Source organism: Uranotaenia lowii, unplaced genomic scaffold, assembly GCF_029784155.1.
Source record: "Uranotaenia lowii strain MFRU-FL unplaced genomic scaffold, ASM2978415v1 HiC_scaffold_187, whole genome shotgun sequence".
Taxonomy (NCBI): Eukaryota; Metazoa; Arthropoda; class Insecta; order Diptera; family Culicidae; genus Uranotaenia; species Uranotaenia lowii.
In genome coordinates, this window is record NW_026597932.1 from 1 (window position 1) to 64,205 (window position 64,205).

The following is a 64,205-nucleotide window of genomic DNA, read 5'->3' on the forward strand; positions in this document are numbered from 1 at the left end:
TCAAAATTGTCAAAATTGTCAAAATTGTCAAAATTGTCAAAATTGTCAAAATTGTCAAAAATTGTCAAATTGTCAAAATTGTCAAAATTGTCAAAATTGTCAAAATTGTCAAAATTGTCAAAATTGTCAAATTGTCAAAATTGTCAAAATTGTCAAAATTGTCAAAATTGTCAAAATTGTCAAAATTGTCAAAATTGTCAAAATTGTCAAAATTGTCAAAATTATCAAAATTTTCAAAATTTTTAAAATTTTCAAATTTTCAAATATGACAAAAAACAAAAATGACAAAAATGACAAAAATCACAAAAATCACAAAATGACAAAATGACAAAAATGACAAAAATGACAAAAATGACAAAAATGACAAAAATGACAAAAATGACAAAAATGACAAAAATGACAAAAATGACAAAAATGACAAAAATGACAAAAATGACAAAAATGACAAAAATGACAAAAATGACAAAAATGACAAAAATGACAAAAATGACAAAAATGGACAAAAATGACAAAAATGACAAAAATGACAAAAATGACAAAAACTACAAAAATGACAAAAATGACAAAATGACAAAAATGACAAAAATGACAAAAATGACAAAAATGACAAAAATGACAAAATGACAAAAATGACAAAATGACAAAATGACAAAAAATGACAAAAATGACAAAAATGACAAAGAAAAATGACAAAAATGACAAAAATGACAAAAATGACAAAAATGACAAAAATGACAAAAAATGACAAAAATGACAAAAATGACAAAAATGACAAAAATGACAAAAATGACAAAAATGACAAAAATGACAAAAATGACAAAAATGACAAAAATGACAAAAATGACAAAAATGACAAAAATGACAAAAATGACAAAAAATGACAAAAAATGACAAAAATGACAAAAATGACAAAAATGACAAAATGACAAAAATGACAAAATGACAAAAATGACAAAAAAATGACAAAAATGACAAAAATGACAAAAATGACAAAAATGACAAAAATGATAAAAATGATAAAAATGACAAAAATGACAAAAATGACAAAAATGACAAAATGACAAAATGACAAAAATGACAAAAATGACAAAAATGACTAAAATGACTAAAAATGACAAAAATGACAAAAATGACAAAAATGACAAAAATGACAAAAATGACAAAAATGACAAAAATGACAAAAATGACAAAAATGACAAAAATGACAAAAATGACAAAAATGACAAAAATGACAAAAATGACAAAAATGACAAAAATGACAAAAATGACAAAATGACAAAAATGACAAAATGACAAAAATGACAAAAATGACAAAAATGACAAAAATGACAAAAATGACAAAAATGACAAAAATGACAAAAATGACAAAAATGACAAAAATGACAAAAATGACAAAAATGACAAAAATGACAAAAATGACAAAAATGACAAAATGACAAAAATGACAAAAATGACAAAATGACAAAAATGACAAAAATGACAAAAATGACAAAAATGACAAAAATGACAAAAATGACAAAAATGACAAAATGACAAAAATGACAAAAATGACAAAAATGACAAAAATGACAAAAATGACAAAAATGACAAAAATGACAAAAATGACAAAAATGACAAAAATGACAAAAATGACAAAAATGACAAAAATGACAAAAATGACAAAAATGACAAAAATGACAAAAATGACAAAAATGACAAAAATGACAAAAATGACAAAAATGACAAAAATGACAAAAATGACAAAATGACAAAAATGACAAAAATGACAAAAATGACAAAAATGACAAAAATGACAAAAATGACAAAATGACAAAAATGACAAAAATGACAAAAATGACAAAAAATGACAAAATGACAAAAATGACAAAAATGACAAAAATGACAAAAATGACAAAAATGACAAAAATGACAAAAATGACAAAAATGACAAAAATGACAAAAATGACAAAAATGACAAAAATGACAAAAATGACAAAAATGACAAAAATGACAAAATGACAAAAATGACAAAAATGACAAAAATGACAAAAATGACAAAAATGACAAAAATGACAAAATGACAAAAATGACAAAATGACAAAAATGACAAAAATGACAAAAATGACAAAAATGACAAAAATGACAAAAATGACAAAAATGACAAAAATGACAAAAATGACAAAAATGACAAAAATGACAAAAATGACAAAATGACAAAAATGACAAAAATGACAAAAATGACAAAAATGACAAAAATGACAAAAATGACAAAAATGACAAAAATGACAAAAATGACAAAAATGACAAAAATGACAAAAATGACAAAAATGACAAAAATGACAAAAATGACAAAAATGACAAAAATGACAAAAATGACAAAAATGACAAAAATGACAAAATGACAAAAATGACAAAAATGACAAAAATGACAAAAATGACAAAAATGACAAAATGACAAAATGACAAAAATGACAAAAATGACAAAAATGACAAAAATGACAAAAATGACAAAAATGACAAAAATGACAAAAATGACAAAAATGACAAAAATGACAAAAATGACAAAAATGACAAAAATGACAAAAATGACAAAAATGACAAAAATGACAAAAATGACAAAAATGACAAAAATGACAAAAATGACAAAAATGACAAAAATGACAAAAATGACAAAAATGACAAAAATGACAAAAATGACAAAAATGACAAAAATGACAAAAATGACAAAATGACAAAAATGACAAAAATGACAAAAATGACAAAAATGACAAAAATGACAAAAATGACCAAAAATGACAAAAATGACAAAATGACAAAAATGACAAAAATGACAAAAATGACAAAAATGACAAAAATGACAAAAATGACAAAAATGACAAAAATGACAAAAATGACAAAAATGACAAAATGACAAAAATGACAAAAATGACAAAAATGACAAAAATGACAAAAATGACAAAAATGACAAAAATGACAAAAATGACAAAAATGACAAAAATGACAAAAATGACAAAAATGACAAAAATGACAAAAATGACAAAAATGACAAAAATGACAAAAATGACAAAATGATAAAAATGACAAAAATGACAAAAATGACAAAAATGACAAAAATGACAAAAATGACAAAAATGACAAAAATGACAAAAATGACAAAAATGACAAAAATGACAAAAATGACAAAAATGACAAAAATGATAAAAATGACAAAAATGACAAAAATGACAAAAATGACAAAAATGACAAAAATGACAAAATGACAAAAATGACAAAAATGACAAAATGACAAAAATGACAAAAATGACAAAAATGACAAAATGACAAAAATGACAAAAATGACAAAAATGACAAAAATGACAAAAATGACAAAAATGACAAAAATGACAAAAATGACAAAAATGACAAAAATGACAAAAATGACAAAAATGACAAAATGACAAAAATGACAAAAATGACAAAAATGACAAAAATGACAAAAATGACAAAAATGACAAAAATGACAAAATGACAAAATGACAAAAATGACAAAAATGACAAAAATGACAAAAATGACAAAAATGACAATAAATGACAAAAATGACAAAAATGACAAAAATGACAAAAATGGCAAAAATGACAAAAATGACAAAATGACAAAAATGACAAAAATGACAAAAATGACAAAAATGACAAAAATGACAAAAATGACAAAAATGACAAAAATGACAAAAATGACAAAAATGACAAAAATGACAAAAATGACAAAATGACAAAAATGACAAAAATGACAAAAATGACAAAAATGACAAAAATGACAAAAATGACAAAAATGACAAAAATGACAAAAATGACAAAAATGACAAAAATGACAAAAATGACAAAAATGACAAAAATGACAAAATGACAAAATGACAAAAATGACAAAGAAAATGACAAAAATGACAAAAATGACAAAAATGACAAAAATGACAAAAATGACAAAAATGACAAAAATGACAAAAATGACAAAAATGACAAAAATGACAAAATGACAAAATGACAAAAATGACAAAAATGACAAAAATGACAAAAATGACAAAATGACAAAATGACAAAAATGACAAAAATGACAAAAATGACAAAAATGACAAAATGACAAAAATGACAAAAATGACAAAAATGACAAAAATGACAAAAATGACAAAAATGACAAAAATGACAAAAATGACAAAAATGACAAAAATGACAAAAATGACAAAATGACAAAAATGACAAAAATGACAAAAATGACAAAAATGACAAAAATGACAAAAAATGACAAAAATGACAAAAATGACAAAAATGACAAAAATGACAAAAATGACAAAAATGACAAAAATGACAAAAATGACAAAAATGACAAAAATGACAAAAATGACAAAAATGACAAAAATGACAAAAATGACAAAAATGACAAAAATGACAAAAATGACAAAAATGACAAAAATGACAAAAATGACAAAAATGACAAAATGACAAAAATGACAAAAATGACAAAAATGACAAAAATGACAAAAATGACAAAAATGACAAAATGACAAAAATGACAAAAATGACAAAAATGATAAAAATGACAAAAATGACAAAAATGACAAAAATGACAAAAATGACAAAAATGACAAAATGACAAAAATGACAAAAATGACAAAATGACAAAAATGACAAAAATGACAAAAATGACAAAAATGACAAAAATGACAAAAATGACAAAAATGACAAAAATGACAAAAATGACAAAAATGACAAAAATGACAAAAATGACAAAAATGACAAAAATGACAAAAATGACAAAAATGACAAAAATGACAAAAATGACAAAAATGACAAAAATGACAAAAATGACAAAAATGACAAAAATGACAAAAATGACAAAAATGACAAAAATGACAAAAATGACAAAAATGACAAAATGACAAAAATGACAAAATGACAAAAATGACAAAATGACAAAATGACAAAAATGACAAAAATGACAAAAATGACAAAAATGACAAAAATGACAAAAATGACAAAAATGACAAAAATGACAAAAATGACAAAAATGACAAAAATGACAAAAATGACAAAAATGACAAAAATGACAAAAATGACAAAAATGACAAAAATGACAAAAATGACAAAAATGACAAAAATGACAAAAATGACAAAAATGACAAAAATGACAAAAATGACAAAAATGACAAAAATGACAAAATGACAAAAATGACAAAAATGACAAAAATGACAAAAATGACAAAAATGACAAAAATGACAAAAATGACAAAAATGACAAAAATGACAAAAAATGACAAAAATGACAAAAATGACAAAAATGACAAAAATGACAAAAATGACAAAAATGACAAAAATGACAAAAATGACAAAAATGACAAAAATGACAAAATGACAAAAATGACAAAAATGACAAAAATGACAAAAATGACAAAAATGACAAAAATGACAAAAATGACAAAAATGACAAAAATGACAAAAATGACAAAAATGACAAAAATGACAAAAATGACAAAAATGACAAAAATGACAAAAATGATAAAAATGATAAAAATGACAAAAATGACAAAAATGACAAAAATGACAAAAATGACAAAAATGACAAAAATGACAAAAATGACAAAAATGATAAAAATGATAAAAATGACAAAAATGACAAAAATGACAAAAATGACAAAAATGACAAAAATGACAAAAATGACAAAAATGACAAAAATGACAAAAATGACAAAAATGACAAAAATGACAAAAATGACAAAAATGACAAAAATGACAAAAATGACAAAAATGACAAAAATGACAAAAATGACAAAAATGACAAAAATGACAAAAATGACAAAAATGACAAAAATGACAAAAATGACAAAAATGACAAAAATGACAAAAATGACAAAAATGACAAAAATGACAAAAATGACAAAAATGACAAAAATGACAAAAATGACAAAAATGACAAAAATGACAAAAATGACAAAAATGACAAAAATGACAAAAATGACAAAAATGACAAAAATGACAAAAATGACAAAAATGACAAAAATGACAAAAATGACAAAAATGACAAAAATGACAAAAATGACAAAAATGACAAAAATGACAAAAATGACAAAAATGACAAAAATGACAAAAATGACAAAAATGACAAAAATGACAAAAATGACAAAAATGACAAAAATGACAAAAATGACAAAAATGACAAAAATGACAAAAATGACAAAAATGACAAAAATGACAAAAATGACAAAAATGACAAAAATGACAAAAATGGCAAAAATGACAAAAATGACAAAAATGACAAAAATGACAAAAATGACAAAAATGACAAAAATGACAAAAATGACAAAAATGACAAAAATGACAAAAATGACAAAAATGACAAAAATGACAAAAATGACAAAAATGACAAAAATGACAAAAATGACAAAAATGACAAAAATGACAAAAATGACAAAAATGACAAAAATGACAAAAATGACAAAAATGACAAAAATGACAAAAATGACAAAAATGACAAAAATGACAAAAATGACAAAAATGGCAAAAATGACAAAAATGACAAAAATGACAAAAATGACAAAAATGACAAAAATGACAAAAATGACAAAAATGACAAAAATGACAAAAATGACAAAAATGACAAAAATGACAAAAATGACAAAAATGACAAAAATGACAAAAATGACAAAAATGACAAAAATGACAAAAATGACAAAAATGACAAAAATGACAAAAATGACAAAAATGACAAAAATGACAAAAATGACAAAAATGACAAAAATGACAAAAATGACAAAAATGACAAAAATGACAAAAATGACAAAAATGACAAAAATGACAAAAATGACAAAAATGACAAAAATGACAAAAATGACAAAAATGACAAAAATGACAAAAATGACAAAAATGACAAAAATGACAAAAATGACAAAAATGACAAAAATGACAAAAATGACAAAAATGACAAAAATGACAAAAATGACAAAAATGACAAAAATGACAAAAATGACAAAAATGACAAAAATGACAAAAATGACAAAAATGACAAAAATGGCAAAAATGACAAAAATGACAAAAATGACAAAAATGACAAAAATGACAAAAATGACAAAAATGACTAAAATGACAAAAATGACAAAAATGACAAAAATGACAAAAAATGACAAAAATGACAAAAATTACAAAAATTACAAAAATGACAAAAATGATAAAAATGACAAAAATGACAAAAATGACAAAAATGACAAAAATGACAAAAATGACAAAAATGACAAAAATGACAAAAATGACAAAAATGACAAAAATGACAAAAATGACAAAAATGACAAAAATGACAAAAATGACAAAAATGACAAAAATGACAAAAATGACAAAAATGACAAAAATGACAAAAATGACAAAAATGACAAAAATGACAAAAATGACAAAAATGACAAAAATGACAAAAATGACAAAAATGACAAAAATGACAAAAATGACAAAAATGACAAAAATGACAAAAATGACAAAAATGACAAAAATGACAAAAATGGCAAAAATGACAAAAATGACAAAAATGACAAAAATGACAAAAATGACAAAAATGACAAAAATGACAAAAATGACAAAAATGACAAAAATGACAAAAATGACAAAAAATGACAAAAATGACAAAAATTACAAAAATTACAAAAATGACAAAAATGATAAAAATGACAAAAATGACAAAAATGACAAAAATGACAAAAATGACAAAAATGACAAAAATGACAAAAATGACAAAAATGACAAAAATGACAAAAATGACAAAAATGACAAAAATGACAAAAATGACAAAAATGACAAAAATGACAAAAATGACAAAAATGACAAAAATGACAAAAATGACAAAAATGACAAAAATGACAAAAATGACAAAAATGACAAAAATGACAAAAATGACAAAAATGACAAAAATGACAAAAATGACAAAAATGACAAAAATGACAAAAATGAAAAAAATGACAACGTCACAATAAAACTTAAATGGATCATAAATATCACTAAAACATATTGAAAGCCACATCAAATTTACTCGAAAGTGTTACAATAATATATCAATTAGATCACATTTCTATCAACTTTTTTTTTCGAACATGTTGGAACTCTTCAGAATTATAATTTTAGCTATTTTATCTAAATTCGTTTGATTTTTTCTCTCGGCGCCCATGATGGAATTTAAGCGCAAAATGCGAGTTACGGTCAAATTTATTGGCATCTCGCGGGAGGAGTGGGCCAAACCGAGGCGTGGCCAAGTCATTACACATTCCTTATCCAGCTGTCACAACGCTGTTTTGTCAACCTTGTTACCCGTAGCGTCGTTCCTGTTTAAGGTTTGTTCAATCTCTGTACCATGTCCATGTACGTACAAAACACAATTCGATGGTGGTATTACTTATTACTCTTATTTGAAGGCACGAGATAATCAGTCATGGTCGCTTGGAGGTGTCACATTGTGCTTAGCTTTTATGGGGGAATAAATTGGGATCTGCGAGAGGTCCAACAATGCTCGATTGACTAGTGAAAGATTAAAGTTTATTGAGTTTCCTTTCTAGAAGAGTATTGCTAGGCACTATGTTTAAGTTCTAACAGGAGCGTCCTGACCCGGTTGGATTCCTCCAGTGGTGCCAGTGCCTGTTTTGGGCAAAAATCCATTCTCGTCCGCCTTGTAGTTGACCCAATAGGTTTGTCCATCGGGCGATACGAACGTAAAGGCACCTTCGACTCCCAGAATCTTCGTTCCGTTGGCGGTGTCCTTTGGAGTTCCAACTTCGGAGAAGATCTGCTTGTTACTTTGTTCATAACTGGAAATTAAGAAAATAATCGTGATCTAGTTGACCTGCTATTGAACTAAGATAAGGAAACGATCTCACGTAAAGGCGTAGCCTGCTTCGTTGTTATTTGTAAAGTTGTATCTCAACAGTTGAATTCCGCTGTTGTCCCCTCCGTTGTTCTGCGGCGGAATCTGCGGTGCGGCCAAAACAGCCACGACCATTGAAAGGACACTTATCAACGTGATCTTGCTCATTATTCAATTCTAAACTCAACTCAAAACTGCTTCTAAGAACCGATTACAAAACACGAATGTTCAATTCTGCCCGATAGTCGCAAATTTATATACTTACCACCCATGAAGAAGTGAAGAAGTGACCTCAAGGAAACAATCGAACGATTTGTACAAGATAAACAAATATAGTTTGAACTACAGCAATCAATTGTGAACGCTCGGCAAGCAGGTAGTTGCCATCATCATAGAAAACTACTTCCAATGTTAACGAGTGTGATTTTTTGCTATGCATCGTGATGCGCTAAATAGTAGGCCAATATTTGAATGCTGAAGCCACACTCCCATTGAAGAAGTTTCCTCCCACCTTAGATGACACCTGCAATGTCCAGCCTACTATTGATCGACCGCTTTAGAGAGAAAAATAATGAGAATCAATGTATTTTTGTCATTAGATCGTTGGTTCTTTCAAGGTTGCTGGTGTCTTGAACTTGATAAAAAGATTGAATGTATATGTGCAGCAACTGCGAAGACAGATAATCTAAATGAGTCCTAAATTCCCCAGGATAACAAACTCAAAAAAAAAAACTCTGTTTATAATACCTTGCAAATTTATGTTTATCAAAATTTTCGAATCAAAAAGATCCAGTACGATGATGAGAAAATGACGTCAAGTGGAACCTGCAGCTGTTAGCAACGACGAAACGACCTCCCTCGATGTGACGCCACTCCCGGCCAGTAAGTGTGGGAATCATCCATCAGTCGATATTACCTTCTACTTACCCTTTAGAGGGATAGCATTCTTCGGGAGCAACCTTTCCCTCACCTATTTAAAGTGCGGAAAAATTATTCATTCAATTCGTCTGGAAGAAGCAGCGAAAAAAACGGCTCCCCCTCTTTTCAAAATTCATTTTTCCACCATAAACAGTTGGAATGATCATCGGTCAAGTCGAAGTAGGCACTTGTCGTGGGAATATTCGATGGAGGCAAACAATTAGCCAAGCGCGAAAAAAGGAAGAGTCATCAGTGAGTAGGCGCATCACCGGAATCACCTTGCTTGTTGTTACTTTATTTAAAACAAACTTGCACCTTGCATTGGCTTTCTACCATGGTAACGGCAAACATCTGTTGATTCTGATCACTAATTTGGATTGAATTTAACCATTTTCTAATCAATCAGTTCGCCTGCTCATCTTCATGAACGGAAAAATGTCCCACGAACAGGATTTGCTTGCTGCTGCGCTTCCGGATCAAGTAAAGGAAGGGCCGATTGGCGTAGAATATCGGGGTGGCTGAGCGGCCCGTTGCTTGGACCTCTGAAAATGTAAAGCACAAACATTCCAATTCAATATGCTTCTTTTTCTCTAAGAAAAACAAAAAAAACGAGCTCGTGCTAGTGAAATTCCGAACTTTCACAGTTTGTTTGAAATCAATTATTTAAATAAAATTATCCGTTTTTCAGAAAAAAAAATTACAGAACACTGGGTAAAAATTGTAGCTTTATAATTATGTATATGTCGTTAAAATATTTCGAGGGTGTAATAATTGTATTAATTCGAGTTAAAATTAAGTGTTTAGACTCTAAATGATTCTTTCTGTTCGGCTCAAGGGATTTTATTTCGGGCTTGCAAGTTTGCAAGTGATCCTAACTTCGGAGAATCGTTTGAAATTTTCGGAACGTGCAGTCAAAGGATTTTATCACGCGTTTGACTTTTACTTGCAGACACGTTCGACGTTCTGCACGTAAGGAACGAAAAAGAATCAGTTTGCAACTTTGCAAGATGATTTTTTCGGAGCTGACGTCGGGCTGTTAGTATCGGCACTGCATATTACATGACGGGATCTCTTTGCACCTCTGATTTAGAGTTAAGAGTGTAAACGTCAAACGCACACACGCTCGATTTTTTATAGCCATTTATGGTTCTTAAATAACCATTTTATGATATTTACTTCAAAACCGCCAATATGGTTATTTTTCAATAATTTTTCCTGAAAGAATTTTAACCATTTTGGTAGTTTTCGAGTATAAACCAGAAAATGGTTGAGTAATTTGATGTTTTCTGTATCGCCATTTTGAAAGCGATTTACATTGCAGCTGGACGCCCTTAAAGCAATTTTTTTCTCCGCAGAAGTGCATGTTTTCCAATAAATCAATTCTGTAGAAATCGTTGAAACATCGAATTAGTAATAGATGGGGAAAGGTAAGTGATTTAAATAAATTATTCAAGTGATTCATACGAATTATTGAAGTAGTTTATTTCAATTTTCTTCATAAACAAAAAATTTCAGGGTACCGATTGGATGACGCCGGTTCAATTCCGTTTAAAACACCAACAAAATTGACAAGGACGAGGACTCATTCACCAGTCCAACTTTACAAAAAGAATCTTTCTTACGGTTAAAAAATAACCATATTTCAACTTCTCCCCGAAAAGTCATAAAATGGCATTTCCTGGGAAAAGGTCAAAAATGTTTGTTTTTGAATCGTAAATGTTTTAATAATTTCTAGCGTGCACGTGAACAACATAAACAAGAATCGGCAAAACAAAACAAAATCTGCGAAACGAAACAAATTATGTGCCAGAGTTCGTCATTGCGATTGTGATTTGCTGAACTTCGTGGAGTTACCGTCGGTCGCTTACATCTTGGAGTCGAAGTCAACAAACTGGGAGCCAAATTTAAGTTGGTTCGGTGAAGAGGTGAGACAATATGAGAGCTTCTAAATGGATCGAATGAAAACTGTTTCCTGCTCACTTTTGTCACATGGCCAAGCCGGAACTAATCCAGCCGGCAGCAGACATCGAGATGCTCCGGGACATAACCATGCGCTCGTTGAGCAGTGCAGCCAGGAAGGGCTGCCAGATTCTGTGATACTACCGTGATACCTGAGGAAACCGAGCTGTGGTATTACTGTTGTGTGTTTTGGCTGTCAGATGTTTGTCAATATGGTATGAAACGGGTCCTTCAGTAGGATTATGTCAGCTAGCTTAGGGTTTTAATATGTCGTGTGAGTAAAATGTTAAATTGCTACAAGATGTGGGTTTTGCGTATTTGTGTGTTGGGTAAGAGTTAGCCGTGTAGCACACACTGAAAGTCTGTGGTGCTCAAGTTGTTTCAAAACTTGCCGTATGTTTAGTTATAAATCACTGAATTATCAAAAGACCTAGTAGCTTTACTCGAGATGTTGATAAACACGGATAAATACGGAAGAAAATTTAAAAAAAAATCCAAATTTTAAAGTTTTTGGACGCGCTTTTTTGTAAGCTAGTGTCAAGGCAAAAATCCTAATTTCATCCCAGTTTTAGGTCTTAACTATTAATTTCTAAAAAGTTTAGTTTTAAAAGTTGTGCCGTATTCGGTTTTTTGGTCCTGCATCTTACTTGCACTAGTGAGAAACCATCAGCCAAATTCGGCACCGCTTCCATCGCCTATTATGGGAGAATTCCGGAGGTGGAGGCGGAGCAAGCAAAACAGCCACTATTATAACAAGTAGAAATGATCGTCAAAGTTGTGAAAATATTTTTGTCCATTCGTTTGTATAGGGATCTCCCATACTGCAACATATCTTCCGACTTGCACTGGTCTGGTATTTAGCCTTTATTTTCGTAAGGGATACGGACCAACAACATTGTACGAAGCACTTGCGAATGGGATAGCGTAAGAAAACTAAGGACTCTTTCGTTTGAGTTGGGACATGAAGCAAAAGTTTGCAAATTTCCAGTTTCGAACCAACTAGTCAAAATAATAACCGAGATGAAAGAACTGGTAACACTAGTGCAGGGCTACGCTTTTTATCATGACCAATAAGGCCTTTGTTAGCCTTCTGAGCTCATTGCTGGAATTGATCCCTCGGAAGTCGGAAAATATTCGATCAATACCACACTGTGAGGGGCAAGATTATGACTTACAATAGCTCTAAGCACTTCAATATCGAAAGATCTGTTGAAGAAAAGCAGAGTCACTACGCGACTCATGGTCTGGATATAACCGACTGAGAGACGGATGCGAACGAAACAGAAACTTGATTACCTAAGCGAAATCGTGAGTAAAATCCGCCGGACTGACTGCAGTGGAATGGTCCTTGAGCTTGGAAAATATGAGTGAGTCCTACAGGACTTTTGAGAAAGAAGTGCTTGAAAAAAAGTTCACATTGGGCGAGGTCACGATGAAGGATAAATTGTGGCCCTGGTTTGACGGTTGTTGTACAAAAAATGGAGTGATGTTTAAGGCTTAGTGATCGTCAGGGTTAACGGGATCTTCTTATAAAGCTGCTACATAAAATCCATGTTGAGGTTTTGCGGTATACTGGATAATACAGTCGGAGTGCTTGCAGGGAATGACCTCACGGTGGGACTTCATTGCGTTGGCGGAAAGGTGGCGAAGTCGGTTTACAAAGTCTACTAGAAGGCTGAAGAATGTAGTAGCCTCTACCTGAACCTGCCACAGATAGGGACGAAAACCAATCAAACGTCACATTCGGTACTCCGAGTTAAACGAGCGGAGTGTGAGTGAATCTTTCACGGATAACGACCACTTTGCGGTTCACTACCGCGAGGTCTCGAGTTCGGGGTCAGATATATGTAAGTGTGAAAATGAAAATCAAATGCCTCTGGAAGACCAGACGTTTTTAGTTGAAGAAGCATTGAAACTTGGATAAACTATTTGTGGAAAACTAAACGAGGGTTAAACGTAAAAAGTCGGGGAAGCCACTATGGAAACATACAGACATATCAACAGTCATCTACTAATAAGCTACTAAAAAAAGTCATAAACAAAAGGATTGAGAACACTGGAAGGCACAGTAAGTGTTCCACAAGGATCGTAAATTGTCCCGGTTTTATGGGACATAACGTGCGACGACCAGCTTACAAAAAGCCTTCCAGTGGAAGTCAATCAAGTGGAGGTCACGGAAGTTTTTGTTCTTCTAGTGACACTTGAGCGATTGAAACAGATGAAAACTGGATGCTCTCCAAGAGTCTGGATCTGGATCTAGCAACTACATATTTAGATGGTGTTGATTACCAATATAGTATCTGCCCAAACATGTATCATTACTTCGAGTAGAAACCTGGAATTCAGTATCCCACTGTGATGATTGACGTTTGACGTTTACAACTTCTCATCCAGTAGAGATATTAGAAGATAGACGCACACATTTGTAATGCTCTTGGTCATTTCTCGAAAAATTAAATGAATCATTGGAAAAGGGAGATAAGCCGATACTATAAATATCACGCGCTACGCGATAACACAATGTGACTAGAAAAGTAAGAATTAAGACTCACAACTGAAAGCACCTACACTATTTAAACAGTAATCTACAATATGACTGAATATAAAAGTGGGTTTCTCCAATGTACCCAAATAGATTACTGGAAATGAGTTAACTAGAAGTCCAACTTACCGGTTACCGCTACTGCTACTGTGCCAACTTCATCCACTTTCACGTGGGTGGTCTGCCGAACTTCTCCGATCCGAGAACGATCTCGTTCCAAAATGTGCAAATCGAAACGTTCAAAGAGAGATTTCAGTCCCATCTCCTTCAACAACTCCTTCGCGTCCAGTTTGTATTTGGCGGTAAACTTGGGTATGAAAACATCCAACGTCGTTGGAGTTAGTTCCTCATCCAACTTGGCGTAGAAGTCGGCATTCAAGAGGTCAACAGTTTGTTGGAGAGTCGTTCGACTTGAAGGCAGGATAAGCATCATCGACAGGTCAGTTTGCTTTTCGTAGAGGAGTTCCAGCACGTGCATGTTCAATTTGTGCATGTAATCGTAGAGGAATTCTCCAGTAAGGTGCATCATCTGAACCTGCTGATCTCCATTCGTGAAGTGGAACAATTTTGGTTGAGTGTGCTCCGCATTGAATGGAACAGCCCAGCTAGCATTCAAAGCAACCACACTCAGCACCAGCATGTCGTTGTCCACCCGCAAATCACCCGGTTCCATGTATTTTGTGATGAGATTTTTTGTTTCTTCTTTTACCCACTGATTGATTGAGTTGACAACGGCATCCACGTCCTGGAAGTCGGCAACCTCGACCTGGGCACGGAAACGATCCCGGAATAGAGGAAGAACTTCCGGGTTCAGCTCCGCATCGGTGTGATACATCTTGACCCGAACCTTGAGTGATTCCGTCGGGTCACTGTTGAGTTCACCGATGAATTGCTCCAGATTACCGACTTCGACTTGTTTATCCGGTTGCAGATACATTCGGGTTTGCATATCGGGGGACACTTCGTTGCCGGCTAGCGGGTAGAACATAGCCAGAGCCATCCGCAAACTGGTTGGCGAAAGAACCGCGTTCTTATCCGATTTGAAGACTCGCTTGAACATGTCGAAAGTGAACTTGTTACTAGAGACTGCATTTTCTGTTAAAAGTAAAATTCATTGGTGATCAAGGCGGATAAAAATATTTAATAAGAAGTCCTACCTGTAGAAAGACAGAATGCACTTTGAAAAAGTGCAATAACCAGAACGATCGAACGGAGGGACATTTTTCCTGTGTAGGGGAGAATGAGGATACTTGATCCCTGGGGATACTTGATTCCTTAGCTATATCTCGAAACTGGAATGTCTTACAAAGATCAAATGTTCTAGAAAAATGTGCCAAAATGAGCAAAATAACAATGCTTGTAGGTTAAACATTTTTAACAAAATAATTGTTTGAGTAATTGAACTTTGTTTGAAAAATTTCACAAAATGTAACTTGAAGATCTTTTTTCATCACTTTAAAATGTTCCTTACATGGGAAAATAATGAAAAAAATATTTCTTCCAATGTATCAATCATTCGAGCGTAAAATGAACTTCATAATGCCATATTTTCAAAGCAAAGGAAAACTTTCAACTTTTTTCAGAAAAAAATTTCTAAAATGTTGATTATGGGTACAATTGATCCCCTACAGTTGGTCACAATTGATCCCCCTTCCAAACGGCATATTCTTCTTCTGAATTGATCGTTATGATTGCTGATTACGAAATTACTAATATTTATCCAAAAACTAATATTTATTAAACAATTGTCTGAAGAAAAGAGCAAAAATAATTAATTTTCTCTTAATTATAAAAAATAGCGCCTTAAAGTATGCAATGTTATTAGCGTTGAGACAAAGTTATAGAATTTTCTTCTTATGTCTGCTATAAATTGTGAAATGAGAAAAAACATGACCGAAATAGTCAATTAACATTCTATCTTGGGGTTTTGTTTGATTTTTATACAAGGATTAGGGCTTCCTGAATAAAAGATCAAGCCTCCTTCAATAGGGGATCAAGTCTCCCCTAACTTCAGAAAAATCGCAATATTTTTACTCCCACGAAAATGCTTCTAGTTCATCAACGGGTTCCAGTATCGTTCTAATTTTTGGAGCATAGAAACTTGAAGTTACAAGCTGTCAGAAAATGTCAAAGACGGCTAGTTGCTAAATTTTTCCAAAAAGTTATGGTGAAAATAAGAAAAGGGGATCAAGTATCCCCACTCTCCCCTAAATATTTCAAGAAGCGCACCCGGCAAAGACCAGATCTGAACTAATAACTAGTCGACGAGCGATGCAGACTGCCCAAGTACAAACTATCGATCGGAATCTGTTTATTTTCCTGACCAGCTTATGTAACTACGCCTCGCTGATAACAAATGAGCGCTGAAGGTTCAAAGAAAAATGTGCTGCTGATTTGCAATTAAATTTAGTGTTCGTTTCATGGACATGTGTCTATCAATCTAATAAAGTGAATTGACCAGACTGTTTCTGTTCTGTAACAATGAGTTTATTTTGTACTAAAGTTGAGTTAAACTAGAAAGACAACTTTTTTTAACTTTAACAAGTATATAACTACCTAACTTTTTAAATATCTAAGTTAAAACTAAACAGTCTTAATACCCAAATTGGTTGTTATTTTAAACGATTCATGATCACTGGTGGTGCGAATATGTTCCTATAAAAATGATTTCCTTGGTGGAATATTTTCTGATGAGGTAGACAAACGGCCGATCCGCAGTAAAGTGAACAACTTTCGGTGGTCCGGACAGCAAAACGAACTGGAGCTCTGAAAAAAAAAGGAAAAAATAGTTCACGTTGAAAAAATATGCACAAAATTTTAAAAATTTCAAACCTAGATTTAGCGGATCTCATATCTCTAAATATGAGAGGTTAAGGTTGAAAAATCTAATTCATATTCAGAATTCAGATTCAGAATTAAGAATCAGAAACTCAAAATTTCGGTTCAAAACTCAAAATTTTTAATGTTTAACTCACCAGTAACGGCAGCTGCCGAGACTCCATCTTCAGTGACGTCGATCCGTGCCCGGTGCTGAATATCAGCTAACTTGGAAGGTTTTTCGTTGCTCAAGTCAAAAACGCCCTCGTCGAACATTTTCTCGAGGCCCATCGTGCGAAGAATCTTCTTGGCCGGAGTGTTGTGATTGACCGAGAATTTCGGCATCTGTAGTATCACTTTTACATCATCCAAGTGATCCTCGATTTGGTTATAGGTTTCAAGGTTGAAGTTCTGTATGAAGGTATCAAAAGTGTCCTGTTCCGGTAGGAGGATCCACATCGCGAGATCGGTTTGTGGTTCGTACGAAAGTTCAATGACCTTGACTCCGTCTAGGTTGGCGTACCGGAAGTCGTCTTCCTGATACATCATGTCCACTTCTTGGTTTCCATTCAGATAATTGAACGTAGCTTTGTCGGTTGCATCGGAATTGAACTTGAGATTCCAGGAAGCATTCAAGGCAACAGCGTTCAGCATAAGGAGGTTGGCTTGAGTATCAAGATCCATTGGGTCGACCAGGTCCTGGATCATACCATTGGTAGCCTTTCTGATCCAGCTGTTTGCTAAATCTGATACCAATTCGGGTTTCCTGAAGTCCACTGGCTCCATTTCCATCTCGTAGATCGTTTTCAGAGAGTGCAGAAAGCTTGGTTTGATTTCTTCGTTCTTCGAGTGGAACACCTTGAAGGCGATCCTCAAGGCCTCGTTGTTGTATCCAATGTACTTTTGGAGGTTTTTGACCACCTTTTCGGGATCAGCCGAAAGACGTAGAAATTGCTGCATCTCACTGGCAGTTTCCGGATGAGCCGCGTGGAATAGCATCGAAAGAGCTGATCTGATCGAAACCGGTGACATCACTAAATTGTCTCCGGCGTCGTTTTGTCTGTGAGCCATCCTGAAGAAATCCAGCGTAAAGTCCACCGATCTGTGGAAATCGTCTGCAAACAGAGGTGTTAAAGGTTAATTGATGTTATATATTGACACCGTAATAAATATACAAAAATTTGCAACTTAAGGTTGACCTACCTATTGTATCAATGCTTCTACCAGCAGCAACAACCACCATAAATAATAGTCCCAATAGCTTCATTTGTGAATACCAAAACATAAACACTTCCAAAAAATATCTTAAAAACGCGTACTACGATTGAAAACACACTAATCGAAATGATCACCGTTGCTGGCACCTTTCCTTAATGATTCTTCACAGCCAGCGCAGGCTCACTTTTATTGTAAATCAAATCTCAGATTCGACTTACTAACAACTACCTAACCACTTACGCTGGGCTACCACTCTAGATGACGACGCGACGACGCGCTGTTTTCATTCACAAAACCGATAAGAAATCCTCGCAGCATCCACAGCTGCTCCCTTCCTTTGCCCTCCCCCAATCGCAACAAGTAGCTTCGGCAGGTATAAGTGGATGCCAAGAAATGGAACTACATATTCCTACTACCTACATACGCAAATGGTCATTTCGAGTAAAGTTGAAAAAACGGGGTTGCGCTGGGTTTTTACCAAGCAAAATGGAATCACACTCAGGCGCCTTCGAGTTCAGGGAAATTTGCCACAAACTGGAACTCTCTTTCGCTGCTGTTATGCGCTGGCTATTTGGGGTCAGGTTGAGGAATTATGTTTCTGGTTGCCCAAATTTATGACTTCTACGAATATTCGGCGGTGTGGGAAAACCCCAAACAAGGTGGAAGATAATTTTTCGAAGGGTCAATTCATCATTTTTTTTTCAATCAGTGTAGGCTTTGACTCGTTTCGTTAATATGCGTTTTTTTTTGTTTTGCTTCTGATAAGTTTTCAATGTAAACATTCCCCCTTATTCTGCGCCGCGCGTGAGGTAACGATAGTCGAGTCGAGTCGGAGTCATGTGAGTCTTGTCACCTTATTCCCGAAGCCGATGTGACAGAGGTTCATGCCCAGCTGACTACTAGATTAGGATAAGAACTCAAAAAGTTCATTCTAAAAGACGTTTCTCACTATTGGAATCGGGTAACTAGGGTGATTCGACTATCGTCACCTCACGCGCGGCGCAGAATAAGGGGGATTGTGTATTTAAAAAATTTCTGAATAATTGTTGGTAAAAAACTTTTAAATTACGAAAAAGTGGAAGTGAAATCCCACCTGAAAACGCTGATTTGCTATTTTTATTCGAAACAGAAGTACCAAGTGGCGACATTTTGCTAATTCTGAAACTCTACTTTGAGACTGCGAAGCTTTGAAAATCCCCAGCTTAACAGGAAACTTCACCTAGGAGGTGGAAATAGAAGCCGAAGATCGCAACATCGTTGGTAAGCTAAGTCCTTTTAAGATGAAACATACTGAATATTAAGTTCGTTCCAGTATCTTACTAAAAAAGTAAGTTGTGATGGTCGTCGACATTGAAGCAATCGATGAAAATGTTTAACAACATTCAAAGTATTAATCAACCACAGTAGCAGTACTCTAGAAGCACTTTTTTTCCAAATGGATGTTAGGCCTAATAGACAGCATGCCGAATAGATGATAGGCCGAAAAGATGTTAAGCTAAAACGACTATAGGACGAATGGACGATATTGATATGTTACTTGTCGCTAAGAACAAGAACACGGGCTCTCAGAGTCTGGAAAATGAGGCCTCGAAGTCTTCGCCATATTTCAGTTTTTTATTTTGCAAGTTTGCTACTCAAAGCTATACTTTTCGGGGCTTTAAGCGTACAATGTCACTAAATCAATATTTCCAGCTTTTGATGAACAAAAAACCAGGAGTTTGATTTTTTTTTCGATTATAGTCGTTTTACCATCTTTGTGGCATTCGCTACTTAATATCAATGTTGCAGTTGGCGAACAGTTATTGAAAAATTTATCCGGTACAACTGTGTTCGATGTTTACTCTTGGGCTCAAACTCACGGACATCGGTTCAGGAAGCATCTGACTTCCCAACTGAGCTAAAGGGTGTCCTCGATGAAATTGCCACACTATGAAATTGTTCTAACTTTTTGACCGTTGGGTTGAATTTAATGAAAATTTGGGTGGATTTAGTTCATAGTGCATTGTTTACATACAGTTTTAAAGTCCTGTGATCAAAACTCGCGGAAATGGAATGGAAAGAACATCTCGTGCGTGATAAAATCTTTGCCATTCATCACGAGAACAAGGGTCTCGCATCGTTCCATTGCTAAAACGTTAGGAATCGCGAATTCCACGGTGTCGCAAGTGATTAAGCATTTCGAGGAACGATGAAAGTGGAGGAAAAGTATTCCGTACACCACCAAAATCACAACCGCGTAGTTGGGGCCTTCAACCGAAACCCGAACGGCTCCGTTCGGGATGTGGCTAAGAAGCTGCATCTAAGACGAAGTTTTGTCAAGAAGGCCAAAACTAAGGCTGGGCTTCGAACGTTCAAGGTACAAAAGTCTCCTAATCGCGACGAGAAGCAGAACAAATCCGCCAAACCCCGTGCCAGGAAGTTGTACCTAAACATACTGACGAAAGTTGATTGCTCATCATGGACGACGAAATTTATGTGAAGGCCGACTTCAAACAGATCACCGGCAACCGGTTCTTTACGGCCAAGGATAAGTTCAGCGTTCTGGAGCATGTCCGCACTCAGAAGATGTCCAAATTTGCGAAGAAATTCCCGGTTTGGCAAGCCACCTGCACGTGCGGGAAGCAGAATGCACCTTTCGTGACCCAAGACACGATGAACGGACAGGTGTACATGAAAGAGTACCTCCAGAAGCGGCTGCTCCCCCTCCTGAAGGTCCACAACGTCCCAACAATCTTCTGACCGGATTTAGCCTCATGCCACTACTCCAAGGACGTGTTGAAGTGGTATGCGGACAATAAGTTCAATTTCATGCCGAAAATGTTCAACACTCCGGAGCTCCACCCCATCGAGAAGTACTGGGCGATTATGAAGCAGCACCTTTTTAAACGACCTAAGGTAGTGAAGACAGTCAAGGAACTGAAGAAAGTTTTGGTTTACATACAAAAAACGGTTGATTCACAGGTTGTGCGGAATCTTATGACCGGGGTTAAGGCCAAGGTGCGGGCATTTGCGTATGGACTTTAAATAAAATACGAGTAAAATGGTAAAATGTAGTTTTATAGTTATTTTTCAATCCCTGAAAATTTGGTGGCAATCGGATGAAAACACGAATTTTGGGAATCAATTTTGTGTATGCAATTCCATCGTGGACACTCTTAATATCACAAGCCCATAAAATTTGATGATTACATTACTTCAAATCGTAAAGGAAGACTAAAGATCGTGTCCAACTAAACAGTTTATTCCATAAAATTGAACCTCAAGTCTCTGACGACGGTGGATAAGCGTAGGTCCCTACAATCAACGGGAATCGTTTGGACCTCAAGATGACAGCGAACACAAAAGGTCGCTCTGCGAAAAAGGTCATCCCATCGAAGGTACTTCGGCTTCCAAGACCTGCAGAATCATCTGCTGGCGCATCAATATCCAAAGCAACACCGTGCTTGAAACGATCTAGGTTCACTTTGTTGTTCCGAAACATCTCGAAAAGGCTCCACTCGAACGGAGCGCTGAGCTGCATCCTACGAAAGATGTTTTGCATTCGCATGACTTCGTTGATCTTGAAACTGGGAATTTTTACCGATACCCGATACGTGCTGAGACTACTGTACAACTGCTGGAAAGAGTTTTCGTTGAGGGAACTTGTTAGTGCGCTAAGATTCCCCTTGGCTGACATGGGCATCATTATCAGCAGGGAAAGATCGCTTCCTGCTTCGAAGGGAAGTTCCAACGCTATAATTTCCAACGCTTTGTTATAGGTCGTTGGGAGCATGACATTGGACCAAGACATCATGGTGGTTGGAACGGCCTTCTTCATTTTCCATATGTAGAAAGGAGCCTCTTCGATGTTGGCCGATCGTAACTGAGTATCCCATCGAGTTTTCAACGCAACAGTCGTATACAATAGTAATCGACTATTCGGATGAAGATCATTATTCTTTAGGATGTTTTTTATCATTCCCATCGATTCTTGATTGGCCCATCTATTAGTGTCACTGATCAACCGACGTTTATCGAACGTAGTGCGGCGCTCCAGCGATGCGTTGAAAGACGTCAAAGATGAACGGATCGATGGGTTGATGGTACCATTACCGATCGCGGATATTCTGGTCGCAAATTTCAGCGCTTCAAGCTTCGATAGCTGGGACAATTTGCCTTTGTACGTTTCCCGAGCTCGCGAAATCGATCCATGCAGCATCAGCTTGTTGACCAATTGCCTTTGGCTGAAAGGATCCTTCACCGTATTAGCCAGCAGTGTCATCGCTAGACGAGCCGAAAATGGCGAAACAGCCATGTTATGCTTCCCATCGAAGGCAGCCTATAAACAAATTTAAATATTATGTTGCTTTTATCTAGGCGCTTAGTCTTCTTCTATTACCTTGAACATATTCCAAGTGAACTGACTTGAGAAAAGGTCATCATCTCTGGAGTTTACCAGACTCACACAACACACTAGTAGCAGAACAGATTTCAAATTTCGCGAACCCATATCGAGGTTGACTGATAGTCGGATCGATTAGAGCTTGTATTTATAATGAAAATCTTGTCGGTCATCAATTTTCCGTTTTAATGGCCCTTATGTGAATTTATTAGGTTCACTAACGATACACAGATAAGGTATTGAAGGGCGTTGCCTGTTAGACCTGGTTTATAAAACAGAACAACACATAAATGAGGCAGAACGTAACATAAAAAACAATCTGACGTACGATAATCGCCTACTACGTAAAACCAAATATTTATTTGAAAAACGCATAAATGCTTCAGAAACGTCTTTTATTTTTTTCAATAACGTTTTGCAAACTGAATTGGAACTAATTGAATTTTATTATAATTCCTAAGAGCAAGTTCACTGGTGTTAGGAAAAAGTGGTAGAAATTTCGACACTTACGGCACATTTTGAAAATTTTGACATGCAAAAACAATTTCAAGATCTGTGACCTTCTAGTTTTTTTACAACACGTGTTGTATTTTCGCATGCTGTGATGCAAAAATAGCAATATTTCTATCACATACGGCTGAAATGGAAACAGTGTTGTAAAAAAATACAACGCCCCAAGATCTTGAAAACATTTTTGCATGGTAAAATTTTCAAAATGTCAAAATTTCTACCACTTTTTCCCAACACCAGTGAACTTGCTCTAATAAAGAAGAAAATGATAGAGGATATGAATATTATTGTGGCATCTTCAACTGTTCAGTTAGTGGTCTTTGGTAGCCTCAAAGAAACAAACTTTGGTAGCCTCAAAGAAAAGTTTAGTCTTGAGTATCGCGTTTACACTCCTGCTCTTAGTAAGCTGGCCGGTCTCCGGCAAATATAAGTTTAATTCGAATTTCAATTAATGTTTCTTTTTATTTATCTCCTTATATTAAAATCACGCTTCATATGCCGTTTCTAAACCACAAATACACACTAAAACAGTTCATCAGGATCAGGAACATACCGCGAATAGTTCCCAATGAAAACAATTTCTCTATCACTCCTTTTCCTCACAATATACATAAACGGCCTAGTAGCGCTAAATCTAAGCAAATTTTCACCTGCCTCGGCCGTTAACATTTGAACTGGTGGCTCAACGCCATTCTCATCAATTTTCAGATAACAGTGTTGATAAAACTGATCCAACTTTTCCTTGCCACCACTGACAAATGCACGCAGATCTTTCAGCTCGAAAATTCCATCGTAAGTGAGCTTGCTTAAGATAGGTTTGAGATTTGTCTTCCAAGCGACGCTAAACTTAGGCAGCTGAATATCTACCCATCGCTCAACCAAACTGCCATCTATCCGGTTTAAGCACTCCATCGTAAATTGCTGCACCATATCTTTGAGCCGTTGATCAATCGAAGGCTGAACCACCAACAGTTCCAATCCGGAATTATCTTCAAATGGTATCTCAACCACAATGCACTCCAACACCTCGTCGATACAACACCGAACCCTAAACGAACCTCTCATCACCGGAACCGAACGGACCATATTGGAGAAGTTGAAATCAACCGGGATCGTTCGATCTGGATCAAAACCCACCTTAAACCGGATCCGGGGAATCGTAACTGCACTGAACAACATCAAAAACTGCTGACTACCGGACCACACATCTCCCTCCTGGACCAGCTCGTCAATGCCGCAACTCTTCGACTGGATCCAAACGTTGGCCGTCCTTGCGGTCATAACATCGTCGGTGAAATCTACCGGTTCTACGATCACATCTAAATGCTCATCCAGAACTTCAAAAAATTCCTGCTCCAGGGGACGATCTTCGTTGTGGCAAAGCATGTTGTAGATTTGGGTGTAGCCCGTCTGGACCAGCTGGGCCTGTTGATCTTTCTGATGGGTTAGACAAGCCGATTTCTCCACCGGTAGACCGAGCATCGTCCGCAGATCTTCATCGACAGCTGGCCCCGAGACGTGGTAGAAGATGGCTAGCCCAAGTCGGGCGGCTACCGGGGAACATATCAGGTTATTGGAATCCTCGAAGGTGGTCTGTGAAAATATCGAGAATAAGAAAAGAGCCAAATAAATCTATTATACCTAATTTTTAGAATACATCGTAAACGTTTTTGACGCGGTATAATAGAACTAGTTAAATAATTTTAAATACCTACTACAAATGCATTTTTTAATTTTTATTTGTTTGAACAGAATCATCGTAGAACACATTTTAGAGAATTCAAGAGAAAAATTTCAGTATCTAGAGATTTAAAATTTTAGGCCAAAAGTGTTTTTTTTTGTGATTGGAAACAAGACATCAAGTTTGAACAACTGACAAAAATTGTAAATCTTCAAAAATAATTTGGACCATAAACTGCTTATCTTAAACGTTACTGTGTAAGTAACTCCAGAGGCAAATTTTAGATTTGTCCGAAATGAATCCCGAATTACTTTTTTAACTTATAATTAGAATTTGAAATCCAAAAATATAGGCATTTCAAATGTGAAATTCATTCATCGTCAGTAACGATGAGTCAAAGGACGTTTTGTAAGGACCTTTACACATAAAGTTTTTCGTGTCGGAAGAAGGCTTTCCAGATAAAAAAAAGAAAAGGAGAACTTTTGGTAAGACAAACAAGCAAAAAGTAGGACATCTTCTTAACAAAATAAAGACAAAAAGGTTGAACAACAGATAAAAGTCTGTTTTCGTACCAATTTGAAAGAAGTTATTTGGAGACATTTTAAGCTTAGCTAGATTAGCTTAGCTTTTTTCATTACTCACATCCACTTTGAATCGTTGAACCTGAATTGCTTCAAATCTGTTAATAATGGCGAATTGGTGTGGTTAGATAGAACAAGTTCCACGTCACCAATGGTTTCTACTCCGTGATTGATTGAGGCCACCAATTTTTCACAAAGGCGCTTGGGATTAGCGGCACATTCTCAGTGTTTGAAACTAATGCCCTCTCTTTGAATATCAATAATGACGCCGGCCACGTCCTAGTTGTCAATAGATAGGTAAAAAAATGAGAAAGGGATGAAGGAAACGAATTTGCGTTTTAGGGCAGAGGTTACCTCTGCATTACAGTGCTCCAAATGACCTGACATTTGAAAAAGTTATGCGCTGCAGGCTTAAATTGATCCTAGGCCTAGTACAAGATCTCATGCTAAATTTGGGCCAAATCGGATCACGGGAAGAAGTCGTTCAACGAGACTAAAGTTTGTATGGGATTTTGGGACATTTTTTTCGGGAAGAACACGAAAATCCAGTATTTCATGAATAACTTTGCCGGCCGATTTCTTTTGAAAACGGTTTTTCTTAAGGCCTAAACTATGACAAATATTTCATTCTGAGACTGCATCTTCTCGTCAGAACCGCAGCAGAAAGAAAGCATCCTTCTTCCCGAAAATGGATCAAATCAAATCGTTGATAATTTCTCACATTTATTTTTTTTTGCATTAAAACCTTCTTGAAATTTTGAATCGCCAAAACACGTCTGTCACATACTAGCATAGCCTACCGAGCCCAAATTATTTGAAGATATTTTAAGTTTTTAAAAGTATTTTTTTTTTATAAACCTCGAAATCAGATCCCAGGTCCACAATTTTACGATAGATTTTCACAAATTTTCTCACTTGCTGATAGAATCTTAAAGACTGTACTCGAAAACCGCTATCAAAAGTTATTCACATAATAACCATTGCATAAATTTTGGGTACAGTCCTTAGTCTCCAATATCGAATTTTCAATAAGACTAGACTCATTAAGATTGCGTGATTGCCTGGATTTTGCCCGAAAGTTTTTACTTATTTGCAAAGACAAAGAAAAATTTAAATTGCGAGATAACAATGTTATACAACATTGCATCTAAAACAATGTTTAACAAAGTTTATCCAAATAAACTGGCTGATGTGTTTCGATGAAAACAAATTACTTTTCGAGTTTTTTCTTCTTGATTTCAATTGAGGAATCCCTAAATTTGTCCGGATATTGCCCAGAATTTATAGTTGTAAACTTTGAAATCGTGTTCCCGGATTTTGCATGGTTTTTAGATAAAATAGCCCAAATTTTCCCTGCCTGGATAAGTGCGGAAAAATATCTTGTGAGCTCAAATTTGAATAATTTTCGCTGCTCTGGTACCATTTTTTTCATAAATTTGTTGCCCGTGACCGGATTGTGGAATCTGAATTCAGTTTAAAGCTCTTGATTTCCAGTTGAAATGTTCGAAGTTCATCATTCCGGAATATTAAAAAAAATATTTGAAATAGCAAACAATTTTTAAAATTTTGATTTAAAATTTTTACTCTTAATTCTTTTGCCGAATTGAAATTTTCAAAATTCCATAATGGTGATCCAGAAATGAAATAATAGAGTTTCATCAAAAGGAATTTTCAGTCAGGATAGGAATTCATAATTTGTATTTAGGTTAAAAATGCAGAATTCAGATTCAGAATTAAAATTCCAAATTTCCAAAGAAAAAACAAAACAGGTAAAAACCACTGTTATAAAATAAGATCTAAACTAATTTTCTAAATTGCGTTCCTTGAAAACTCTAAGTTTCAGTTTTTCACAGGATTTCAATAATGAAATAAACTATTTATGATAATTTAATGTTAATAAAATACCTTGAACTTCATCTTGGGGTTCAAGAAATATATTTTATTTGTTTGTTGTTTAACATCATTTGTATTGAAGATACTTAGAAAAAAATTAAAATAAGATCTGAATGTATCGAGTTCACAAGAGTTAAAAATAAATCTGTTTTGAACCCCAAATAAGTTTCTTTTTCAAATGAAGCCTTCAAGATACCTCATTCATTTTTTTAAATTTACAAAAAAAAACTCATCACATTAAGGATTTGTTTTCGAATGTAATGATTTGAAATGAATAACCATTAATACATAAGAACTTAACCCGAATTATGAGATACTTTTAGCAAGGCCGTACGAACGGAGGGGGGGGGGTTAGGGGTTTTAAACCCCCCCCCCCCCCCATGAAGATTTTTTCCGAGTAAAATTTTCGAAAAAGTAAAGAGAAATTACTTGATCTTAAAAGGTGTTTAATAAGTGTTAGCAAGTAAGTCAGAAATTTTTCTCGCCTCCGGCGGGAATTACTCTTGAATCACCCTAGGCTTGAGACATTTTATTTTACGACATTTAATACATATATGCTGTTCACGAATTGAAACTACTTTTTAATTGATAATTGCGATTTGCAATTCAATTAACCTTTAGCATTGAAACTATAAACTTGACATACAAAATCCCTACCTCTTTTTTTAAAATAGGTTTTTATTCAGAAGTATAACAAAACAACTCCAGAATTTGAAACATTATAACTTCAAAATTAAATCATCGAATATTAATTTTATGCATCTACAAGTTGGAAGTCATGTATCATGACTCACGATGGTCAATTTTGATTTACAAAAAAATGGTGCTAATATGAAATAGAAACCAATTTCAGTCTCAATTTTGTTTTGTGTTTTTTGTTCTTTTAAGTGCTCAACATCACATTCAATGACGCTTTGAAAAATTACACAATGCCAAGAAATTAACATCCTTCGAGGTGCAAAGAAGTTAAAAGCTTATTTTGACTTATTTATGAGGCCTTGAACTAAAGATGCAGTTTTTCTATCAGCTTTTGTTTTTTGAATAATTTTTGCAAATATTTCGAAATCATTTTAGAAATTTCTGCATTATTTTGACAAAACTTTAAAAAAAATCACAAGATCTAAAAATAAAGGTATAAATCAATTTTCAACTTCCTTCAAGACTTCAAGTAATTTTGAATTCAAGAAAAAGTAATAAAGGTTTTCAATTTGTGCACTTTTCTCCATCTTCAATGAAATTTTAAACCAAATTGAATATATAATATTTTTAAAGCACAAATCTAAATGTTTTGCAGATTTGAACAAATTTTGTTAAATGTATTTAATTTTTTTTTAAACTTTATTCAGTAATGTCCTAAAAACTTGTAATGAATCTTTCCAAAGTTTTATAAACTGTAAATTTTAACTTCTAGAAGAATATTATTCCTTGATTAAATTAAATGAGCCTAATAAACAAATCCAGAATTAGATTTTTTTTCTGTTAAAGTAGATTTGTTACTTCATCAGTTATCGATGATTGAGTTCGTTTAAAACTGATACATTTTAAAGCTTATAAACTCCATATCACAGAAACGCAAGGTAATTAACGAAATTTGACAAAACTAATCATTCAATCAAATCCTTTTAAAAATCTTTTTTAAATAATTGAACGAGTTTAATATAAAAATCCTTCTAAAATTTTTAAGAACTAATCTTTTTCTTCTTCATATTTTGTTTTTATTTTAAATAGAAATTAACCGAATTTGAAAGTATGACTAATTTAATTTTACGAAATATTTTTCTTAAGTTTGTCTTCGTTTTTAAATCTGAATTTTTGTGTTTTGAAAACATTATCTTCTACTTTCTACCTTTGAAACTGAATTTTTATCAAGAAAAACATAGTTTCCATCTTTTGTCTTTTTCAGGACCCAAAATTCCAATTGATAGATACAAAATATTCAGATCTTGAAATTTTTAAATTTAAAATCTTAGATTGAAAATTTATAAAAGTTTCTCTAATTTTCATTATATTGAATAATGTGTTTTTAATCGATCATGATTTGAAGTAGAAACTTTAAAGTTTAAAGTTTAATTATTACGCAAGTTAAATTTATTACGCAATTTTACCTAAACTTGTATTATCTTTGTGCTTTGAATATTTACAACAAAACTTGGATATCATTATTTTTATTTTATCAGTATCTTATTGACCATTCCTAATCTGTAATTTGTCAGTATAATTGAACACGTTGTGTTATAAATATATGTAAAGAGTTATTATTATGAACTTCAATTTTTTTTTGGCCTTTTATATCAATTTCTGAACGAATTTTGAAAGAGAATAGGGGTTTACCTTTGACTTTTTTCACTGGCAGTCTTGAATAAAATTTTAATTTTTTTCATCTTTCTATCAAATGAAATTCAAATATGTTTTTCTTAATCGAGAATTCACATTTCTAATCGTGATAATTTTTTTTCCAAATTCTATTTTTTTCAATCGATTCCATTGGAAATGAAGAAAAGAAATGTAAAATAAGATGAATAAAAAATAACAATCATTATAATTTTTCCAACAATTTTTCATCATGGTAAATTTTTTACGTAATCTGACATTTATTTGGAAATTCAGATTTTTTTTTGTTTCATGTATTCTATATCTGTGCCATAATTCTTATGTCCGAAGCTTTATTCGAAATTTTGATTTGCATTCTTTTTCTGGTGTTTCAGAAAGATTGATTTCAAATTTGATATCTTAACTTCTTAGAAGTTATTTTCAAGCAAATTTCTAGTTCAGTTGAATGATTTTTCAATGACTTACCAGAAACAGCATTGGTTCGGAACATTCATTTTGATTCGTTTTGAAAATGTTGATTAATTTTATTAGTAAAATTTATTACTTTTAGAGTTTGTGTGATAATTATTAGTAAAAAATGGTTTAGAAATCAATTTACTTATTTCTTGTGTATTTTTGGTATTGTTATTATTTTCGGCTAAATTTGAATTTCAAACCCCCCCCCCCCCCCCCTCCCCCCCATGGACGGGTCCTTCGCACGGGCCTGACTTTTAGTATCACTTTTTTTTCACTATTCTTCATGCATGCATTTTTCAAGCAAAAATATCCTAGGAAAAATTTCGTCGGAACCAAAAGTTTCTTTGAAAGCTCACTTCCCTACTACAACTTTACTAATAACTGCATTTATTGCGATTGCCTTACAATCGTAATTTTTTTCCAATCGCAGCACTCCGAAAAGCTTTCACATTCGCTCACGTGGATCACATATGAGTGATAAACATAAAATAAACGAAAAGTCACCAGAACTAGAAAATAGACTTTAAAATCATAAAAAAAATTAAAACCATTAAAAATCAATTGACTGAAGGGACTACGCATTGGAAGAAACAAAAAACCTGAGCCGGATAATGCTTTTCTCAGCTAACTGTTCTTGAAAATCTGAGATTTCCAACAACTTATTGAAAATTTGTAGATTTCCAGAAAGCATTCATTTTTTTTATTTACGTATAGAATTTATTATGAAACAAACTCATCAAATAATAAGATAGACTTTTAGCACAGACACTTTTAGCACCTTTTAGTGTCTTGGGCAACATTGTTCAATTTTACAAGGCGTATATTCTGATATAAAATTTTATGTCGAGTGGTCCAAAGAATACTTACTTTTTTGTTTAGTATTTTAGGGCTTTGGTTCATTCTAAAAAGTTGTCTAAAAATTTCTTCAAATATCAAAATTAAAATCCGCATAGGCCGGTGTTGTGAAAATGTGCGCGTTGAGGTAATATTTTCAAAAAAAAAAAACGACTTTTTATTTAGTTCCAAATTAATTTGTAAAAATTAGAATAACATAAGTGCTTTTGTAAAAAAAACCATGCCATTCGATTTTTAAGAAGAAGGCCTTAAAATCTCAGTAGTTTATTCCTAGTTACTTATTCGAAGAAGCGATTTCTTTTAGAAAAAAAGCCACTGATCAAATGGAAGCCATAAAATAAAGCCTAAAACTTGAAGGTTTTGAAAGATTAAAAAAAATTATAACATCTAACTGGAAGACACGTTTAGTATGATTAGTAAAACACTCGTTGAAACTTTATAATTGCTTTAACAAAAAATATATATTTATTCATCCTAATCCAGGGGTGGAAAACAGAAGAAAAAAAACCAAAAAAAAAGCGCTCAAATGTCAAATTGATCTGATTAAATCACCGTACCACCCGTGAACAGGTATCAAATTTTGTTTCATTAGAATGATCAACCTTAAAACTTTTTTAAAGTCTTTGAGAGAGTTTTGCATTGGATAAGTTTACAATTTTCACCAAAATGCCAAGCATGCCTCATCTATGAAACAATAGCTTTGTTGATTTTGTTTGGTTTCGGCACGAATTTTTATTATAAACGATAACAAATCTTTTAAAAAAGTGCTCATTTTCTGTTGAAAAGTAAAAAAATGCAGCAGCGAATTTCTATTTGCCTGACCTGAATCCTAAGGAATTCCGAGCGGATAATAGATATGCTGCGAAAATTAATTTTCAATAAAAAAATTCAATTTCAACGATACCGAAATAAATTTGGTGGCTATTTTAGGAAAAAAATAATACGTTCTGCATCAAAAAATGTAAACAGACTTACATAAACTGAAAACTCGTTTAGCTATTTTATTTAAAAAATTTATTTAATGAAGTTGATTATGAATATTTACATTTTCGAAGAAAGTTAGGCAGATACTCAAATCAGTTGTTGTACTTCAAAGGTTTTGAGTGAAGGATGTTGAAAGAAAAAATTGATCACCGCTTCAATCAATAAATACTAATTTACAAATAATCAATATGAATGAAAAGAAATAGAGCCCAAAGGCAGTTTTATGTCAGAAAGTCTACTAAAAATTATTGTAGTTTGTATAAAGTTTAGTTTAAATAAGAACACAATCCTTTTTCGTAATTCGTAATTCTAATAAGAAAATTTTCATTATCAGCGTTTTGTTTGTATGCATGAATTAGATCTTAAATTTTATGAAATTTTAATAATTTTTGTAATTTTTAGTAGGTACTTATAGACTCAAGAAGAGTTGTATAATTATCATATTGTATGTATTTAACAGATTACTAAGGCTTGGAATAGTTTTTTTTTTTTTTTCAAACTCTTCTCTAAACATTATTAAAATTATCGTTGATTGCCTACCAATCTCGGGTTAAATTTTCTTCAACGTTCCTTTTACAAATTTCAAGATTCTTTGGAAATAGAAAAAAGTTTTAAAAAATCCACAACTACGGTGACTCACCTTGAAGTAGCTGATACTGAACTGATTATTCCGCATGACTACAGCCTCCGGTCCATCGGGATCATCTGTGTGTAAGTAAGTGGATGTTTTTGTTTGTCCGATCGATCGTCCGTTTGTACGTTTGTTTGCCATCGATGGTGATGGTATGGAATTGGAAAAAAAATACATTTGATTATTGAATGTTGTTTTTATTGATTACCTTTGAGTCGCGGGTTGGGGAATTCATTACCGGCTGAATTGATCACTACACAGGAGGCAAGGAATGTTGGGAACATGGTTTTTATTGGCCCCAAGTGGGAAAGATACTGATCACAGGAATTAACCAAAACAGGTGAAACTGAATAAACAATAAAGCAGGAAGAGTAGTCGGACTGATAAGTCCGATAAGTCATGGGCTTCATAAGGGATTTCTCATTACCGCCAGATGAGACGTGATCTGAAGCTGACGTGATAACTCACTCTTTTTTGATGAAATCTCTATTGTTAATCATATCGCGTAATATTTTTAAAGGGCATACGGGGAAAATTAAAAAAAAAACTTAAAATAAAGACAATATGTTATACGCATGGCCGGCAAATGCTTTTCTAAACGAAAAATTTCTAATTCCAAATCAAATTTTGATGAACGACTAAAATGATTCAAGAGTAACAATCTCGACTCAAAACCTCGAAATCTTACCCCATGTCAATAATTGTACTAGTTTTCAAAAAATTTCAAGCTTGTTGATAGGAATTTAGTCCCGAATATCGAATTCCCAAAAGGTTAAACTAAGCTTACCAAACTACCCAGATTTTGCACTTTATTTGCAAAATCAAACGAAAATTTCAATTGAGAAGTAGGCGATGCCTTGATGGCAGCGCACGCGTTTATTCGTCGTCCGCGAAAAGTTGTTTATTTATTGCTATAAATTATGAAAAATATTGAAAAATCTCATTTAAAAGCTATCATCTCATAGGTTGAAGGTGTTTAGGACCAACATTATTTTTATACTAAGTTGTAGGGGAGATGAGGGCATAACGAGCACCCGAGGCATAATGAGAACTACGCTTTTCTACGAAAGTGCGTATTTTCTAAAATAAATTTTCATGAGGATTTGTTTCGTACTTCCTATAGTATTAATTTTTCACAAAAAAAGGAATCTCCTTATCATCTTTACAGAGATATTTAAAAAAAAACTAGCTTGGTTCTCAAGTTACGAAAATATTATAATTTTTGAGCACCACGAAATAAGCTCTTATGATCTTAAAATAACCTTGATCTATAATGTACGCACTGCAACATGATGTACACATTGTTTCTCAATTTTTACCATCAAAAAATTTTTGATTTTTCACTTTTATCAATTTTAAAACACGTTTTTACTTAAATTTGTTGACTAGGGGCATATAGAGCACCATATTATCAAGGCATAATGAGCATTTTCTGCCGTAGAATCTAGCAGCGAATTAAAATTGATTTATAGCGCCACATCTTGACTAGTTTTCATCCGACAATTTAGCCTATTGGTAAGGTGTCGGAGAGGTAATCAAAAGACTAGATTTCTGTTCGAGGTGATTTTTTTCCATTCACAATTTATGATCGATTTTTTTTTGTTACATTATACGGCTAGTAGCATCATCCTTCGAACAAAGCACTTAATGTATGAGCGTGCGTGAATTGTTTGTATTCTACAAACAGACCTAGATTATTTTGTTATTGCTTTGTTTGATGAATCTACGACTCACCTGACTTCATCGAATTGAATTCGCTGCTAGATTTCCCGGCAAAAACGCACATCTTGCTCTGATTAATGGTGCTCATACTGCCTCAGGGGGGGTTCTCATTATGCCTCCACAGTGGCTGGTTTTCAGCTTTTGGCAAAATTTTTTAAAATGCATTTTTTAACGTTTTCATCTAGTTTTTCACGTTTCAGCCCGTTAGGGAATAGGCTTTTCAAGTGTCTGAACACGAAACAATAATTTAACCTCCATATTATAGCTATTTTCTATGGTTAAATAACCGTTTTCCTTAAGGTGGCCATTATGCCCCCATCTCCCCTAGTACATTTAAATGTGATTAAGTCAGTGGTGAGTTGTGAATTTGATTTGAAGTTGAAAGTATGTTGTGTTTATCGTATGAATAACTGTAATCGCAAAAGAAAAAGTAATTGAAGGAAAACTATTTTAAAAATTTCATAATCATGGAACGTATGGCACTGTTGTCCACGTTTCTTCCTCCCTGGTTCCAGTTGTCTATGCGTCAAATGCTGCACAGTGGACCCGGCCGAGTAAAGATGAGTAGTAAATTTAGAAGAGAGAAGTAGTTCTTTAGACGTATACTTTGGGAAAAATATGTGGTAGTGGTAAGCTTTGGCAACAATAATTCCGGATTTTGTGATCCTTAAAATTCGATTCGAGAGCTGGACTACATACAGACAAAGTAAAGAACTTCTCAAACCGCGATGAGCGGCAACAATCGACGGCTAAAACTCGAGCACGGAAGCTCTACGAGAAGATGCTGACAAAATATGGCTGCTGTGTGATAGACGACGAAACGTATATGTTGGAGTATAAACATTGCGGCCCCTGGCCTAGTGGTAGTGAGAGAATAAAACGACAGGAGGGAACGGGAATTTAGACTATCTCGAAAGGCATCTAAAAAGAACCCGCAGGAGAGATAAGCTCTGTTCATAGCAGAGCGGAAGAGAATGGTATTTTGACTTTTATGTTTTTTCTCTCTCCGTATTTAATACTTAAACCGTGAAGTAGATGTGTTAGTTGTAGGGATAGAGTACCTTTACATTATATACGTTCGCCACTTTTTGTATAACACAGTTGAGCCGACAGTCCAAACCAATCCGCCGTGTACTACACATCGCCTAATAAAACCCCCCAAATCAAACCGAAAATAAACTTGTCGTTTTAAGTTTTTTAATCGTCGCGAGTTTTTCAAATTGTGTCCAAAAGTGTTCCGGTCCCAAAACAGTATATAAACCCCGATTTTAAGCAAATTCCGAGGTTGGAGTTTTTCACCGGCAAGAGCAAGTTCGATGTGGACGACAAATTTGAGAAGAAGAAAATGTCGAAATTCGCCTCCAAAAAAACTCGTTTGGCAGGCCTTCTTCTCTTGCGGACTGAGGAGTGAGCTTTTCGTAACATAGGGCACAGTAAATGGCGAGATCTACAAATCTGAGTGCCTCGAGAAGCGCTTTTTGCCGTTCTTGCAGCAGCACGATGAAGCTCCGCTATTTGGGTCAGATTTGGCATCATACCACTATTCTAAAAGTGTCCTGGAGTGCTATGAGGCCAATTTTGTCCATTTTGTTCCAAAGGACATGAACCCGCCAAACTGTCCGGAGCTGCCCCCGGTGGAGCAGTACTGGGCAATAATGAAGCGGGTACTTTGGTAGAGCAAGAAGACAGTCAAAGACGAGAAGGATATGTTAAGAAAATGGAAAACTGAGAAACTGATACCGGATGACACTGTTAAAACTTTGATGGAGGGCATCGAGCGAAAATGCGTTCAATTTTACACTCAAGGCTCCATCATAACTTTTCTTTTGATTTTTGACATAAATATATGTATAAAACTCCCCTAAAATTTTTGGTTGATTCTAATCATTACAAGAAAATTGGCAGGACTTTTTCGGTGTAGCAATAATTTCCTGTTCGCCATTTAGTGTAAAATGTCTCAAACCTGAATAATTATATTGAAGCTTCAATTTTATTTACTATTCTTTATGTATACATTTTGCAAGCAAAAATGTCATAGGATAAATATTGTAACCAAAAAACCCCCGTGGCCCCCTACGGCCCTGGTTATACATGTTATAATATATGTTATAAATGTTATAAATTGTTATAAATAATATGTTATAAAAAATAGATATACGTTACAAATGTTTTCAAAAAGGTGAAAGTTGACATCTAAACGCCTCTGATTGCTGTACGCCTTCTGGTAGAATTTCAGTGGGTCTCTCGTAATGTCCCATCAGTATCGGTATTGATTGAACTTTTTCAAAAATCACATAAATAAAAGGTTGGTTTGCGAAGAACTGTTGTTGTTGCATCATCGAATATGAAAAAACACTCCGAGCTAAAACAAAAAACAATTAAATTCATGTTAAGATACTTTTAACCTATAGTACGAAAAATTTATACTCACGATTCGTTGTTCCGTTGCCATTCATGGTAAATTTCGATTTTTGAACAATTTCATCGAGGTTCTCCTGACCGTTCTGATAAACGTTAAATATAGCATTAGTAAAAGGCTTATGAAGGCCCATAGTTTCAAGCACATTTTTGGCTAAAGTTGTTAATTGCATAACAAATTTAGGAATGGTAACTGAAGTCTGTACAGATGATAATCCTTTCAAAATTTCACGGAAATTGTTATGATCGAAGTTTTGCATTACACTCTGCAGAGATTTTTTGTTCAATGGCAATAGTAAAACACATCTCAAGGCACTTGTTTCAGGCAGTGGTAATTCCAATGCTTTAAGGTTCAAATTTTCAAATGAGCCATAATTGAACATGGTTTCAGCAGTTATAAAATTCGTAAGAGTCGTTGTACTGGCATCTGTAAAGAAGTTACAGACCGTAGGATCCCCGTTAAAATTATACTTCCAAAGTCCATTGTACTCTATGTAATCCATCATTGAAAGAGACCTAAAATCGTATCCTTTTGTGAATTCTTCAACCTTTCCTTTGCTCATTTCGTTTATAGCGTTGTTTATTGCAGTAAGAGCAGTCGTTTTATCCTCTGTCTGTACCACTTTTAATCCATATCGTGTAGCTTCCGCTTGAAGATCATCAGATAATTTATTGACTCTGAAAACTGCAAGCAAAGAGCCTTTAATCAAATCACCGCTTCCAGTCAATCTCTCCATTTGTTCATTGTATCGTTGAGAAATTTTAGAGTCAATCGACAAATTTAAAACATTTTGCAGTTCGTTTGTAACTTCGTCGCTTTGTTCTGTGACCCTCAAAAGACTGGCAATGAGTCGTCTTACAGAATACGATGAAACAACGATATTATCCTTGTATTCGTTAGATGCCTATGGAAAAATAAGTAGATAACAAGTTACTTTTTCCAAAAATCTCCATGAAAATTCCCCCTGATCATCTGTTTCCTTCAGATTGGCATCTGAAGAGGCTGATGCCATGGACACCAGCAGCGAAGCAATCGAAGCAAGCGTGATCGCGTTTGGAAACATCGTTCACCTTCAAAGAAACTCTACTGTAACAGAAAACTGTTTCTCGAGGTTTTTATATCATTCGATCGCAACATTGTAGGGTGAGTGCTCCTACTTTGGTCCTAGAGCCTACTTTAGTCCTAAAATGCCGAAAATTGTAAATAATTCATTTTGCTTGCAAAGGATAAAGATGCTGCTATGTGCACAATGAACTCTTATTCTTCCTGAACCCTTCTATGCCGCTTTTTGCCATAAAAAGTCTTTCTCATCAAATTTTCATCGTTTTTAAAAATGTGCCTCCTATTCAGTGGTAAATTAGACAGCTCAATTAGTGGGGTGCGTTTTGAGAAATGAGAGGAAATAAGAAAAAATCACGGTTTTTCAGTGTCCAAGCCAATATTTGAAGGGTTATTACTTTCACTATAGAGAATATGAAGCAGACTACCTATTTTTCCTAAAATAAATGGAAATCAATGGAAAACCCGGAAAATTTGTAAAGGGTCCAAATATAGGAGACATTGACTTTGATGTTCCATTTTTAGACCTAACATCACAAAAACTTTGTGTGAATACCAAACAAATAAACAAAAGTGCGAATTTTTAATTGGGGCATAATTCAGAACCAATATTGAACATTTCTTACATTTTTGTTAGCTTTACGCAAATTAACTATAAGTTAGTAGACATATAAAAGTTTGATCTATTTTTCTACTGATAGAGCTGACGGGGAGTAAAAGTGTTTAAAAAATTCATGACAGAAATGTAAGTTTTTTTAGTCGTTAAAAAGCTGTAATATTTTGTATGGTAATATTTAATTAAAAATTACACTTTTAATGAATTTGTTTATTTATTTTCGAAAAATCATATATTTTATAAGAATTTTAAAAATAGGTCCAATTGAAGGTACCAGTACAGTACCAAAATAGGAACAGTAGGTTCAAAGATGGAAATTTTGATCATCAATATCTATGCAAATCTTTCAATAAAGGCGAAACCTATGTTGAAAATTCTCATTGAAACTTGTAGATAAGATAATGAACTATAAATAAATTTCTTTGAAGATAGAAAGCTCCCGTTTGTTTATGAGAAAAGCGTGATTATTTAAAAACCACCGCTTAAAGGGTCCAAAGTAGGGCAACTAACCCTATATACTTAAGATAATGTGTATCATAAAAGAAGAATCAGTTGAATAAATATTCGTTTGACCAAGTTATTGTTTGTGCTATTTAACAGCGCTGATGCAATGTTAAATATAAAACAGAATTATTTGTCATATGAGAGTAACATAGTAGGCCGGTTATGGCTGTTAACATCATAAATCAGTTTGACAAACCATTCTGTTTAACATGATTTCAGATTTCAGAAACCGTTTTCAAACTAACAACTATGAACTCACAACAAACTTTTTCGAAAAATTCATGATATTTACGGTGTATTTTCTTTCCTTTCTTTTGATATCTCAAGTTCACCCAAACACTATCCATCATCTTCGAAAATATTTATGATCTTAAATTTATATAACATCGCCACAAGTTTATTCACAGACTCCTCAACACATTTAAGCATAGTTGAGCTGATTTAATGTTTATCTGACAGATTTTCCATTATCATCTTTGGTTACTTCTGCTATCTAATGACCTGTCTTTTTCCATCTTGTGGGGTCTATCAAAATACAGAATCAGAATTTTGTTTCAAATCTCTAAGAAAGAAGTCATCATGGGAATGCCCAATTGCTAGGTGGAAGACTATTTTGAACAGGTCTACAAGTTTCTACTCATTTCAGTCTAGCTAACCTTGTTTTGGACAATTGAACCACCGCAAAAATATGGACTTATGGAGTTTTATGTAGAACGTTCTGACTTGGGGAAACCTAATCTGAACGCACTCGAGGACTACCACAGCATTACAGCAGTAGAAGATGCCTCCCAAAGTAACACGTTACGTCATGTTATGTTCACCACGCCATATCGCCATTTTAAACACCGATCGACATCATCATTCTTCAATTTTATTGATTGACAATACCTATGAAGAGATTATCGAGACAGTTCGCTCGGATACTTGTAGCTTAAATTTTACGCACCGCAATACCGATCGTGTGATAGATTCGTTAGCCGAAAAAAATTGGACTCAGTGTTTGCCAATCTGGATATCGATAGTGCACTTCCAACCTTTTATGACCAACTTTGGAATATACTGCGTGCGAACATCCCTCCTAGACGATCAAATCGATGTAAGCCGTTTAAGCTCCCTTGGTGGAACTCTGAACTACGAAGAAGCCGTAACTCTGTTCGCAAAGCCCGGAAACATTACTTCAAGGAGAAATCTGATCAAAACAAATCGATCTTATCTCGTTTTTCTGCCTTTAAACGATACATATTAAACATCGAACGCAACAAGTTCATGAACATCCGCCGCCTCAAAAATACTGTTCTATCTTCTGTATCGTTTCACGCATGCACCTCGAGCAGTATCAGAGAATCAGCTGATTTTTTTGCTGAATTTTTCAGCAGCGTATATAGTTTGTCAACTCCTGATTCCTGCCGAACTATGACGCCAGGCTACCGCAACCTCTATTTACCGATCAGGAGGTGCTAAACGTTCTCAGATCCATCGAAAGGTCCAGGTTCAAATGAAATACCATCGTCATTGGTTTCGAGAATAGCTGTTTCGTTTGCAACACCGCTTTGTCTAATTTTCAATCGATCCACCTCAGAAGGAGTTTTTCCTAGCCGTTGGAAAATCGTTTCAATTTCTCCAATTCATTAGTCTGGAAATCCTCATCGTGCGGAAAACTACCGGCCAATTTCAATCCTCTGCTGTTTTTAAAAAGTGCTTGAAGTTTTGATCTACGAAAGGCTCTATTCAGCAGCTACACCGTTACTTGCCGAGGTCTAGCACGGGTTTATCTGGAAAAGATTGACGTTGACCAACTTGATGTGCTATACCAGTGAATTTCACGCTATAACTGATAAAAAACTGCAGGTGGACCCAATATATTGTTGCATTTGAATTAAATCCATATTAAATATACCTCAAAATAGATATGATACGAGCGTATGGCAACATCTTTGTGACAAAAACCCACAACTCATCATAAACATATTAAGCGTGCAACGTTTAAACTCGAAACATCCCAGACTGCAAAAATTTTGGAGCAATTTCGGCCGTTCGTTGACAGAACTTTTCGAAGCGAAGCAGTTTTCCGAACTGGGAGTTGTCAGTTTTTTTTCGTTTCGGAAAGTTGGCAGCAGCGAACTGAAAAAACGTTTAGCGGGCAGACCGAGCGTTGACGTGCGAAAATGTTCGGGTTTCGAAAAAGGTGGTGAGAGCGCAAGTGGAAAAAAATAGCCACGATATTGGCTGAGTGGCTGATAAGCAGTTTCCCGGAGAAGAAAGGCACCGTACCTCTTGGAAGAGAATCTTCGGCTGCCACATCCGGCCAGCAAAGGCGGAACTTTGGAAGCGGAATCCGGTTTCACGTGATCTTAGCAACCCGGAGAACGTAAGAAACTCTGGATAATAGAAGTTTGAAGAAAATTAATTTCTTTTTCAACTCCACACTAGCTGCGGAACCGCACCGTTCTTTCCGGAGAATTACAGCATCTGCTGAAGAAAAAACCAAAAGGGTCATTTCGACCTTTTTTTAAAATACCTCTTCATCACCACTCACGTGCGCACATATTGCGACGCCCCAGCAGCCGGAAGTATGGTCACCATTGTGTGTCGTATTGGGCGAATTGTCAAAAAAATCAGGCTTCGCCAGCAGACGCGACAGAACCAGGTGGCACCGTTGGAAGCTCCTGGCACGCTCAAGAATGGACACCAGCGAGGACGGCAGACACGGCAGGGTTGTGTTTTCCCGTAAGCGGCTTAAGACGCGCCCAAGTGGTGGTCTATCGACAACAGGAAACACGACAGCGTCGTGTGAAACTTCCAGCAGCAGCAACCGCGCTCGAATCCAAGTATTGGAGAAATCATCTGGTGCCGCGGGGCAAGAGATCCGGCAGCTCTAGCGCCTCTCAAACGGAGAAAAGACAACAGTTCGTTCCGCCGGGGCAGAGTATCTTTTACGGCGACACAACTTCGAGAAAGCTGATCCCGAAACGGCATCCGGCACGGCAATGTCGTGCTTCGCCATCGGATACCGGCCGCACCCCGAGTGCGTTGGAAGTGCTGCACCAGCAGCAGAGCAACAACAACTACAGCAGCCGCATGGCCAGGCGGGCGAACGCCATGGTGGCAGGTACGAGGCAGCCAGTGGAACCATGTATGGTTCCCCAGGAAGGTGCCAGTCGGAAGTGAGCCGTAAGTGAAATTTTAATACTACACTCCAAGAAAAGTGACCGGAGTAATCGGGAGATTGGGTGGGAAAAAAATAAAATGTTGCCAATATAGAAAATTAACATTATTTTATCGATCATTTATTTTGTGGCGACGATCATAAGAAACCTTCCATAGCAATATGTTGACTTTGCCAAAGCCTTCAATAAAGTGCCGCATATGGTCGTGATGGAGAAACTCAAGCGCTACGGATTCCCGGAATGGGCAACCAAATGGTTGCATTCCTACCTGTTACATCGTCATGACTTTATAAATATTTGTGGTATTCATTCTACTAATTTCGATATGCCGGCTGGTGTTCCACAGGGAAGTCACTTAGGACCGCTTATCTTTGTGATTTTCATTAACGACCTAGCAACTTTCCTTCAATTGCCAAAACTACTGTTCGCAGATGATTTGAAAATCCACAGGATCATTAATTCGAGAGTGAACTGTGATGCGCTTCAAGATAACTTCTCTTGCATGGTGTGGAAAACATGGGATGGAAGTAAACGTCGATAAGTGCAAGTGGTGATACTCCGCTTGAGAGAGTTGACACCATTAAGGATCTAAGAGTAACCTTTGATCAGAAGCTCTCGTTTAATAAGAATATCGTGACAACAACAGCTAAAACCTTTGCTATGTTTGGATTCCTGCGACGAAACAATTCGAGCTTTTTAATCAGAATATCACGACAACAACAGCTAAAACCTTCGCTATGTTTGGATTCCTGCGACGAAACAATTCGAGCTTCGAGGACCCATACGCTCTCAAGGCAGTGTTCTGCTCTTTAGTGCGAAGTGTCTTGGAATATGCGGCACCAGTTTGGGCACCCTACCACTCTGTTCACATCGAACGAATCGAACGAATTAAGAAAGAATTTCTTTGTTATGCAGTGGTGAGACCACGTAAGGCTACCGCCTTACGCACAAAGGTGCGCTCTTTTGTGAGTTTGCACGCCGTTTGCGCAACCAAACCACCGTCTGGCTACCTAGAAGCAGAACTGTTTTTGGACAAAACCACCCGCTTGATCGATGTTGTCAGGTCTTCAACGATGTGTCTCACTTGTTTGACTTCAATGTTTGAATATGCAATCCGTGACGTTCTCTAGCTTTAACATAACTTTAATTTAAACATAAGTTAATTTTAACACTCGGTCTGTATGACGGCAGTCAAAGACTTAAATGAATAAATAAAGTAATTTTTGGTTTCAAAGAGGCTTAGGAATCTTGTTGAATAATCGATGTTATTTGGGTCATATTTTTGGTAAAGATTTGTCAGTAGCTTGAGCTTGAGCTTGCTGTCAACTACGGTCCACCTGCGGCCCTTTTTGGCCAATGGCATAATGGTTGCACTCCGTGATTGGCCCGAGATAATCAATGTTGCATGTTGAACCAAATGAAGATAGATGAGAACAAGCAATACAATCTCACTGTACAGTCTTGGGGATCTCCTACTTTCGAAATAACCAATTACGACGCCGGCCAAGTCCATGTTGTCGATAGAGGAAAACAAGTGCAGCACATGTGATGATTTGTTTTGAGGAGACCGGCTGTACGCCATCCCTCCACAAATCTCACGCTGATTGTTTGGGGGTGCATAGAAATCATTTTGCTAAATGATGTGGCCAATTGAAACCTATTCTCCTGCTCAAGTTTCCTAATGGAACTCCTGATTAATCCTAGAGGCCTGATTAGGAAAGGTATCCAATTGTAAAATCAGCTGCATGGTTCAACAAAATCTTTTGTATGGAATTCATTTGTTATATTAAATATTCTTTGAAAGATCCATTCTGAGGTGCCAACACTTTGTATCTTTACCGTCTTATTAAAGTTTTTTCAGTAGCGATCATTTAATTTCAGAACGACACATACCTAATGAAACTATATACAAAGCAAACCACTTCAAGTTGCCTTTTCCCGAGTTTCGTTTACTTGGGGGGCGCAGGACATAGTTATGACGGTATCCCAAAATTGCATTATGCCTGAGAGGCTTTAGTCTCAGCCTCCGAATCATAGCTTAGGTTTTTTAAATCAAACTTTAATAAGAGTCGTCAGAAAAAATATATTAATTAATGAGTTATGTATATAGGTGTATGAATTGGGTGATTTATATTGAAACTATAGTTTGACAGTGTTAAAAACAATTGAAAAGAATATTTCCAGTCGCATCACATTGAATTGCCACCAAATCAGTGACATGCCACATAACGTCACTGACCTGAAATTGAATAATTTCAAGGATCTATTTTTATCACACCTAGATTGATCCTCTCGATGTGCTTATTCCCACCCTTCTCGCTGATACGGTGAATCCATTGCATCCAGCATAACTATCAACCGTAATTTACAATTTGCAAGTGGAGCGATAGGTACTTGTGGGTCACACCAATACAAACCGGACAATGATCTATTTTTGAAATGATCCCAAACAATGTGTGCGATGACATCTGCGTCATCATCAGCACCGCATCGTCGACCCCCGATGGATGGATGGATCAGCACGGTGCAAATCGGGTGTAGTGTGGATGGACCATAACCCCCCATAACGTACAATTGCCGAGATTGTATTTTACGACCGGCTGCTGCCGGTTCCGATTCTTCCCCCTCGGCGGAATCGAAATCAACACAGGATTGTGGATGACGGCGACGGATTGAGTTGATTAGTTATCGCAGACCACCGGTGGCCGGCCTTTGGTTTTCAGCCGTTCGTCCATGTGTGCTGCGGATTTGTTTATCACGCGGTCTTCGTTATCAATGCCGCGAGAAGCGTGAGCCGCACTAGTACATTTGACAGCAATCCCTCGGTCCGAGGATGCTGTCAGATGCGGAGTCAGACACTCAGTACGAGTAGATCACTGCTAGGGTGAACATTACTAGTCAGGCGGATCAATTGAATTTGCTTTTTCTAAGGAGAGATTTGTGACTTTTCAAAACAAAACAACATTCAAAATGCGTATAGTAAGATGGAGTGTGCTGGTAACGACTTACTTGCTTACATGGATGAACACGTGGCAGCTAGTCGACGGGCATCTTCGATTTCCCTACGGGGACACCAATTTCAGTTTGAGTGTTTACAAGGTAAGCTTTGAGTGAATCATCTGCTAGTGCAGAAAGTTCATTACCCACTCACTCATATTTGTGCGTTCTGTTCCATGTTTTCAAGGCCGCCTTCGATCCGGAGCAGAATATTGTTGTCGCGCCGTTTGTGTTGCGCAACAGCATTGCAATGTTGTACGCGATAGCGTCTGGTGCAACGCATAATCGATTACAGGAAGTGTTTGGACTGCCGACGAACTTCACCGAATTCATCATCAATCAAAAAGAATTGCATTACGCTTTGGGAGGTGGGGGAGATGGTTTTCGTATGCGAAACCGAATCATAGTCAATGGATTTCGGGACACCGCTGAGCACATGAGGAATGTAATGAAAGATGATCTTGACGCCACTATCGTTTATTTTGATTTCAATCAACGCGACGGAGTGGTTCGAAGGACCAATCATTTCGTCACCTACAACACCAATCGAGTGGTAACCGGAATGATGTCAAACGGTGATGTACACAAACATCTGCAGCTGGTCCACCTGTGTGCAGCATCCTTCAAACCCCCGTTTGCGCATGCTTTTGACCCGAAAGACACCAGTCCAAGGGACTTTTGGAGCGGCATGATCGAGAAGCTGTACTCCACCATGACCATGTTCAAGAGGGGTGAATTCCGATTCTCTCGCATCCCGGAACTAGAAATCGAAGTCCTCGAGTTACCTTTTGTGAAACAAAGCGACGCCGTTATGTGGATCATGCTACCAGATCGTGAGGCCTCCTTGGAAGCCATCATGAAGGCTCTGGAACCTGGACACTTTGATGCAATTCAAGCCCACTTCTCAATGAAAAAGGCAGAAATAACAGTGCCGCTTTTCACGATAGAATCCGAGTTCAACGCCACCGACTTCCTAAGACAGAGCATGGGCCTAGAGGTTCTCTTCACGAAACGTGAACTCCGGGTTTTCGAAGACTACGATTCATCGCTGGACACCGTGATGCACCGGGCAGGGATGCGGTTCTACGAGAAAACAGCAGAGGCCGGCGGTGCGTCAGCTGTTCGTAGCTTCAACCGGCGAAGCGCTCCCAGTTATTACAAGTTTCAGGTGGCACGATCCTACCTGTTTGTAATAGTGAAGAAAGCCAACAAACAAATTTTGTTCATGGGACATCTGAAAAAGCCAGCTCATCTAGTTGAAGTGTGATTTAGAAGTGTAAAATAGAATTTATTTATATCTTTAAATTATTTGCGACTATTAGTACTTCGAACAACATCTACCAATAATTGGCAAAATATGAATCCGTGTTGTGTTGATTTCTCGTTACTCTACAAAACCAGTTATCCTTGGTATGTATTTTCAGGTTAAAAGTTTTTCAAACCAACCGAAGGACGGAAGGAGCTGGCAAAGAACATGAAACCAAATTAAAGCTGCAAATCTCTCCAATCCAGGGCTTTTGCCAAGAATATACATACATTTAACTTAACCTTCCATATTAGGTGCGACCTAAACCTCTCAACATGGAAAAGAAGAAACAACAAAGCAAGTATACAGAGCCCCGCTTTCAACCAACTAAGAAGATCGAAAAAAGAGTCCCTCTGAGTTTCGCGAAACCGATGCGACGTTTTGATATCGCTTGGTTTCCGCACTGTCCGCAAGAATAAGTCCTACTCATTCCAGCAGGATCCAACAACAGGCAACGTTTTGCGCGCAGGTGTCCTACAGACTGGCTGGCGCCCGACTGCATTCCATGCCGCCAACAGCGCAGCGAAGATCGAGAGCGACGAATCGTCGTTTCCTTCCTTGAAGTTTTGTGCGTCTTCCTTTCACGGTTTCGAACTCTTCTCGGTTTTAACCTCTTGCAGCAGCAGAGTTCTACGAAACCGGTTCGTTCGTCCAATCCGTTCTGTCGTCGCTGTGAGGAACGCTAAAGAATCAGCATAATTTTACAATTCGTAAATCAAAAGTTGGACCTTAATTTAGATAATAATTCAAAATTTTATTTTATTTGGTTTTATTTGAAATTTGGATAATTTTCTTGATTTGTTAAATTTTGTTGTAGTCTTGAACTTATTTTCCTGATTTTCTTTATTTTCTTGAATTACATGATTTTCTTAGTTTTTTTTTATTTTCCTTGATTATCTTCTATTATCATGATTTTCTTCAATTGATTCTAGCGATTTTTTTTTTAAATTTTTTTAAATCACTGATTTATTTAATTTACACATATCTTTTAAACATTTTGAATTTCTTTTAATTCTTTGATTTTCATGATTTTTTAAATTCTTTTGATTTTCTTGATTTTTAGGATTTTCTTTATTTTTTTTTTATTTTTTTAATTTTTTAATTTTTTTGATTTTCCAGATTTCTTGATTTTTTGGGTTTCTCGATTTTATTTTCTTGATTTTCTTGAATTTATGATTTCCTTGATTTTCTTGATTTTCTTGATTTTCTTAATTTTCTTGATTTTCTTGATTTTCTTGATTTTCCTGATTTTCTTGATTTTCTTGATTTTCTTGATTTTGTTAATTTTCTTGATTTTCTTGATTTTCCAGATTTTCTTGATTTTCTTGATTTTCTTGGTTTTCTTGATTTTCTTGATTTTCTTGATTTTCTTGATTTTCTTGATTTTCTTGATTTTCTTGATTTTCTTGATTTTCTTGATTTTCATGATTTTCTTAATTTTCTTGATTTTCTTGATTTTCATGATTTGCTTGATTTTCTTGAATTTCTTAATTTTCTTGAATTTCTTAATTTTTTTTTATTTTCTTGATATTTTCGATTTTCTGATTTTCTTGATTTTCTTGATTTTCATGATTTTCTTGAATTTCTTAATTTTCTTGATTTACTTATTTTTTTTATTTTCTTGATTTTCTTGATTTTCTTGATTTTTTTAATTTTCTTGATTTTTTTAATTTTCTTGATTTTCTTGATTTTCTTGATTTTCTTGATATTCTTTTATTTCTCGATTTAATTGATTTACTTGATTTGTTTTTCCATTTATTTGGTATTTAATTTTCTAGATTTTTTTGATTTTCTAGATTTTTTGATTTTCTTGATATTCTTGATTATCTAGTCAGTCTGATTTTTCTTGGTTTTCTTGATTTTCTTGTGATTTTCTACTTTTTTTAGGAATAAAAACAACTTTATCAAAAAACTTGAAAAATTTAAAAAAGTTTATTTTAATATCTTGCTTTTCTAAATTTTAATGATTGGTTTCATTGGGTATCTTGATTTTCTTGATTTTCTGGATCATCTCGATTTTTCATTTCTTCATATTTTATGTATATTTTCTTTATTTCATGATTTTAATGATTTCCACAATATTTTTTATATCTTTTTTCTTATTTCAATAATTTTTTCGTTTTTTCTATTTTCTTGCTTGATTTCCTTGATTTTCTTAATTTCCTTGATTTTCTTGACTTACTTGATTTTCTTAATTTTCTAGATTTTCTTGATTTTTTTGATTTTCTTGATTTTCTTGATTATATGCGATTTTCTTGATTTTCTTGATTTTCTTGATTTTCTCGATTTTCTTGATTTCCTTGATTTTTTTGATTTTCTTGATTTTCTTGATTTTCTTGATTTTCTTGATTTTCTTGATTTTCTTGATTTTCTTGATTTTCTTGATTTTCTTGATTTTCTTGATTTTCTTGATTTTCTTGATTTTCTTGATTTTCTTGATTTTCTTGATTTTCTTGATTTTCTTGATTTTCTTGATTTTCTTGATTTTCTTGATTTTCTTGATTTTCTTGATTTTCTTGATTTTCTTGATTTTCTTGATTATCTTGATTTTCTTGATTTTCTAGATTTTCTTGATTTTCTTGATTTTCTTAATTTTCTTGATATTCTTGATTTTCTTGATTTTTTGCGATTTTCTTGATTTTCTTGGATTTATTGGTTTTCTGGATTTAATCAATTTTCTTGATTTCCTGGATTTTCTAGATTTTCATTATTCTCTTGATTATTTTTCTGGACTATCTAAATTTTCTTAATTTTCTTTGATTGTTCTGGATTTTTTTAATTTTTTTATTTTTTTTTTCATTTTATCGATTTTCTGTTTTTCTGACATTCTTGAATTTTTTGCACTTTATTGATTTTCTCAATTTTCTCGATTTTTGATTATCTTGACTTTCTTGACTTTCTTGTTTTTCTTGTTTTTCTTGTTTTTCTTTATTTTCTTGATTTTTCTGATATTCTTTATTATCTTGTTTTTCTAATTTTTCTTGGTTTTCTTGATTTTTTGTGATTTTCTAATTTTTTTGATTGAATAAAAACAACTTAATCAAAAAAATTTAAAAAATTAAAAAAGTTTTCCTTAATATCTTGCTCTTCTTAATTTTAATGATTGGTTTCATTGAGTATCTTCATGTTCTTAATTTTCTGGATCATCTCGATTTTTTTTTTCTTCGTATTTTATGTATATTTTCTTTTTTCTTATTTTAATAATTTTTTCGGTTTTTATAATTTTTTTTTTTTAATTTTTTTTTTTCCATTTTTTCCTTATTTCTCGATTTTCTACTTTATCTTTTTTCCAAATTTTAAACTTTTCAATTTATTTAATTTTTCATAATTCTTCATAAAATTTTCTATATTTCTTTATTTTTTCAAAGTTGCTTCTAATAATCTTGTTGATTATTTCGTTTTTAAGTTCATTTTATTTTCTTTATTTTCTATTTTTGTTTATTTTCTAATTTATTTTTTATTTTCTTTTTTACTCATTACGTTTATAAATTTCCATAGCCTTAGAATTTTTTGTAAATTTTCTTTTTATTTTGATTTTGATAAATTATCTTTTTTTAATATCATTATTTTCTGAATTTTGAAATTTTTCTAATCCCTCAAATTTGAATATATTTCTCAATTTTTTAGATTCAATTGAAATTTTCTAATTTTTTTTTTTAATATTGTTAATATTTAAATATTTTAAAATAATATATTTTATCTAAGTTTCTCAATTGATTTTCGATTAACTCATTTTAGATTATGAAAAGAGGTTTTAAAATGCCATAGTTTTATAATTGTCAAAATTTTCTAATTTTTCGGTTTTGGAAATGTACCGATTTTCCATAAGTTTTAAAAAGATTGTCGGTCTCTTGATGTTTTAGATTTTCCTAAATATTGTAATATTCTCGCTTTTTTCAATTTTCTCAATCTTCTTAATTTCGTATTTTTTCTTATTTAATTTTTGGCATTTCGGCGAGCTACGAACTTCAAAGTAGAATTATTAGACAAGGATATCTTCTACCCAAACCGCTCTAGTTTTCATTTCTGTCTAATGATTCAACTACGAATTTCATTACCTGCCGAAATGCCAAAAATTAAATTAGAATATATCCCAGCGGCGATCAAAATAAAATAACAAAATTCCTAATTTTTGATTCAATTTTTCAAACTTTTATAATTTTGTCAAGTTTTTTTTCGTCAATTTTCTCATTTTTTTATTTTTTCGATTTTTTTTTTATTTTTTGATCCTCGATATTCAATATTTATTTTTTTATTGATAACATAACAATTTTTTACATACATTTCTATTTTTATTTTAGGTTAAGCAAATATTTCATATGCCAGACAGTGATCTGCAAGAATGGCGTGGTGAAATGCACGTGCAATTCTGCCGCCCTTCTGAATGCCCATTCAAGCAACAATCGAGTTAAGTAACCTTTTGACTTACCTTCAACCCTCCTCAAGAAAACCTCAACTAGGTAAAGGTATAAGGAAACAGATACCTCATTTCCAAGTCCGTAAATTGGCCACCAACCACAGTGGTATCATTGAGGTTTGACCTTTTGTGGCTTCGATCCAACCACGAAGTTCCACGGATGGGATGGGAGCCTTTGCGATGGGAGTACTAGTTAAAAATGCTTTGTCTGTAGCCTGAGAGGCTGTGTAAAGAGTTTACACAAAAAAGAAAGATATTATCCATAATGTAAAATTTTTACTTAAAAATTCCAAATTTTGTCTGTCTTGATCGTGCAATAAAAATGATATCAACTGATCGAGGTAAGGGCTTTTTCTAAAATTTAGAGCATTTCGCTCAAAGGCAATTTCAAAAGTAAGCCATAATTTAATCCGACGAAGTGAAGAAAACAGATCCATTTCCTAATTCGAGCGCTTGAAAGCATCACTCCTCTAATCAGCCAATTATTGGCACCTACGGAGTGAATTTTGCACGATTTGAATACCCAAGCTGTCGGCATTCTGGCGATAGCTCATATCCAACACGATTGGAAAATTATATCCGACAGGGCAGAGAAAAAAAACGTGGCCCCGAATCTCTTTCCAACATGCAGATGCCAGGCCGCAAATGCATGAAATATTGTTAAGTCTTATTAAAAAACCGCCTGCCCCGGCAATGACTCAAGTCACGATTCGCTGCAAGTGATAAAGCGATTACACCGTTTTGACGCCAGCAAGCTTGTTTTCGACCTCCTGCACAACACAACACACTCTCCGACCTCTTCGAGATCGACCTTTTTCAAAATTGTAGCGTTCTATCATCTCCAGCCACCTCGGTCTACCTTCTCCATTTCACCAAAGGCGCTATAGCTCAACCCCAGTCCGATACAATTTGGGGCTGTTATTGCTGGTGGACTCCACAGAGCAGCATTAAAAATCCGAAACGAAGCCCAAGGGGCCAGCAGCAACGGCAGATTGTGAAGAAAATTAAGGTGCCAACAGCGTGGGAAGGCGATCAATGACTTTCGTGACGACGACGACGACGACGACGACGATGACGATGGGGGGAAAACCGTAGATCGTGATCTCTGCTCATGCTGTTGTTGCACATGGCCTGTCTGGGGTTTCGAGGCATGCGTCCAGGGGCGTTTTGTTATTTTTGTTTCTTTTTTTAAGGTAATTTGAAATCTTAAAAATCCTCAAAATTGCGGAAGACTGAACAGATGAAGGATTATACAAGCCCCGTTCGATTTTAACTTTTACAGGATCTACACAATAGTGACAAACATCACAACTTTGTTTTAACGTTCTTGAATATTGATAATATATGACAACAATATTCAAAAAAATTTGAGGAACTCAAAAATGACGAAATACACAAAAATTTCACAAAACTCTAAAACAAATACAAACAAAAGAAAAGGAATGACAAAAAATGTCTTTTATTTCTTGTTTTTTATGGATTTTAAACCAAGTTGGTTTATTCATCCCGAGAAAAAAAAATGTCTCAAAAAAGAAATGTTAAATAAATGGGAAAAAAATAATATAATAGCTAATTTCGTGAGAACACGCTGTTATTATGTTGTATTTGGCTCCACTTTCCATACATTTTTCAAAAATTTGTTTTCTTCTTTGAAATAGAAAGAACCGTTTGGAATTATGAACTGAAAATTGAAAACAAACATCATAAACATAGCAAAACAACTGAATCAAAGCAATCGAAAGATTCCTTTTAATTCAACCACGGTAAATGAAAAGTTCATATACCAGTATTTCGATAGCAACTTACTACCTTCTTCAGTGAACGTTTTCGATTGATGAATGTGTATCGTTTCCCTCCCTTATATTGTCCGGGTTAGGTAAGCTACTACTAGGTAGCAGAAACCTCCGAATGCTCGGCAGTTGTGCCGTTGTCTGTTTTTTGGGTCTACCTACCCTATTCTGGGTGTTTTCTGGTAGTGCTAAATTATTTTCTACCCGTTTTTGGGCATTGTCAGGTAAATTATTGTATTTCAAAACAAGCAAGTATAGCAAAACAAGTTCTTAATAGATGTATTGATAAACACGATACAAAATCACAAAAAAATAAAACGCAGCAAGCCGTGCTCGAAAACATACATGTTTTTTTTCTGTCGTCGCGTTTTTTTTGTTTGTTTTCTCGCGAAAAAATGGAGTGATTTTTATCTATTTCGGTATTCCTGATTCGATCAATGAATTTTAAAATTGATTGAAATGCATCCTTTTTCTTGCAGAGAAACGCAATTGGTGTTTTTGTTGTGCTGGACGGGTCGTGCGAGAGGGAAGATTTGTGTGCAGAATCAGTTGTAAATTGTCATTAAAATATTACCTATAGGCAGTGTTCGGCATCGCTAACTGAAAATTAGTGGCGCTAATTGGTTCACTAACTTAGTCAATGTTAGCGACCGCTAAAAAAAATCGCTAAATATGCCGAAAAAGTTATCGCTTAAAACTTAAAGTGCTAATCGTTAACCGCTAACTGTTACCAAAGAAAAAGTAGGAGCAAGTTCACTGGTGTTGGGAAAAAGTCTTAGAAATTTTGACATTTTGAAAATTTTACCATGCAAAAATGTTTTCAAGATCGTGGGGCGTTGAATTTTTTTACAACACTGTTTCTATTTCAGCCGTATGTGATAGAAATATTGCTATTTTTGCATCACAGCATGCGAAAATACAACACGTGTTGTAAAAAAACTAGAAGGCCACAGATCTTGAAAATGTTTTTGCATGGCAAAATTTTCAAAATGTGCCGTAAGTGTCAAAATTTCTACCACTGCTTCCCAACACCAGTGAACTGGCTCTAAAAACGTAAACCACAAAATTATTTAAGGCTTTTTTTTAATTTCATGATTTTTGAACGTACAGTACAAATGTTACATCGAAATGGCAAATACAGTTGACTTAAACTTCTTAACACAATACAAACATATTAACTGTTTATAGCATGGATTATAGCTGAATCTTAAGTCTTTTTATTCCAATGCTTTGCGAACATAGTGTAGATTTTTTTTTGTAAAATTTTCAACCAGTTTGCACTTTTTCCAAACTTGCATGATTCTTACGATAGGAGCGTTTCCAAACGAGAATTTTCTTACAGTGTCTATTCTAACCTAAATCGAACAATACACGAACAATTCAGTGCACTGCTTAACAGTGTGAATTTTGTCTTTGGTGATTTTTCCATATTTTATATGAACAGATCTGTGAAATCAAAAGAAAGAACTCGTTTTTGAAATTTGAATATTTCAACCACTTTAAAAACAAAAAAAAAACAATTAAAGGTAGTAGTTCAATATTGTTGAGCAACTTTAATTGAATTCTTCTTCTTTGATTATTACTAAACGAATTTTGAAGTTAATCTCAAAGTCATTAAAATACTGGGTTTTCTGACTTTTACAATTAGAAGGCGAGGTAGGTAAACCAACGCAACGAAGCAATTAACATGGCTGATTCTGAAATTTGACAGATCGAATCACCTGCTTTTTCAAGGAATATTTAAATAAGGTAGTGCCAAGAGCCATATTGGCTTTTTTGTGACGTCACAAAAACGATTGTATCGAAAATTTATATGAGAATGGTAGGAATTTCAAAGAAAAACACGTTTTAGAACGAAAATGAATTCCAATTTCATTTTGATTATGTTGTAAGGCCTCTATTTCACTATGTTATGAAGTTTTTGGTCCTTTGAAGATTGCATAATTTTTTTTATATATTTTATTAATGAATACAATGTCGCCTTGAAGCAAAAACGTGCAAAAATGAAGAAAAATCAGCTTTTAAAAGGTATAACTGGTAGATACTGAGTGTTCAACTGATTGTCATGATTTTGATTTGATAAAATTTGCAGATTTTTTTGAAACAAGCTATCAAAATACGGAAACATCATGTTCATTTACAATGCCACATGATCCCTTAATAGGTGATATGCGCTTGACTCTTGATGAAAGCGAAACAGGATTAAAAGAGTTAGATTCCGGAAAATCATCTGGACCCGATGGAATACCAAACATTTTTCTGAGGGCTTGTTGCAACGAGATCAAGTGTCCTCTCCTTGTTCTATTTAATAATTCGCTAAGTAAAAGGTGATACGGTTAAAATTTGGTCAAGGGAAAACGCGTGTAAATCGGTGAAATCGTTTGTTTAAAAAATCAAATTAAATTTCATTTTCAAGTTTAATTAGTATAAAATTTAGGAAAAATATTCAGTTAGGCTTCCGCTTTTCCAAATCCGAATTGCCGGGCCTTACGCTTAACTCCTGCCATCAGATTTTGTACAGCGACCTTGTCCACCTTCTTCGCCGCAGAAAGCCAGTTTGCCTTGAACTGCGCTCGTTCTTAGCAGTTTTTTTCGTCTTCTTTAGGTTCCGCTTGACAATAGCCCAGTATTTCTCAATTGGGCGGAGCTCTGGCGTGTTGGGAGGGTTCTTGTCCTTGGGAACCACCTGCACGTTGTTGGCGGCGTACCACTCCATGGCCTTTTTACCGTAATGACAAGATGCCTAATCCGGCCAAAACAGTAAGAAACAACCGTGTTTCTTCAGGAAAGGCAGCAGACGTTTATTCAAACACTCTTTCACGTAAATTTCTTGGTTGACAGTCCTGGAAGCTATGAAAATGCTGCTTTTCAAGCTACAGATGGCTTGCCAAACCAGATATTTCTTCACAAACTTTGAAAGTTTCATGTACTTGAAAATATCTGCTACCTTTCCCCTTCCTTTTGCCGTATAAAACTCCTGTCCCGGAAGCTGCTTTTAGTCAGCTTTGATGTAGGTTTCGTCGTCCATTACCACGCAGTAAAACTTCGTCAGCATCGTTGTGTACAGCCTCCGGGATCGCGCTTTGGCCGTCGTATTTTTTTTTTATCATCGCGATTTGGAGTCACTATACCTTCTTGTAAGTCGATAATCCGGCTCGTTTTTTTGGCTCGATGCACGGTTGTAGACGATACACCCAGCTTGTTTGCGGCATCTCGGAGAGAGAGGTTAGGGTTTCGCTTGAAACTACCAGCAACTCTCTTTGTCGTCTCAGCGGATTCCGGTTTTCGATTTCTCCCCGATCCAGACTTCCTGGCTGTCGACAAACGTTCCCCAAACACTTTAATAACATTTGTAACGGTTGTTTCGGCAACTTTTAGCGATTTTAACAGCTTTGCGTGCGAGTAGCTCGGATTTTCGCGATGCGCGAGCAAAATTTTGATACGCTGCTCTTCTTCCTTGGACGGCATTTTGACAACTGAAGAGTGAATTCCAAAATCAAAATAGATGCAACATTCTACACACACACACACCTTCAAAATGAGGGGTGTTCAGGTTTTTGAAATGCAAAATTGAAAGAAATACGTCAAGTTTATATTTACCAAATTTTGACCGTATCACCCTTTACCGGATCTTTTCCATCGATTTGGAAAATATCGCGAGTTGCTCCTATACACAAGAAAGGTTCCAAATCGTTAGCTGAAAACTACAGAGGAGTGGCTATACTATCTGCTTTGCCGAAACTTTTTGAAAAGATTATATATCAACGGTTGTATCCAGTCTTGAAAAATAAAATTTCATCTTGTCAACATAGATTTTTTAAGAGGTAATCGGTGGTAACAAACCTTTGCGAGTTCACTACTCGTCTACTGGATTGGATGGTGAAAGGATTTCAAGGGGACTGCGTTTATACGGACATGTCGAAAGCTTTCGATGTAGCAGGCATAAATGAAATTCAGGAGGCATCATCGAATGTTGGTATAGGAGGAAATATCCTTCATTGGATAAAATCCTATTTAGAGGGTAGGCTTCAATATGTTTCCGTAAATTCGGCTATATCTGCATCCTATAAAGCGTCCTCTGGAGTGCCTTAAGGTAGTCACTTGGGTCCACTTCTCTTTATTTTGCTAATGAATAACTTACCTGACTTCCTAAATGATTCATTCGTTTTAATCTACGCCGATGTCGTGAAATTATTTTTACCCGTAAAAAAGATGGAAGATTGTAAGAAACTTCAAAACGATTTGGACGCATTCTCTGCTTTTGTGAACGGATGCAAGCTAAAAGTGAATATCTCCTAATGCTCAACGATTTCGTTTACCAGAAGCAATACTCTGATCCTGTTCAGGTACTCCCTCGGCGGCGATGACATTCAAAGTGTTACCAGCGTATTGGACTTAGGCGTCACTTTGGATTCCGGATTAAGTTTCAGAGACCACATTAATAACTTGGTATCGGATGGACTTGCACTTTTCGGTGTAGTGCGGCGCTTTGCTGGGGAATTGGAAGATCCATACACTATCAAAAGCCTGTATGTCAGTTTGGTAAGATCTAAATTCGATTTCGCGAGTATAGTCTGGAGGCCAATGTACAATGTCCATATAAGCAGACTGGAAGGAGTACAGAAACGCTTTGTGAGATTCGCTGTCAGGAATCTAGGCTGGAGAGAAAATTTGCCAGATTACGAACACATCTGTTACCTTTTGGATTTGGATTTATTAGAGAACCGACATCGCATAAATGATCTGATGTTCTTTATGAAAATTGAACGCAGTTTGACCAACTCAACATTTCTACGCTCCCGATTGACAGCTAACACCAGCAATGTGGTCTTAAGAAGACGAAGACTTAACGCTCCTGAGAATCGCCGAACAAACTACAGTCGCAACGAGCCAGCCCTTAGGTTCATAAAGGAAATAAACAGTGTTAACAGTGTCATTGATTTCAATTTAAGTTTATCTATAATCAAAAATCTTTACATTCTATTATTAAGAAGACAACTGTATGTAGGATAATTTTAAGATAGCCGGGATGACGGGCTCAGCCCATATACTCGCCAATAATTAAAAAAATAAATAATTCAACCGGTTTATCATATACAATTCTAATGAAGAACAATTAACATCAATAAATGATTGTTAAATCAGTTTACTAAAATGCCAATAAAATATTGTTGTTTTATATAAAAATTGTGTTTTGATCACTTTATTGTAATGAGGAGCTTAAACTACACGCACTGGCTTGAACAATTTAATGGAAGACTTTGAAATAATTTTAAAGTTCTGCAAATTTTAGTGGGGAAAATCCACCATTTTTTCTAACTTCGGTGGTCTATTTTATAGAAAAAATATTCGAAAATGTAATTTTTTTTGTACCGATCTTGAATGGCAAACATCCTTCTACAATAACATGTTTTCAAAGGGGAAAGCTTCTAGCAGAGTCTTCGTATTATCAACGAAAAAGATAAGTTTCCTAGTAAATTACAAGATTTTTCGTGATTGTGACGTCTCAGCCTGTACGAAACGAAAAAGATAAGTTTCCTAGTAAATTACAAGATTTTTCGTGATTGTGACGTCTCAGCCTGTACCAATACTAGAGCAGGGCTACCTTGGCACTACCTTCTTTAAATATTCCTTGCTGCTTTTTACCGTTTTGGTTCATCTGCGTGGCTATGATGTGAGATGCCCCAAAATACTCCTATCATTTCAATCTAGTACGCACTCTTCCAATGAGTCCATTCAAAGTGACTGATTATTTACCCTGATAAATGACTGAAAGTATAAATATATACCTACTTCTATCAGTAGTAATCCAAGAATTGAAAAACATATACATATATGGGATTTAGCGGTCTTCAATAAGCGGAATCAGAAAGTAGCGGAACTTTTAGTTCGCTAGCTCGCCAAAAATTTAGCGGCAAAATAAATTCGCGAACCAAAAGATAGCGGACTAATTAGCGATTAGCGGATCAGCGCTATAGTGCCGAACACGGGCCATAGACTACACAAATGGCTTGTACAAATTCGATGATTCCAGGACGATTGTTTGATCTATGCTCGCCTACAAACTATACAAACATTTTTCACGCGAACACAAACGATTGCTGACGAAAACAGCAACAGCAACAAAAAAACATCTCCACCCCGGCTGGGAGGATGGTTTGTACAAAATATTTCGATCCTGACCGATTTTACTCCAACCGTTTGGGCGCTCATTCAAGCAATGCCATACACTATGCAAATCGTGTTTACAGCGACAAAATTTCATCAAATTTCATCGCATTTGTACAAATGTTGTGTAGTCTGTGGCCCGCTTAAGGATAGCTTTGAGTTCAAGAAAGAGAAATAACAAACTAAATGAGAAATGTTTTCAAGGTATATGGCCGTCAAGTTTTTTTACAACACTTGTTCTATTTTCGCAGGCTGTGATGCAAAAAAGTTGAATTTCTTCACATTCGGCTGAAATTGAATCGGTGTTTTAAAAAAATTTAACTGTCAAAGATCTTGAAAACATTTTCGCATGTTCAGTTTTCGAGATGTACTGCAAGTCTCAAAATTTCCACCACATTTTCCTAACAAAAATGCACTTTCTCTGTTATAGAACATCTTTAAAAAATATTCGTCCGTGTTCCACTACGCCCCTGTTGAACTAGAAGAAAAGAACATCCAAAGATGGTATGACAGTTAAGATGGAACTTCCCACACGCTCCAAACGGAGCCACCAAGCCCAAATTCATCAGCAGAAAACAACCAACCTTTTTTTTCGCCGCCATACCCTGATACACACATAAGAAGGTAAGTACTCGGTCCAAATCTGAATCACAGCATCTCAACCAACCGCGCCACCGAGAAGAAACCGTTTGTGGGCTCAATTTAGGAAGAAACCCGCCTCATGGAAACGCGATCCCCCGATTGGCGAGAAGTAAGTAAGTAGGATGGTGAAAAAAAATGCCGAACACGTGTTCAGAAAAACCTCACCGAAGAAAAGATCTGCCCAAAAGAATCTTGTGCTTAATATATATCGCTTGGACGGATTTTTTCTCCTTCTCGATGCCCTGCAGGGAGGCGAACATACATACGTTCCGCCCGATATTGACAGTCATTATCGATAAACATCTCTGGTGCACCACACAGTTTTATTACTATTTTTCCTCTCCATCCATGGCGATCCTTAGAGACAGAGACAACCGAAGAGACCAGCTCAAGACTACGAGAAACGACTAAAGTCTAGTCTTTCGGAACAGCATCTCAACCAACGAATGGGGCTTGAGGGCATCCGAGGGCACCCTCTACTAAAATCCATCAAATGGGAGAGACCCGCGCGTCTAAATTGCGGGACCCCAACCAATTGGAGTTTCCTCTGATGCTACGAGACGTTTGTTGATGGAGAGGTTCGAAAGATGAAATGAAGCGATGCGATGTGATGCCCATAGCGATACCGCGCTTGTTGGAGACAAATTATCGGTTTCTGTGGAGAAAAAAAAACATAAAAATTTCTTCATTGGATATGCTTGCTTGATAACTAACAACATTTCAACATTTCGAAATTAAATACCTAATCTCAATTCCGAAATGTTTTTAAAACTATTGATTCAAGATAAAAGATTTGGACTTTTAAGTGTGGTTATGATCATCTCTTTTTTCGATGGAGGCAAACCACTAAAAAAAATTAACACCAGCACCAACTATTGTTGAAAAAACAGCTTAAATTCATTTCCCAGTTAATAATTGATTGGCAAAGAAATTTGCTACCACCCCTGTTCTCGCAGCTTCGGTTTCAACCCTGCAACGAGTCGTACTGACATTCGCCGTTATACGAATGTGCGCTAGGCGCCAACCGGTGCACTCCAGAGTCAGTTAAATTTTTACTTTCGTATCGACTACTAGAGGAAATAAAAACTGAAAGAGAAAATTGCTGTAACGAGTAAAATTTAGTTATTTCTACCGAAAACACAGCATATTTGGCGACGAGAAGTGCCACTGAAGTGATTTCCACACAGATTACCGTACAACAATGGCAGAAGGCGGTGGAAACGAAGATTTTCCGGGCTTCGAACAGGTTTCCGCACAGGACATGATAAAGCAAATGGGGGATCAAAACGCGCGTCTGTTGCTGATTCTCGAACGCCTTTCCATCCAGCAAATGGCGGCAGCGCCGGGCCCAGTTGTGAGGCGGAGTGCGGAGCAGATCATCGAATCATTGTCACCGACAATCAAGGAATTTTGTTTCGACCCAGCCGCTGGAATGACATTTGACCGGTGGTTTAACAAATACGAGGATCTCTTCAGTGCGGACGGTAGGGAGCTGGACGACGCAGCGAAAATTCGACTACTCCTGCGCAGTTTGAGTGTACCATTTCATGAAAAATTTACCAACTACCTCCTACCGCAACACCCACGGGACTTTACCTTCGACCAGGTAGTCCAGAAGCTGAAGACGGTATTCGGCCAACAAAAATCACTCTTCAGTAAACGATACGATTGTCTCCGGGTGGTGAAAAGTGATGCCGACGACTATGTCACCTACGCCGGAATCGTAAACCGTCAGTGCGAAGACTTTGATTTGGCAAATCTCACCATTGACCAATTCAAAGCACTGATTTTCGTCTGTGGCATGCAATCCTCGAAGGAAGCGGAGGTCAGAACGCGTCTGCTGTCGAAACTGGAGTCTGAAGCAAGAGGAGAACTCAATCTGGAAGTGCTCATCACGGAATGCCAGCGGCTGTCCAATCTCAAGCACGACACGGCGCTGGTGGAACGGCAGATAAGCTCCAGTGTACAAGCGGTGCATCATCAGAAGCAGCAGCACCACCCCAAGAAACCGACAGCCACCCCAAACAACGCAAGTCTTCCTCGTTCACCCTGCTGGCAGTGCGGGGGTATGCATTTCGTCAAAGATTGCTCCTACACTCGCCACGTCTGTAAACAGTGCAACAGAGAGGGGCACAAAGAAGGATACTGCAGCTGTTTCAACCGAACTGTCAAATCGACCAACGAAAACAAACAGCCGCAGCAGCAACAGAAGCGAACCAAGAAGAAGAAGCAAAACCAAGCAAACAGCATCCATTCAGTAAATCAAGTGCGCAGTGGACGGAAGTACGTGACAACCCGAATCAATGGACACGCGGTGAAACTTCAGCTCGACTGTGGCTCGGATATCACCATCATTTCCGAGCAGGCTTGGAAGAAATGTGGATCACCAACATTGCTGCAAACCGAACACAGAGCAAACACAGCGTCCGGTGAACAGTTGCCTCTTCTGGGAGAAATCACCTGTACGATGCAGATCGGCGAAGAACAACAGCAAGGAACCTGCTACGTCACGTCAGTGCGGGATCTCAACTTGCTTGGTCTGAACTTTATCAACGCATTTGATTTCTGGGCGAAGCCATTAACCAGCATCTGCAATCAGGTAAATCGTTCCAATTCTATCCAACCTATCAACCAGTACCTCACCCGTTTTCCTGAAGTTTTTAGGGATTCACTTGGTCACTGTACGAAAACTAAAGTGAAACTCTACCTGGAACCCGATGCCCAACCGGTGTTTAGGCCAAAACGACCGGTACCGTTCCACGCAGTTCCCAAAGTCGACGAGGAGCTCGATCGGCTTCAGCGGCTCAACATCATCACGCCGGTGGACTATTCTGACTGGGCAGCCCCAATCGTCTCGGTCAGGAAGCCGGGAGGAAAAATTCGAGTCTGTGCCGACTACTCGACCAGCCTGAACGCAGTGCTCAAACCACACCACTACCCGCTCCCGACACCAGAGGACATCTTTTGGAAACTGTCGGGGAGCAAGGTGTTCAGCATCATCGAATTGTCTGACGCCTATCTTCAGGTCGAGGTCGACGACGATTCGAAGCGGATGCTGTCAATAAACACACAACGAGGGCTGTTCCAGTTTAACCGTTTGCCCCCGGGAGTGAAATCCGCGCCAGGAGCCTTCCAACAGCTCATGAGCATAATGATCGCTGGTCTGGAAGGGGTGGACAGTTTTCTCGATGATTTCATCATCTACAGCGCCAGTCGAGAACAGCACGATCGCATTCTGGAGGAGCTTTTCAAACGCATCCAAGACTACGGTTTCCACCTGCGGCCGGAAAAGTGCAATTTCTACCAATCTGAGATCCGATACTTGGGCTTCATCATCAACGCTGACGAAATCAAGCCTGATCCAGCAAAGGTGGCGTCAATCGTCAGTATGCCACAACCGAAGGACGTCAGTGAGCTCAGGTCGTTTCTTGGAGCAGCAAATTTCTACGGAAAGTTCGTTCGGGAAATTCATCGCATCCGTCAACCCCTCGATGATCTCCTGAAAAAGGACAAGAAGTTTGTGTGGAGTGCACAGTGCAACGAAGTTTTCGAAACCATCAAGAAAGTTTTACAGTCAGACCTGTTACTCACCCATTACAATCCATCACTAGAGCTTATTGTGGCGGGTGACGCTTCGAAAAAAGGAATAGGCGCAGTAATCATGCATCGCTTTCCTGATGGCCAGCTCAAAGCGATTGCGCATGCTTCGAAAACATTGACCAGCAGGGAACAAAACTACAGCCAGGTCGAAAAAGAAGCCCTTGCCCTGGTTTTCGCAGTAACGAAGTTCCGTCGCATGCTACTCGGACGACAGTTTACGCTGCAGACGGACCACCAACCGTTGCTGAAAGTATTCGGATCGAAAAAAGGCATTCCACTACACACCGCCAATCGACTCCAGCGGTGGGCTCTATCGCTGCTGGGATTCGATTTCAACGTGGAATACATCTCTACAGACAAGTTCGGCTACGCAGATGTGCTATCGAAGCTGATCAGCAATCATCAGAAGCCGGAGGAAGAGTATGTCGTCGCGTCGATCAGTCTGGAAGAGGATGTCAACGAGAGTCTTGAAGATTGCTTCACATCCCTGCCAGTAAACTTCAAGATGGTCAGTGCCGCAACAAGAAAGGATGCAACCCTTCAGCAGGTTGTCCAGTTCATCGACAACGGTTGGCCTCGTAAGATTGAAAATCCAAAACTCAAAGCTTTCCACTCTCGCCGTGAGTCTCTATCAGTGGTCAACGGATGCATCATGATGGAGGACCGTGTAGTTGTACCGGAATTCTACAGTCAGCGGATACTGAGACAGCTTCACCGGGGTCACCAAGGCATGGAGAGAATGAAGGCTATTGCGCGCAGTGTGGTATATTGGCCGAACATCGACAACGACATTCAGGATCTTGTTCGTCGATGCGACATCTGTGCCAGTGCAGCCAAGTCGCCACCACACTTTCAACCTCAACCGTGGCCGCGAGCAGATGGACCTTGGAAGAGGATTCACTTGGATTATGCAGGTCCGCTTGACGGTATGTACTACTTAGTCATCGTCGACCCGTATTCGAAGTGGCCTGAGATATTCCAAACACGATCGACAACAGCAGCTGTTACTATCAGATTCCTTCTGGAAACCTTCGCCAGATTCGGTATTCCGGAAACACTAATTACCGACAATGGAACGCAGTTCTGTAGCAGCGAGTTCAAGAAGATGTGTGAGCAGCTAGGTATCATCCACATTCGTACCGCTCCATATCACCCTCAGTCGAATGGACAAGCAGAACGGTTCGTAGACACGCTGAAAC

At 35.9% G+C, this 64,205-nt stretch overlaps 8 protein-coding genes across 9 annotated transcripts; 3 read left to right on the forward strand and 5 right to left on the reverse strand.

Moving 5' to 3' along the window:
• Positions 1 to 8,495: 8,495 nt before the first annotated feature.
• LOC129759541 (cuticle protein CP14.6-like) lies at positions 8,496 to 9,079 on the reverse strand. The gene is made up of 2 exons (XM_055757007.1): positions 8,856 to 9,079; positions 8,496 to 8,786 (listed from the first exon to the last, which is right to left on the reverse strand). The coding sequence occupies exons 1-2, from the start codon at positions 9,008 to 9,010 to the stop codon at positions 8,561 to 8,563; spliced, it is 381 nt and encodes a 126-aa protein (XP_055612982.1). The 5' UTR covers positions 9,011 to 9,079; the 3' UTR covers positions 8,496 to 8,560.
• Positions 9,080 to 10,055: 976 nt separating this feature from the next.
• Positions 10,056 to 18,459, reverse strand: LOC129759542 (uncharacterized). Its single transcript, XM_055757008.1, has 6 exons — positions 18,282 to 18,459; positions 17,237 to 18,193; positions 16,967 to 17,027; positions 15,419 to 15,510; positions 14,391 to 15,356; positions 10,056 to 10,302 (listed from the first exon to the last, which is right to left on the reverse strand). The coding sequence occupies exons 1-6, from the start codon at positions 18,361 to 18,363 to the stop codon at positions 10,163 to 10,165; spliced, it is 2,298 nt and encodes a 765-aa protein (XP_055612983.1). The 5' UTR covers positions 18,364 to 18,459; the 3' UTR covers positions 10,056 to 10,162.
• A 2,875-nt stretch (positions 18,460 to 21,334) lies between these two features.
• On the reverse strand, positions 21,335 to 22,948 carry LOC129759543 (alpha-2-antiplasmin-like). The gene is made up of 2 exons (XM_055757009.1): positions 22,675 to 22,948; positions 21,335 to 22,614 (listed from the first exon to the last, which is right to left on the reverse strand). The coding sequence occupies exons 1-2, from the start codon at positions 22,783 to 22,785 to the stop codon at positions 21,556 to 21,558; spliced, it is 1,170 nt and encodes a 389-aa protein (XP_055612984.1). The 5' UTR covers positions 22,786 to 22,948; the 3' UTR covers positions 21,335 to 21,555.
• A 409-nt stretch (positions 22,949 to 23,357) lies between these two features.
• Positions 23,358 to 36,534, reverse strand: LOC129759549 (probable serpin E3). 2 transcript variants are annotated; one of them, XM_055757015.1, is made up of 3 exons: positions 36,480 to 36,534; positions 32,609 to 32,673; positions 23,358 to 24,780 (listed from the first exon to the last, which is right to left on the reverse strand). In XM_055757015.1, the coding sequence occupies exons 2-3, from the start codon at positions 32,642 to 32,644 to the stop codon at positions 23,710 to 23,712; spliced, it is 1,107 nt and encodes a 368-aa protein (XP_055612990.1). In that variant the 5' UTR covers positions 32,645 to 32,673; positions 36,480 to 36,534; the 3' UTR covers positions 23,358 to 23,709. The 2 variants fall into 2 exon arrangements, with proteins under 2 accessions (XP_055612990.1, XP_055612989.1); XM_055757014.1 differs by lacking the exon at positions 36,480 to 36,534 and adding an exon at positions 32,838 to 32,995 and having other exon boundaries at positions 23,360 to 24,780.
• Positions 36,383 to 37,803, reverse strand: LOC129759544 (serpin I2-like). Its single transcript, XM_055757010.1, has 3 exons — positions 37,675 to 37,803; positions 36,753 to 37,644; positions 36,383 to 36,683 (listed from the first exon to the last, which is right to left on the reverse strand). Exons 1-3 carry the CDS (start codon positions 37,801 to 37,803, stop codon positions 36,493 to 36,495), a joined length of 1,212 nt encoding a protein of 403 aa, XP_055612985.1. The 3' UTR covers positions 36,383 to 36,492.
• A 1,897-nt stretch (positions 37,804 to 39,700) lies between these two features.
• LOC129759545 (uncharacterized) lies at positions 39,701 to 42,362 on the forward strand. Its single transcript, XM_055757011.1, has 3 exons — positions 39,701 to 40,063; positions 41,165 to 41,287; positions 41,350 to 42,362. Exons 1-3 carry the CDS (start codon positions 39,701 to 39,703, stop codon positions 42,085 to 42,087), a joined length of 1,224 nt encoding a protein of 407 aa, XP_055612986.1. The 3' UTR covers positions 42,088 to 42,362.
• A 2,512-nt stretch (positions 42,363 to 44,874) lies between these two features.
• LOC129759547 (serine protease inhibitor 42Dd-like) lies at positions 44,875 to 46,388 on the forward strand. The gene is made up of 2 exons (XM_055757013.1): positions 44,875 to 45,185; positions 45,271 to 46,388. The coding sequence occupies exons 1-2, from the start codon at positions 45,057 to 45,059 to the stop codon at positions 46,348 to 46,350; spliced, it is 1,209 nt and encodes a 402-aa protein (XP_055612988.1). The 5' UTR covers positions 44,875 to 45,056; the 3' UTR covers positions 46,351 to 46,388.
• A 14,219-nt stretch (positions 46,389 to 60,607) lies between these two features.
• On the forward strand, positions 60,608 to 64,185 carry LOC129759546 (uncharacterized protein K02A2.6-like; the record flags this gene model as incomplete). Its single annotated transcript, XM_055757012.1, has 1 exon — positions 60,608 to 64,185. A coding segment is annotated over exon 1 (3,578 nt), but the record flags the coding sequence as incomplete, so codon positions are not given.
• Between the last annotated feature and the right edge of the window lie 20 nt (positions 64,186 to 64,205).

Bases quoted from the DNA above. Each gene is read 5' to 3' on its own strand.
- LOC129759543 (XM_055757009.1), bottom strand. From the start codon at position 22,785: ATGGGTTCGCGAAATTTGAAATCTGTTCTGCTACTAGTGTGTTGTGTG. The intron at 22,615-22,674 runs GTAATAGAAGAA...ATTTGTTTATAG, and splicing joins TCACTTGGAATATGTTCAAG to GCTGCCTTCGATGGGAAGCA.
- LOC129759549 (XM_055757014.1), bottom strand. From the start codon at position 32,883: ATGTTCCCAACATTCCTTGCCTCCTGTGTAGTGATCAATTCAGCCG. The intron at 32,674-32,837 runs GTAATGAATTCC...ACTTACACACAG, and splicing joins TGTAGTGATCAATTCAGCCG to ATGATCCCGATGGACCGGAG. The intron at 24,781-32,608 runs GTGAGTCACCGT...ATATTTTCACAG, and splicing joins TCAGTATCAGCTACTTCAAG to ACCACCTTCGAGGATTCCAA.
- LOC129759544 (XM_055757010.1), bottom strand. From the start codon at position 37,803: ATGTTTCCAAACGCGATCACGCTTGCTTCGATTGCTTCGCTGCTGGTG. The intron at 37,645-37,674 runs GTAACTTGTTAT...ATTTTTCCATAG, and splicing joins CATGGAGATTTTTGGAAAAA to GCATCTAACGAATACAAGGA. The intron at 36,684-36,752 runs GTGAGTATAAAT...TTTTTGTTTTAG, and splicing joins TGGCAACGGAACAACGAATC to CTCGGAGTGTTTTTTCATAT.
- LOC129759542 (XM_055757008.1), bottom strand. From the start codon at position 18,363: ATGTTTTGGTATTCACAAATGAAGCTATTGGGACTATTATTTATGGTG. The intron at 18,194-18,281 runs GTAGGTCAACCT...CTCTGTTTGCAG, and splicing joins TAGAAGCATTGATACAATAG to ACGATTTCCACAGATCGGTG. The intron at 10,303-14,390 runs GTAAGTTGGACT...TTACATTTTCAG, and splicing joins AGTAGCAGTAGCGGTAACCG to AGGTCCAAGCAACGGGCCGC.
- LOC129759547 (XM_055757013.1), top strand. From the start codon at position 45,057: ATGCGTATAGTAAGATGGAGTGTGCTGGTAACGACTTACTTGCTTACA. The intron at 45,186-45,270 runs GTAAGCTTTGAG...CATGTTTTCAAG, and splicing joins TCAGTTTGAGTGTTTACAAG to GCCGCCTTCGATCCGGAGCA.
- LOC129759545 (XM_055757011.1), top strand. From the start codon at position 39,701: ATGCCTCCCAAAGTAACACGTTACGTCATGTTATGTTCACCACGCCAT. The intron at 40,064-41,164 runs GTAACTCTGTTC...GCTGATAAGCAG, and splicing joins CTCTGAACTACGAAGAAGCC to TTTCCCGGAGAAGAAAGGCA. The intron at 41,288-41,349 runs GTAAGAAACTCT...ACTCCACACTAG, and splicing joins ATCTTAGCAACCCGGAGAAC to CTGCGGAACCGCACCGTTCT.
- LOC129759541 (XM_055757007.1), bottom strand. From the start codon at position 9,010: ATGAGCAAGATCACGTTGATAAGTGTCCTTTCAATGGTCGTGGCTGTT. The intron at 8,787-8,855 runs GTGAGATCGTTT...CTTAATTTCCAG, and splicing joins GAAGCAGGCTACGCCTTTAC to TTATGAACAAAGTAACAAGC.